The following is a 72,089-nucleotide window of genomic DNA, read 5'->3' as shown; positions in this document are numbered from 1 at the left end:
TAGCATCAACATCATCTTTTTGTTCAGCTGACACCTGGGGAGAATGCAACTCCGATTTCTGGCCTGTGGTTTTATTGCTATTTTACTCCAAATAAAACCCAGCAGTCAAAATATGATGCTCTCCTGGTAATTTTCAGACACAAATCAGGCAGCAAAAATTTCTTAATAGACGACAAGAGTACATTTTTTTTTCTGTTTGCAGTTGATTCCACAAATGTTTCTGATATCAGCAGATACCAGACAGTGAACCAGACAGACACTGAACTATTTGTGAGGAAATAAGGACCAGAAAGTGCAAATCAGGGAGACTCTTTGGGTTTAATTACAGAGAAACTTGGTGCATGGATAGTATTCCCTAATTTCTAGTGGTCCTAATGGTAATATGCACAGAGCTGTTTGTTTTGAGTGGTAGCAGAGATAAAAGCAATAAAGTTATCCTGAACTTAGACAAACTCTACAACCCTGTAGCATTTATTAGAGAAGGTTCTCTTTTCCTGTCGAAGTTGCAAACCACCATGCAGACGTTAGCAGGGAGTGATTTATCTGCTGCACAATTCCCTGGGACCTCTCCGAAGCCGTCTGTCTGACAGGTCCTCAAATTCCACACTTTATGAGCTCTGGAGAACATCAGACGCTCAGCGCCCTGGGTGTGCCAGCTCCTGCTGCTGTTGTGAAGGGATTTCTTGGCATGCTACCAAGCGGTGCTCCTTCACAAAGCCTGCTCAGTTTTGCTCCGATTATCTATTTTGATCATCACAGTAGATTTATCCTGAAAATGGATGGAGTTCTGCCTTCCTTTTTTTTTTTTTTTTATTATTATTTTTATTTTTATCTGTTGCAGGCTAACATTTGAATATCTGGTCTTTATTTAATGGAGGTGGAGTGATTCTGCCTCTGATTTATAGGACTATCCCATACTAGTGTAGAGACCTGTTAAGTGGATAAAATTATACCAGGAAAGCACCTACCAACCACAATTCACAGAGAGTTTTAGAGTCTTGGGACTGGCGAAATGAATTTGTGATTCCCTATGGGCAGCACCTCGTTAGGGATGATCTTTCAATGCACAGACATCCTGCACAACTCTGTATGCTTCAGTTCTGCTCAGAAAAGCAGGAAGGAGCTCAGGCTAGAACTGCGGTACAATGCTTGAGCTTAGTAACATTTGTTTGTGAGATCAGTCTGACTCTTCTGCTTGCACACAGCACCTGCACGTTTCAGAACAGTACTCTTTAAAGACTATTTTTGCAGTGTTTGAAACAACTTGAGAGTGATATCGTATTTGCTTTAAAAGCAAATCTGACCACAACTTGGTATTAATTGTCATGGTATTCCCCTGCTACCGTTGAATGGAGTGACATGAGCAGTTACATTTACACAGGTTACAGCCAAATGACCAAATCACACAGCATAAACAAAATAGGAACGCAAAGAATTTCACTAAGCTGTAGCTGAGCTTCAAAATTCTAGTCCCCATTAGAACGTGAATAAATTTCTGCTTTAAGGAGCTGGGTTCTGGTTTTGAACATATGGATTTGAAGGCATTGCACTCTCATACTAAGGTCCCGTGGGTCTAGTGAGGGTCAGTATCTGGCTGCAGGAAGGAAAGCTGTAAGTGAATGCAGGGCTTTACTCTTCAGTTCGACTAAAGACTGAAAAGTTCTGCGTGTTTTTTTTTTTGTTTTTTTTTTTTTTTATTAACCATCAGTCACCTAAAACGTTCTGCTTCCTGGTATTTAAGTTGAAGGCCATTTTTTAAACACATGAATGAAAAAGATTGTTTACTGAGAGTGAAACATCTTGGTCTAAGAAATGGGATTAGGTCTACCCTCCAAGCCCCAGCTCCGATTGCACAGAGCCCAGTGTTCTGCTGGAGGCTCAGCACACACAGTTTCCTTCTCTTGCCCGTCCACACACAATTTAGTTCCCATGGGAAGGAAACCTGAGCCTGCAGGGCAGAACAGAGCCATGGTATGCTTTTGCTCCAACCCCAGTGTAAGGTAAAAGCAGAGGTAAGAACGAGGAGAACTCCTGCCCTACAGTTTACACATAATGGCTGATCAAAGATGACTACATTGTAAATGTATAAAAAGATATAAAATCCTACAAATATGGTAAATGTGGAACAGACAGTTACGCATACCTTATAGTATTACCACACTCAGACAAAGCTGAAATGTCCTACTTAAACAATTTCCTCCTCTTTCTTATCTGATGGAGCTTTATAGCTTTAGAGGAATTGACCTTTGGTTCACATATATCATGAGTTTTGCTATTCCATGTTTTGTCTTTTTTTTCCTTTTTCTTTCTTTCTTTTTTTTTTTTTTTTTTCAATAATTCAGAGCTCTAGTCACTTCTATTGAGCAAACATCCCCTATATGCTCCAGCAGGCACTTTACTGTCTCCTTTGCTCTCTCAATGTTTTTACTTTGAGCACAGCTTAAACAGATGCTTTATATTTATCCTAATGTCTATTTACTTATTTAAGCAGGAAACTATTTAGGAGTTAAAAAATAGCATATTAGCTCTTTGTTTTTCTTGAGATGAGTTCTGCTTTTGAAAACTACCTGAACATCTAGTTTGACTGAAGATCTTCTGCCTTCATCAGACAGCTAGAAAACGTTTATGCAGAACAGATGGTTCTTGGATGTGGGTGTATGACTGCTATAAAAATTAGCAGATAATAATGACTTTCATGAAAGATTTGTCAAATTCAAGGTGGTACCTGTTAAAGTTTGTTGTTCCTGAGAACCTGCTAGAATAACAGAATACCGAGTTGTTAAAAATACATATAACTCCTTTTTCTATCTACGTGGGTCCTTCCAACTGAGGGGAAAAACATCAGAACATTTATCACTCTTGTGGTCAGAATTGGTCCCTTTTGTATCTCTAACATTATTGTTTATCTTCTTTAAATAAAGAAACCACAGTGCATGATAATCAACATTTCTCAATTTTTTTTACCAAATCTTATGATAATTTAAGGAGAAAATTTAATTTATCTTGTTTCATTACTGGCTCCTGAATCATATTGTCTTACAATGCTAATGTAGTAGCTATAATTCTAATTCCCTTGACGTCAAGAGGGAATTTTACCTGTGACTGCATCAGGATCTGGATTTTACTCAACGTCTTTAAATCAAAGTCTAAATAAGGAAAAGAAAAAAGGGCAGAGCAAAACTGATTTTTGTCATGGTGAATTCACTGGATCCTGGTGCATGTTTATACTGGATTTAAGGCTGAAGCATTGATTGACAAAGTAGCATGAACATTGCTATGCTGATGTAGCAGAGAAAAAAGAAGTTTGTGATGTCTGCTCAGAAAAGAACTGACAGCTGTCAGTGTGGATTTTCCTTGTCATTTATAAAATACTTGAAGATGAATTTTGAAGATGAGTTTCTGTGGTGGGAAGCACAAAAAGGTTTCAGCCTACAAAAGGCTGTGATTCCTATTCATCTGGGGGAATGCACCAGCAGAGAAGGTCCTGGTTTTCCCCTAAGCTCTCAGGAGTAAAAAATTCCTCTCTCCTGCAGTCAAAGGCAACTGTCCCTAGAGAACAGGACAAAACTTCTCTTTTAGCTCCTATAACAAACTTCCAACCTTCAGCAAAAAAGACCAGAGGCCAAAAATCTAAAGCTTTCCATTAGAGATGGAAACCAGAGAGATCAACTTCTCATGTATCTACAACATGTCATGGTTGTTTTAAGGATTTAGCTGGACTGAAAAAGTAAATTGAATGGAAACACCTGTTAGTTAACATTTTCCACTAAAAATATTCCCAATAACTATAATGAACAAGTCAGTGAGCCACTGTCAACTTAAAGTTTGACCACAGCTAGGTTAAATGCTATTCATTCGTCCACATGTACCTTAATGCCAGAGCCTGGTGGACCAATGAGCCTTTTGCTGAGCAAAGAGTTCCTTTAAGGAGCTCTTTGAGCCAACTGTCGGTGTAAGTTATTCTTATCTGCTCAGTTTGTGAGCCCATTTGAAAAGCTCCTGCAAAGCCTCAATATTCAATATTGCTTTCTCAATATTCAATTTGATATGCCCATAACTCAGTCTGACGAAAACCAATTTTCTCTAGAGAACTCCAAAGCCTTTCTTCTTGGTGAGGGCAATTTCCAAGCCATATTTCAAGTTTCAACTCCCAGTAGTTTTGGCTGTAAAAGTGTTTAAAAAGTCACTCTCTGTATAAATACAAATGCAGATAAATCATATACATATATATTTTTACTTTGGCATAGAGATTTTTTTACCACTCAATTTCACCATATTCAGGAACAGCTGAATTGCCTTTGCTCAGACTTTCCAGGCAAAATAAAAATGCAAGCAGTTGTAGGCAGAGTGGAACATCTGAGACTCAAAGGTGAAACTTCAGAAAGCAATTAAACCTGAGAGACAGAAATCTTAATTATAGTTGTTTGTTCTGCCCTTTCTGCGGCGTAATGAAAAGCTCTCTCCTTCCAACACTTTTGGTCAGATATTATGTAAACATGTCAATGTTTAGAAGCTTATCCAAATTCATACGGAGCAAAAATACCATTGTAGATACATTTAATAAATACCACATCATGTTTATGCTATGCTATATCCTTGTGCAGCCTACTGCATGCATATTAGCTAATCTGTAATCTACATCTTGTCTCAAGTATTCTATATACTATATAGCATATATAATCCAAACTGAAAATAGATGTTCTTTGTGTGGTCAAATTAAGCCCCTACTTGTATGAATTTTGTCTCCTATGATCTTTGTTTTATTCATGCAGTAATGATGAAAGAACAGCTTTGTTTCCAATGTAATTTCATTGTTATACTGCACATTTTAAACAGGAAGCAGAAAATAAATATTTGCTTTTAAGTAATCCAAAAGAGTGCCTTTCTCAGAAGAATAGTTTCCACATTTATTTAAATGTGCACAATATGTATGAATACACCAATGCTTCCTACATTATCTTTTCAATTAGTTTTTACAACTTACATTATGCTCAAATCTTGTGTTCTTCTATGCCATGGTAGTGTTCACACTTATGTCCTTAAATTCTAGATGGTAAAAGCAACACATTTGTAGTGGCTCATCAAAGAGGAGCATGCTTAAGGAAGAAAAAAAAAAAGGTGGCAGACCTCTGATTTGGCATGTGAATAGATCTTCTGGTTACTTGAGAAAGGCACTCATGACTGCAAGTCAAGTGCTTGGGCTGGAACTCAAACTAGTCATGAAATATTCAGATGACTGATTTACAGTGACACTTGTAGGGTACTGTAAGATGGGCTACTTCTACCCAAAATGTGAGTTTTTTGTCCTAACTCAGCTGGCAAGCTTGTGTAGGAACTGAAGTAACAATGATCCCCAAGGAACTGCAAAGCAGAAGTGAAGAAACTTGAGCAGATGAAGAACAACTTAAGTAAACCTAGGAAAAAAGGGATAATGTAAAGAATAGAGCAACAAGAGGCACAAGAGTAAGAGGGAAAGAGGCACAGTGTGGTAGGAAAAGATGACAAACGTTGAAACACTTGCTAAATCTCATGAAGACTTCAACAGGTAAATCTCCTTTGACTAAGGTAGGAAAAAGCACGGTCCACACATCTGTGAAGTTTGTAATCTGTAACACTCACCAGTGAATGGCTTATTAATGAAACTTCCTGAACTATTCAGCACTCAGAGAGTCATAGGACAGTGCTGTTACGCATACCTCCCCCTGAAAATTGGCAGAAAGCAAGGAGGAAGGGCTAGGACTGCACTAGGTTACTGTAGAACAGATATGCAGGTCTGTAATAAAAGTTGTTAGTTCCCACTACACCTCCATTAGTTCCTCTTAGGATTTAGAGACTTTTGGATAGCTAGAAAATAGGGCTAGGGAGGAAGTTAAGAATGATCCCTTTCCATCAACTCTTTCATACAAAAAAAAAAAAAAGATGACACTGAAAACATGAGAAACCCAATCCCAAGTGCTGAAGTGCTACCAAAGGAAGCTACAAAGGCACCTGAGAATCCTCACAGAGCTGCAAGTCTCTGGCCTACTCTGTACCCCGAAAGCGATAAAAAATGCATACAATTCTAGCCATGTAGTTGCTTGCAGCCCTGTCTGGAGACGACAAGAAATTAATTAATCTCATTGCTTTTTAAAAAATAAAATAGGCTTTTTTTTTTTTTTTTTTTCATGGCAAATTTGAGGCTTTGCCATTTGTTTGCTACAACAGCATCCTGTGGAGAGAACCCCACAGATGTTAATTTCACCTTATGGCCTTTGCTAGGAATTAAATACTACTTCAAGTTTACTTGCTGACAGCAAAAAGAACAGTCACACTGAGGTCAGGATTGTAAAAATTACTGAGCTGGGCATGTTAATAAATAGCCAGCCAATCTGTCACAATTCGGCCCTAGTAGTCCCCTGATTCTTAATAAAGAGTAATCCAGACAAATATACTGAGCTTAAATACACACCCTTGCAAACCAGGGTCAAAACATCCATTTGATCAGCTGACAAGGAACGAGACCCCGTGAAAGTGCGCAGTGTACTCACTCATTCGCCAGTGACAACGCAGCGATGCTGGCAGCAGCACTGGGGGCTGAGACCAAGACAGATTTTGACACCTTCAGGAGCACAGAACTGTGGCTTGAGTGTTGTTTTTTTTTTAAAAGGAGGCCATGAAATAAAGGACTGCTGACTGCTATGCAGAGTGTCTTTGGCTTTAGAGGGCTCACAGTAGTAGGTACACAACAGTGGAAACTAAACAGATTTTTCCTGATTTCCTCCCCCCACTCTCATTGTTTCATACAGGAAATCTGCTCACAGGGTTTTATTAAAAGGAGAACGTAAAGGAGAGGCAGCCAGAAGAAGGTTCTCGGTTAGCCTAGATGACGGGTCTTTCCCTTTGGTGTTTGAATTCTCCCTTCTGTGAGAAGGGACAGGAAACCAGATCAATGTCTGGTGACTGGGCTTTAGCTGGCGATATCTGGGGTGCCTCTGCTCTCAGCATGAGGAAATCTGGAGGCCTGGTCCTACGTCTCAACACTTAATACTCTGAATTGCCTTCTTTTACCATTCAGCTGTTTCATTTTGTCTTGACAAGAAAGAGTGCTGGAAAGTTTTACAGCAGCGTATGATTAGCAGGAAAGCACTTCTCGCTGCTTAATAAGCATTTTTCCTGGTGAAGGAAAAGGTGAAAGGTTGTGATCATTCCCATGCCTGCTGCTTGGTCTCTGCTTGGCTTACTGGATGGTCTGAAATACTAGTGGTCAGATGTGAGAAATCCAAACCTTACCTAGAAATATACCTTACAGAAGACTTCTTGTTCTGCCTCTTAGAGGGGCAAGGCAGGAGAATGAGACATGGGGACTCACAGGACTATGGCCCTTTTCTCACCAGTACCATGCAACGTATACCTGTTTCTTCCTGCTCGTTTCCCAGTCATAATCCATCCATGGGGTTTGCTTTGCAGCACTTTCTAGACAGTTTCTCTAGTGCAATGCATACTCTTCCCTTTTATGAGTGGTTCATAGCTAGCACAAGCCTTTTGTAACTTGGCTTTTACCTGCCTGCCACTTTTCTCATGTGCTCTATGCCTGCTGCCTCGTGTACACTACACGTAGCTCTCTGTTAGCCGATTTGGTCTACTCTGCTAGTTACAAGCTGTTGGGAAGAACCCAATGCTGCAGCCATTTTGCTCAAAGTGCACATTTAGAAACCAAATGTGTCACAGTTCCAATTAAATCAAGCACGTAGCTATGAGATAATTGTTTTAATGCCATCCCCAGATCAAACACTCGTGCCCCTATGCCAGTTCATGGAGGTTTTGTAACACAGAACACATCTTGCAATTGTTTTTTTGATGCACGGGTATGCAGGGTGAAATGAGGACAGCGTCCTCCTGTAGAGCTCCTTGCTCTGCCAATTTAACAGATGCTTCTCATTATTTCAGCATCTTTTGCATTTAATAACAACTGCCACACACAAACAGCAGGTTAATGACTAAATCATGGTTTTACCTGTGAAAAACAGCGGCAGGCATTCAGGAACAAAGCCTCATAAAACTTTAGTATTTGGGGCAGTATTAAGGAGTAACAGTTTGGCTTACTGATTCTTATAACCTCCAGCACTCTGTGGTCACTTTGACAGTTTAAGAAATATTAATGTAAGAAAAACCAAACCACATCACACTCTTATCTTTGAGAAAAATCTAGAAATTATAATAAACTCCAGCTGGGAATAAGAAAGATGTAATTCTCTCAAAGGTCATTATAATTTGGAAGTTAAAATCTAGATTTTTAGTACAAGTAGAATTTACATTGGATCAAACTATTTTTTGGCATAAGCAAAGAAGAATCATTCGTTTTAAATGGAATTTCATCAAGGTATAAAAATAAAAGATTCGTGCCACTGATGTTAGACCCTCATTGGTTTCAAAATCGCTCATATTTCAAAGTAAGTGTTGGAATACTTAGGTTGGTTATAACCACCCATCTTGGAACCTTGCAGTGTGTCTTGGTGTCTCAGATACAAAACCGTACAGACAGCAGCTGAGTGCAATTGCTCTTACTTTCAAACAAGAGACAAGGCCATAGACAGGTGGACCAGGCTAGAGATGGACTTTACTGAAAATGTATTTCATAGCTGTAAAATTTTGCATTACAGCTGAAAATGAGTATTTCTCAAAGACCTGAACACACTACAATGAACAGAAATGTTGTCATGTCTGTAATAGTATCAAAGGATTAATTCATCCAGTATCACACTTATCCTTTCTTATGGACTGGAAGAAAAAAAAAAAAACTGCATTTAGAGTAACAGCATTCAATCAGAAACACTAAAATGCACATTCAAATCAGTATTAAAATGATATATAGACATGAATACGCTTCCTATACACTACAGTTAATTATGTATGATTCGGCATCAATAAAAAAGGAAAGGGATGCTGAATGCATGATAACGTTTTGTGCTAAAGCTGAGGTTTGCTGGGCTTTTCACCCACAGATTACCAGGCAATGGCTGTTGGATTACATCAGCAACTCAGTGTCATGCAGAGCAAGTTCACTTGCATGCAATTTTTTATTTTTTTCCAAGAGATTAGTACAGAAAGATGCCACTAATGTGAGAATTTTATTTACATATAAACATTTCAAGTAGTGCAGCTGGACTTAAACACAGATGAGGGAGAAAAGATTCTTCAGAACACTACAAAAGCTAAAGACAGGAATTGGGGGGGAATGGAAAAATAGATTAGAAGAGTGTGTTAAAAGTAACAAGATCAAATGAAGCAATTGCTTCAGAGACATGTGCTTCTCTTTCCAAGGAATGTGCCAGAAAATCCCAAATATTTTGCACTACAGTTGATAAGCGATTATTTTTTAGATGGCAACTACTGTATATACAGCTAAAATTTACCTAGGGTGATGCTTTCAAAGGCAGACTTTATCCACATTGATTAAAGTATTTTCAGGCAAGTTTCTACTTTCATGCACAACAGACTGGGCAGCAACATTTTGAACCCTGATTTCATCAAGGTAACTCCCAAAGTGCTGAAGTTACTATGTCTATGCAGAAGGAACAGTGAAAATAAATGCTTATGTGAGGGAGGACTGCCAGTCTTACCTTTTCAAACAAGATGATCTTACAAATTTTATCATCTGAAGCATAACATTTGTTCAAAAATAACAGGTATCTTTTGAAAATATTTTCACAGATTGGCAAACAAACCTTACTTGTCCAATAGTGTCACTGTTACTGTCAGCTTTGCAAATAGTATTTGCTAGTGAAGTCTTGATGCCGAGAGATTAAACTAGTCAGAAAATACACAAGTACTGAACTAGGCTGGCCTTTGAAAATGTAGCAACTTGGAATGAATCACTGCATATAATAAACCACAAATTACAGCATGAACACAGGGCTTACTGCAGACCGATTTCGATGGCTTGTTAAAACTGATTGGTGAGCATGTCAAGTATTTCTTGCAACGCTTGACAAGAAGATGAGATATATGTTCCTTTATATGTATTTTTGAGTGTATTCCTCACCAAACACTGCATTCAGCTCTGAGTCTGGCCAGTTGCCTTGTGTAAATTATAGATGAATTCTTACAGACCTAATCACACCATTTTAAATACGCAGGCCATGGCTGAAAACATCTTCTCCTAATTCATGTGCTACGGAGAGATTAATGGAGCTGATGTTTGTGAGCACAAAGATAAAGCTGAAAGTCAAGAGAAACAGATCAAAACATGCATCAGCAAACCATACAATGACAGATGTATTTTCTTCTTGCATGCTGCTTTATTCTCTGTCTAGAACAACAGATTTATATGAGCTACCAGCGGCATTTTTATAGTGAAACTGAGCTCTGGATGAATATGGCACCAGTCTGTATGTGCATGAAACCAAATTTTCTTTCCTTAATAAACGCAGCTCTACTGAATATCCAAATTTAAAAACACAAGACAGTGAACTAAATATATCAAAAGAGAAGGACGGGTAAGAAACTAACTATAAGCAGCATGCTAAAAGCTATAAATAAACTTGCAGCACCCTTGACAGTCAGTGACAAGGCTCTCCCATAGACAGCCCATGCAAGTTCGAAGCTAAGCAGCAAAGGAGCAGAGGAGACAAGGAGGTTGCCTGAATCTTCTTAAATGATTGGCACTTTGCTCACACTAAAAATATTCTCAAAGTATTTCGATTTTTTTTTTTAATAGGGCAAAAAGTTTATCATTACTTATTGCAACTTCAGGGACTGATTTATTTGCATTGTTATCTAATGGCATCTTTACTTTGAAATGGATTTTTGCAGCCAGTTTTGCTGGCTGGCAGGCTATTAGCTGTCTGTTTTGTGTAGGCTTCTCTTTCTTGCTCAAGCCAAAAGTTTCCTTTCCATTTACATTCACTGTATTAAATCAGCAGTTTCAAAACACTGGGAAGTTAAGAATTATACAAGAGAACCAAAATGTGTGTTATGGAACAGATTGTGGTCAAATACAAAAATCTATTCCATTTTAGGATGTTTTCTATTTTAGCTACTTTCCTCTTACAAATTTATATGCTTCTGAACTATTTATTTTTAAAAACCTTTGCTTTCAAGGTACGTACTGTATTCTTACTTAAAGAAGTTCAACAGAACTCTGATTATCTGTTTTTACTGATTTTCCCAGCTTCTATGTACTTTTTCTACGAGCTGTACTTTTCTGAGTATGATTAATGATATTACATCAGTGGATTTTTCCCTCTTTCCAGTCCTTCTCAGCTTTAAAACAGTTCAAAGAAATTCCCTATCTGTTTCCTGAAATTTAACAATAATTTTTGTGGGAGATCCTGTGAGGTTGTATTCAGTCAATAACACAAAGACAAATCTTGGGTTTTCACATCATCAGTCAGGAGAAGTATTTTGCATGCTTTTACTTCTAGTAAATGTCAAGTTTGCACAAAGCACTATGGGGACATGAACAAATACCAGTGGTTTAATTACCATTAAACTTAGTGATGACAAGGACAGGTAGTTACAAAAAAACCCTTAGGGCAACTGACAGAAGTGTGGTATTTATTTGAACAAAATCAGTGTTAGGAAACAGTTCAATATTTGTTTTAATTTTGTTCTAATCCTAGCTTTACTACTGACCCACTGTGAATTCTGGATAAAACACAATCTTTTGGGGTGAAACATCCATCTTTGAAAAGCACAGTATGGTTTCCAGAAAGTAGTTAAACAGTTATAATTATGGACGGACTAAAATATTTTATCACTGATGAAACAAGCATATGATACATGAAAAACCAAGTGCTAATCAGCTAACAAAATGTCACTTAAGAAACTAATACAGAATATGAGTGTAGAGACAGACAAAACCTAACAAAAATGGTGTTCTGTCTATAACCTTCAGGGCCTTCAACAAATCCTTTAACTTTATATATTTGGGGTTGAAAGTTTCTGCTGGAAGAGATAGGAGTGGAGAAAGAGTTGTAACAGAAAGAGAAATTACATTTTTCTGGAGTTTTCATACTTCAATCTGCTACTTGTAGGTGACTAACAGCACAGTAAGAAAATAGAATTAGCAGAATTTTTTAAAAGAAACACACACACACACAAAAAGAAACACACTGCATAGCCCTGTAAAATATTCTTTTAGTGTATTACCATTCTTATTTTAAAAACAGGATTGACAAGTGTAAGTAGTCTATAACAATACAAATCAATCAACAGAAAAGTCTGAAGTTCAAGTTTAGCAGGAAATGCAAATGCTATTTTTACCCCAAATACATTTTGAAGTGTTTTCACTTGTTTGTGGAAACTAGCATCAAGCTGAGTGCTTTGTGCTGATAAAAAAAAATAAAATAAAATAAAAGGCATGGCCTCCGATACTAAGGAGTGTGTTAATTCAAAGGCCAGATCTTTTAAGCAGAACCCAAGTATTTTTATATAAGATAAATATGAAACCAGTTTTGAGTTAAGTATGCTATTCGCGTGCATAAAGCTGGCATGCTATAAATACTTTTAAAGTGAAGACCTTCTCCCCCTGAAGTCAGCATCAGTATTACCACTGAATTCAGTGAGATTAGGTCTAGAATGTAAAATTTCACTGAAAAATATGTACCTGCTTGTCTTCTGACACCTTGTGGTATTCTGCTCTGTGCTGGTGTGGCCTCACCTCAGGCACTGTGTGTGGTTTTGGCTGCCACTGTATCAGAAGGACATAAATCTATTAGGGAGTGTCAAAGGACGGCAACTAAGATGGAGAAGGGTCTGGAAAGGAAGATGTCCGAGGAGCAGCTGAGGTCCCTTGTGTTATAAATGAAGATACAACTCAATCTGAATTTAGTAATATTCATAAAAGGCAAGTAAACAACACTGGGTGCACAGGGAGCCTATACACTACCAACGTACACACAAACATCGAACTTTCTAAATATACAGAACATTGCTTTTACATATTCATAAGAAACCCAAGTATGCCTATACATATGTACAATCAGAGAAGGTATCAGTTGAAACAAAAACATGGCAAAGTTTTCTGAATTCTGGCAAGCGTTTAACAAACAATCCTTTAAGTCTATTACTATTAATGTCTATGACTGGGGAGCATAGTTGGAGTTGGTAATCCTGATTGAAGCGCTCCCGTATCTTCCATGACTTCATTAATTTCTCTCAGATCATATAACAGTCTCCATTTTCCATTCCTTTTCTCAATTACAAACACCGGAGAATTCCAGGGCTAGTTGTAGGAACAATATCTCTCACTTTAAGTTGTCAAGCAACTCGGCCTTCGGGCCTTATGTATCCTGTTCTTCCCAGATTGGAGGGAAACATTTCTGTCTCCTTTTCAAGGCCAATAGGGCCTGGGTCAAAAGGCACGTCCAGATCACCAGGGGGCGGAACAGCAAAGGCCTGCGATGGCAGTAGCAGTGTGGGAGGGCCGATGGTGTAGCAGAAGGATCGGTGGACGAGCCCGCAGCTCCCTCACTGTCTGGCAAACCCCACGTGTCTGACTGTGGCCCCACATGGCTCTTTAAGGCCTCAGAGACTGCTCGCCAGGAGCTGAGCAATCCCACCACAACCTTGTTTTTAGTTGCAGAGTCCCACAGCTTGACCTCAATTTGGTCCCATGTTTCAGGATCATAAACTGTCGGATTGTTAATAAAGGGAATAAGCTGTAAGGTTACCAGGACAGTCTTTGTTTCTGAGGACATATGATTCCCCATAATGCGCAACTGCTAACCAGCAAGGGGCAATTGTGTGCAGGGTTCTGCTTCTCTCAGCTTGAGCTTCTTCCCAGCTCCGGTGCGTCCATTTCCAGCGACTTTCTGCACGAGCTTCTCTGAGCAGTTTGCTGACTTTGGCCAAACCGATCTTCATAAGGCGATCAATGTGCCTGTTCCCGTCCTGGTCCCTGTTCTGCTAGCCTGTCCCTATTCATTCCTTCTTTCTACTTCTCTATTGATGACATAACTTCATTATATCGTGTTGCCTTTTTCATCGTGAGGACAGGCTCCCCTCTTATACCCCTCACCCCACAGCAATCCTTTTCAAACAACTTTTAATTGGTCGAACAACTTTGTCCAGCAACAGCAAACACCCAGCAACTTCCATGCCTTAATGGCTGGAGAACAAGCAACCCCAGATGGCATGGTGTCTCCTGAATCACCCTTCTTTGCTCCCTCTAAACTCTTTACATTCCTGATGGCCTCATCATTAGGAGTCTGATGTTATCACCAACCATGGGGCTTGTCGACCCCCATGGCCACACTCCCACATCTCCCCCTTCTTTATTAACATTAACTGTCTTCTTGACACGAATTATTACTCCATATATCAATCACACTTGGTTTGCTCAGCCCAGAGCAGAGCAGGCCAAGGGGAGGCCTCATGGCAGCCTGCAGCTCCCTCACAGGGGAGCAGAGGGGCAGGCGCTGAGCTCTGCTCTCTGGGGACAGCGACAGGATCTGAGGGAATGCAATGGAACTGGGACAGGGGAGGGTCAGGCTGGGGGTTAGCAAAAGGCTCTGCACCCAGAGGTGGTCAGGCACTGGGACAGGCTGCCCAGGGCAGCGGTCATGGCACCAAGCCTGATGGAGTTTAAGAGGCCTTTGGACAATGCTCACAGACACAGGGTTTGGTTTTGGAGTGGTTCTGTGTGGAGCCAGGAGTTGGACTCAGTGGTCCTTGTGGGTCCCATGTATTCCAGGATATTCCGTGGTTCTGGTATCTTGTGGTAACTAGATTAAATATTACTGCACTTGAAAGAACACAGGGACATTTTAAAAACTCTTCTTTACTTCAAATTGGTATCGAGTGGAAAAAGTATTTTGTATCCTTCATGTTTTTAAAATTGCTGAATTGACATATGCTCTAAGAATTTAATAAATAATAAATTAGCTCTATTTTGTTAACAGATTAGATGAATTAATTAAAAAGCCCTAGGCATTTAGAAATGCATCTATATTCTGCATAATCGCCTTGGATGTGTTTTAGCAAATTGATAAATGAATGTTTATGGTGTCTTTTCCCCTGTGCTGCACAAATAATGTGCTTATCTGTACAACACAGTAGTGGGAAAGGAAAGTGTTATTATCCTTAACAGTAATAGACAGAAAATGAGATGTATAGGGAAGCTAAGTGTCTGCTTGCAAACTTTACTGCAGATGAATCTGAGTTTATGCTTTCTAAGCAACAAACCAGCCAGGCATAAACTACTTGAAACTGGAAACTATATAGTCCCTAGAACTGCATCACTGGAGAGCACGTGCATATTGAGCAGAATACTAGGTTGATAAAATTACTTAGAGTAATCATGGCCAAGTGAGTAAGCTTGGGTTTATGCAGAAGACCACCAAAAGGTACCCTAGGCTTACAGCAAGTCAGAGCAAATAACTGATCGGGGTCTCCCAGATTCCGAACTTGTAAGAGGATTCTTAGACCAACATTATTTACCTATTTATTTCATAGAGAGTTTAAAGATTTAAATCGCATTTGATTTTCAGTCCATAAGGATGGTACTGAATTGTACTTGGAACTTTTGCTTAATGCCACTTAAACAATTACACGCATGCTATTAAAAACTATGCTTCAACAGGGAACAGTTTGATCTTGATATCTTTTCCTTAAAATTTCACTTATTTTTAATGATGGCTTTTTAATATTAAAACAATCCATTAAAATACTTTTCATACTTTATTATATTTTATAAAAATCTAAACTATTGCAGTCGTATCTCAAAATTTCTTGAGAAATCTGATCTCATGCACAGAGCATTTAAGAACAATTTGTTCGGCTTAACGAGATCTCTTACTGAGGAATAAGCTGAGGAGCTCCCAATGTAGTGTTTTACTAAATGGTCTTTTTTAATACCACAAGAAGAAACATTTCATTTTTCTATTTCCTCTGGCAAGCTTTGAGCATTTTCCCTTTCATCATTTTTTTCTTGATCTCTTTCTAACTCTCTCCCCCTATCGCATAATGAAAACCTTTTATATCCCAAACTGTACCGTATCTGACACCATATAATTCATAGTAGCAAATGAATTCCATAAGTGAAGAGAACTGTACTGCCATGTAAGAAATAAAGAGAGTATCTGTTTTTTTCTACAGTGTGGCCAAAAAGATTCTGAAAAAGCATAATTACAAGTTGTGATAGATATCTCCACATTAATTTTTATCTTATATGATTCGCTTATATAGTGATTTGCATTAGATGCACATATTTCTCCTCCTTTTCTAAGTTTTTCTGTAATTGTTTCTACAGAAAAGAGCAACCTCATATTGACAATGAAGCCTATCTTTGAACTCAGGCAATAAAAATCTGGTTTTTAGGACATGCATGCATCGCGTTGACATATACGTTAGGATTAGACATTTATCTGCATACCTCCTGGGCGACATCATATCACTTGATTTCTACAGCTGCTAAATATGATATTCCTAGGTTAGCTACATTTTTTCCATCTGGCTGTTCTAACTGCTTGCATTGGCATTCTTGCTTAGACATGCAGAAAATCCTTGTTATCTGAGGAAGGATTTCAGTACAGGAACTGTGATGTCAAATTTAAATATATAAATACAAATAAAACCTGAGTAATGTGAGATTTGTTTGAGTTCTTTCTTTTTTATTCTAGACATATGCAGCTCACAAGTAAAGGGATAAATCCCCTAAAATAAACAGCACTAATAATCTACCTATTAAAATAGATACTTCCCTACTTTTCATCCTTAATTATCAACAATTTCCAACTAGTTGAATGTCCTTCTCATTGCCAATAAATCCCCTGTTGCCTATAAAAAAAAAAAACAAGCTGAGCAGATATATGTTATTCAGTATCTTGAAAATGGTCAAACTTTGACAAATCACAGGAGCGGGGAAAAAAATTTAAACGAAAGGGCAGTCCTCTACCAGTATCCAGGCATTCCCCAATGCCAAAAGAACAGGACAGGGGAGTTACCACAGCAAAATTATCTGTATATCGTTTACTAGTAATAGGATATAGCAGGACAGGCATTTTCAAAGATAAGCTATTGTAAGGCATGTTTACAGTGTTATAGGCCAGAAATGCCTGGTATTTCTAGATGAATGGGAATTCTCCCATGATCACAAACTGTTCTCACATTCCAGCCTTTAAAGTAACTGTGCTTCCTACTAAGTAAGGTCTTCCAAAACCATTTCAGCCATCTCCATACTGTAAGGTGGCAATGACATAATTTACCTAACATAAAGTGTTCCTTCAGTTTTGTCTAAAGCTGGGAGATGCTGCTTGGGAGATGTGCATATGCTGCTTTTTCCATCTGTGGCAGAGAAGTCAATCAGCTGAAAGCAGCAGGACATGCAACCATTTCAGCCAGAACTTTGACTTAGTCCTCAACATTTTGATTTTATAAAGTAAATGTCTGCACTCCATGAAGAAAAGGCAAAATGTGTATATTTTGCCCAGTAGAAATGAAATTTAAAAATTGAAACTCTGTGCATGTGCATAATCGGAGAGAGATTTTTCTCCTGATAGAATAAGACTCCACACATAGCACACTTTTTTATACTTCTAAATACAGAAAAAAAAAAAAAAAAAAGAAAGAAAGAAAGAAACTGAATTGAGATTCAAATAATTTTAATCTTCATTTGATAACAGAAATCAGTAATTAGGTTCAAGTAGAGGATTTCTTTTGGGAGCTAGACATGCCCAGGATGGTCTAAACTATTCTTTATGCAGCTCTGTATCTACCCTACAAAGGCAGACAAAGCAAAATTTCCAGAGCTAAGATTAGAATGTGAGCTTCAGACACAAATTGGAATATTTCATATTCTGAGTAGATCTGGAGTGAGAATTTAATAGTAAACTTTCTATATCATGACTTTGTCCAGCTTCCTCTTTATTGTCAGCTTGGCAACAACAATCAATTTAGAATCATTTTCTATGATTCAATAAATGGTTAACTTCCATTTTTTTTGCCTTGAGAAAACAGTTTCACTAGTTTTCAGAAAAAAAAAAAAAGTTTTTTGCCTGTATTAGAATGTACCAATTCTGTGATGTTTTTGTGTAGACATGATTACACAGCCAGTGCAGCACTGACTGAACACTCCAAGAAATACTCATTTTTTTCTTTCAGAACAACTGACCCCAAGCTGAGTCAGTCAGATCTTTCTATAGAGCTTCCATGAGTTTCCTATTAAGCACGCACATCATTCAAAATGAAAACCACATTCAACGATGTAAATTCAACATGGGGACATGATTCTAAATATTGATCAGTATTATTCCCAGTGAGGCTTTGAAAAGATGAAACACTATAAAACTAATTTGTGAGAAGACCCTGGTGCTCAGAATGGTTACCTTCTAACATCAAATTTAGTGGTTTACCAGCTCGTTATTAAAAATAATAAAAATATACATATATATACATATGGCACTGTCTCTGTGTGCATAGGTACATATATATATATGGTTCTTGTGACTGCTTCTGACTGTTTAGCTGAAGCATACTCTACATTTTAATGTTGAATATTACATCTTAGGCATGAAAAGTTCTGTAGCACCTCACAAATTATCAGAAACCATAGTAAAGCATGAATATTCAGTTCATGAAGCATGAATTTAGCTCTGTTGGTAACAGCACAGAATTTATCTCACACAGAAGTATTGTGTTGTTTGATATGGAAAAATACATCCAGGATTACAGCCTATGTTTTAGTAAGATATTTGTGAAAACCCCTGAATATAATGTCAGCAGTGATCAGTAGTAATCAGTACATCTGCCTATAAATAGTGTGACCTAATACTTTATTAGACAAATAAAATACAAACTGTTTAGAGAAGCATGCCTTTTCTCAAGAAGGCATCACACACTTTTATAAAAGATCCAATAATCAAAAGATTAAGAAATCATAAAATTTGATTTTTGCATTTATGGACAGCCCCTAAATAACACATCCACTGCATGACACAATTTGTTAAATCACTTTACCTGTGACAGATCACAGCGTTACCACCAGAGAACAGCAGCTGGCTGCTGCCAATAAATCCCACAGGAATTCCTGTCATTCTCCAGTGAATGGCAGCACTAAAAGCTTCAAAAAGAGATTAGGCAAAAGAGCTGACACAAAGATCCAACAATTAATTGAAAGCAACCTATTTGCTTATAAGTCCAACATGGGTTGAATTGATTCCATTTTATCTTATGGCTAACATAACAACCTGACGAGTTTAAGAGGCAATGCTGAAACATATTTCACTTGCAGAATAATCGTATAAGAAGTCATAGACTGGCAAAACCAACCACTGGAAAAAAGAAACAAAGCATGCTGGCAGGACTCTCACAAAAAGAAAGAAGTCGTCAAGCATTAAAATTTTGCTTTTAAATTAGTTTTTAAAGAAACATGAATACTATATAGGGATTTAGTCTTCTGAAAGAGTCTAGAAAACTCTACAAATAATGGATTCATCTGAGAATGCCATCTGTTCTGGGTGGATTGGAAGGCATTTTTTTTTCTAACTTTCTTCTTTTCCCTTGTCTCCCCCCCTCCCCCCCCCCCTTTTTTTTTTTTTTTTTTTTGCATTGTATCCAATTTCAGGGAAGAATAAACTGAATTTTGGGGCTGAAACAAAGTTTGTGCATTTTACAATGAAGGCTTTTTGAGAAAGTTGTTGGCAAACCTGGTGTAAAGAAACTGAAAACAGGACATGGCCATTTAAGTCCCTTTTATGGCTTCACACCTCAACAACAGCTTTTATACCTTTGTGGCTACAATTAAAAGGATGACAGACAGAAAAGGCTGTGTTTCACGATTACGTATGGTAAAGATTGCTAGGAACGTAGATGGTCATTAAGAGTTCATGAGAAGCTTCAGTCTCAACAGCCTTTCCCTATACACGGCAGGACCACAGACATTGCTGGCACCATGATTTTGGAAACCTGCAGTCTGCTCAAGGATCGAGTGGACTGTTTCCTTAGCTGTCTGTATGAACATGTAGAAGCGTTAATCCATGTTAACTAAAATGGATGCACCGGTGATGTAGGCATTATCTTAAAATGTCTTCATTTTTGTTAATGACATCTGAAAAGCAGCAGCATTTTATGTTAGCACTACCATATCCAAAAATATATTATTATTACCTTGTACATTTCCCTTTCTTTTCACTCTCTTTCTTTTTTTGATGGGGGACAATTCAAAAATTAGCTATGAAATTCAATTTATACATAGCACCCTATGATTTACAATCACTGCAGTTTTCTATATTAGTTGATGACAAGCTCATAAATCAACATAAATCAAATTGTTTTATTTTGCTTAAGTGCTAACGTTCTCCATGCTAATTCCATTTACTGGGTCTAAGTTGTTACACAAAAAGCTTTGAATGTATTTGTTTCAGTTTTTAAACTTGTCATGGTTTGAAATGTGAGACTAATAAAAAATATAAAATGATGACTGGGCATTAAGGGTGAGATAAATGGCAGCATTGTCTAATGCCTAATGTATGAACTGCTTGTCAGATACCTCCTAATTGCTAATTTTATTTATTAGAAAGACGACCTCTAATGGGACTACCTCTAATCACACACTGTCCACACCTGAATAAGGATGTTTCTGAAGCCTGAGCTTTGTTTTCCTTCTGAAACATCCATTTTTGTTCCTGTTTTTCAGATTTCAACTAATTCATCAATTATTGATAAGAATCAGTTCTTATAAGAAGCCATTGATCTATATTATAATTTGAAAAGCTAATTATGATCATGCATAGCAGAAATATTTTTCATCTTTGTTAGTCTGGATATTAAATTTTGAAAACTTTTAACACCCTCTAAATTAATATTATAACTTACTAGTAGTTACCAAGAAGACATCCAAAACATGTTTCAATGCAGAGTATAGGAAGGAGTTCTAGATCTTTATTCTCCAGCACCATGAGGCTTGGCCAGGAGACAAGACAATTTTCAGAAATCTCAGGCAATCAGAGCTTCTGGTTAAGACAGAGGTGGTCCTGCACACCTTTAGCGTGGGGAAACTGAAACTCAAAAATCACTTTGAAAACACTGGTCCTTATATCTGAGGGGACACTGAAGATATAAAAATAAATGCATTACTGTAGAGAGAAAGCAGCTAAGGCAATTGCCAGACATGTGAAGCCTCCAGAATGCTATTAGAATAAAACAAGGAGTGATTCAGTCAGTCCAACTTGTGGTCACCAGGAGAGAATGGCCCACTCTCTGGTTCTCCCAAAGCCCCCTAAATTTACCATTACCAGCCCTGGTGATAAAACTTTCTCATCACAATTTGCTGATCCCCCAACAAAAGCATTTTTCCCCTAACGCTTATAAAATGACTTAAAAAAAAAAAATATTTCATCCATAAACGAGATTTAATTTCTACCATGTCAAATTATAACCATCTCATAATCCTACCTACTTTTGGGCAAAATAACTGGTTCTTTGCAATTAGGATAACTAAGTTGCCTTTGATTTTTACAAATGTGTTTAAAAACATAATCATATTTTGTTGCCCAGGACAATTTAAAGTGGACAAAAATTTATAGTATCTCAGATTTATTAAACCTGATATTTATCACTATTTCAAATATAAGAAAAGATTGCTAATAGTTACACAGAAAAGACCTGCTGTTTCAGTGGAGCTGTTATACCAAAACAAACAAAAAATCCTTTCTTTGCTTAATATTCAGCACAGACTTGAAGACTGCTGTTTCAGACCTGATGAAAATACAGTTACTAGAGATACATTTGGATTTTGTTAATTAATGTTAGCTGGTATCTGGAGTTTGCCTAATAACAAAAATAAAACAGAAGCTTGTAATGTTAATTTTCATAGCAATATAAGCATTTTAAAACAAATAGGCACTTCTAAAATGGCCTACAGACATGTTAATGCATTCAAAAATAATGTTAGTTTTAATTATGACACACAATGCAAACCCAGAAAAATTTGAAATAGAGAATATTTTAGTAGTTACATCTCCTACACAGACTGAAATGAAGGACTCAAAGTGCAGGATTTAATCAGAAAAATTATTCACTAAAGGCAACTGAACAAGTCAACCATACCTCCAGCTTCTCTGCTCCCCACTTCCTATGTACAGCCTTACTGTATGTAGGGTTGGAAGAGAAGTTCTATAAATAGATAAAAATGGTAAAAATCAGCTCTTTTTTCCCTCTTTATGCAGTATCTCTAGGTATATTATCTTGATTTTTCCCCAAAAATGTTTCATTTAAAAGATTTGTTTTGTTTTAAAATTATTCTTCCTCCATGAAATAACTATTTTGGCTCAGATTTTTCAAATAACAACAAAAACAAAGCAAACAACAACAAGCAAACAAAACAACAACCCCAAATTACAGTATTTCTATCACTGTTCAGATAAAACATATTTTCTGTTCTGGTGTTCTATAAGCATGTAAGTACCCCCAACACAATTGCAAGGGCAATCGCTGAACCCAGAGAAACTAGCACCGTATATTTTTGGTGATTGTTCCTCATTCAAATTTCAAACTTAGCAGTTATTTGAAATAATATAAAATCATATTAATAAAATTCATAATAATTCTATATCGCACTTTCTTAAACATAAAAATTACATGCGGTTTCTCAGCATATTACTCTACCACTATTATCTTTTGTCAACAAAATTCTTCCTCCACATAAAGATACCAAGATACCAAGTTAGTTTGGTCAGAACTACTTCCCCAACTCCTTGTATTATTTTTTCTCTCTTTTATGCAATTCCATATAGATAATCCTATTATCTATATAGGGCTGACAGCTTTAGATTTACCTGTCAGTTCTTTTTTCTTATCTAAAGATTTATCTGAAACATTCTAAGTGTTGCAAGACCTATTCACATAAATGTTAACAGCATGGATGGATCTGCAGCCAACTGCTTCAAAATTGCTGCATGTGAATTGCCTAGATTTCGGACTGCTTAAAAAAAAATAATAATCTGTTTCTTACTGTCTCCTATAATAGTAACATGAGAGAAAGCTTGTAATATCATTCTGCATTTCTGAAAAGACAAAGTTCCAGAATAGCTTCATCTCAGCACTTAAAGTAATTTATTAAGTTTTTGAATAAAATGCTGCAATGACTTCAAAGAAACATGAAGCAATATTGTAGTCATTCAAACTATAGTAAGGCTCCCATTTAAAGGACCAAAGGGTGGATTCCTACCTTTGATCTACCGGAACACCAACAATACAATATTGTTTGTCAAACAATATCTGGAAGAGACTCTAAATTCCAAAAATCCTTGGCTGAACAATCATGTAATCTTTTGACTGTCAAATTATATGCCCAGTGAACTGTAAGGTCTTTGGGACAGTAATTTTTTTCAGATACGAAATGGTCAGTATATGCTGGATGATAAAGCAGAGCATTACGTACCCATCAAGCAATTTGACCCTTTGAAATGCCGGGTATGCCTGGTCTGTGTGGTCAACATGAATCCAAAACATTCCTGAACAGTAACTGTAATGCCTATACTGAAATCGATGACAAAATCCCACTGGATTTCAGTGGGGCTAAGATAGGATTCTGTCATTCTTCCCAGAATTAAACTTCTGGGTTCACAGAGGCTCTAGGACAGGAAGGAAATAAAGGTCCTTGGTCCCCTCAGAGGGGAACATTGTCATAAATGCAGGGTTTTGTAGACCTGACCACCCCTGGTGCTTGCTCAATTTTTTAGGCAAATGTTGTTACGTTGTCATGTTGTTATGGGACCAGCTGAGGTTTGGCATGAATTTATCTCAAGGGTGTTTCTGAAGGTATATACCACCAACTACTGTAGCAGCTGAAGAGAGCTCTGACGCTACATGTTCAGGGACTTCTGGATGCCATGACTGCTACATACAGATAATGCCACTGCAGAGCAAAGCTGGCTAAAAAGATTGGCTTCAAAACAGTTTCTCACTTCATCAGTTTTTAAAGTTTTTGTCAGCTTAAATATCTATTACATTCAATGTTTAAATATTTATGAAATACTTGAATCAGTAAGAATTATGAGTTTCAACAATTATCTTATGTCTCACCTTCTTCTTTTGAGTAGCAAATAGATTCTTTAGTCTGCTTTTAAGAAAAATACATGATTTTATAAGTCCCACAAGTCATTAATATATCAAATTTGATTTTTAAAAAGTTTTATTTCATACTGTTGTTCCTGAATAGAACAAAGATATAATTTTCTACTTTTATCTTCAAGGAAATCCCCTGGAGGAAGTCTATTAAAATCTTTTTTTTTTTTTTTTTTTTTTAAATGATATATTTTGATGGGATTTTTAAAGCAAGAAATACCATAGAGATCATCATCAAAATTACAAAAGAGTTTGGGAAGACTGAGAAGGGAAAGTGTTTTTAAATACCACAGTTGAAAAGTATTTCTTTTTAAATGATAAATTGTAATTTTAACTGCCCTCATATAATGGGAAGCCTATAGGAGTAACCAGAAGCCTAACAGATCCTTAGGATTCCTTGCTAAATTAGTGGTGTTATCAGCATAACAGTATTTGTGCCTTTAAAAATCTTGTCATAAAACTTGAGTGCATTTTTATTATGAATGTTCTGCAAAAATGTTACTTTGCTCAGATTCTTTCCCTTCCATTTTCCTCAGTAAAATAATTTCCATGATGGATTTTCAAATAAAGGGAGGCAGGGGATATTGAATTAGAGCCAAAAGTGCAAGAATTTGTAATATTGAGGAAATCTACATTATTGGCTTTATACACAGTACTTCGATAACAATTGCATTTCAACAACAAAATTCTGCCTCTGGAAGTATGTGAAAGGTAAAGGCAGTATCCACGCTCATTCGAAAGACAAATGTTAAGTTTGTTTATCTTCTGTGAGGGATATGACATCACCTCTTCTCATCATATATTTTATAATCATATTTTCATAGTATAACATATGCCCTCAGTGATATATAAACAAAGGATAATTAAACAATATAGGTAATCAGTATCCAACAGTTATATTATGATTTCAGCAGTTACCTAGAAACCACCCTAGAAAACATCTGTGCAGAAGTACAATGAAGAAGGCATGCAGAAATTATATTTCCTTCTCCCCTAATTAGAGCCTATCAGAGTCTCATCTCTTTTGCAGAACATAATAAAGTATCATTAGCAGAAGTGCAATTCTGTTTGACAGAACTGTTTAATTTCTTTTGATTTACAAAGTAAACTGCATGCTAGGTCTGTCATAAGCCTGTCTGGTGTTGTTTTCCCTCACTCCAGCCCCTGCCAGGAGCATTGTAGCTGCACCGAGGAGGCACGGAGCTGACCCAGGCTGAGCCGTGTGGGCAGGGGGCTGCAATAGCTGGGATGGCACTTGCAGGTGTAATGCATGCCAAGCGTGACTGTATCATGCTCTGAGTGCAGGCAGCATCAGCTTATATCAGTATTGGTGCACGGTTACTTGGGGAATAGGTGGAAGACAGCATGCGATCCATTCTTAGCTTGTTTCATTTAGTTTTTTACCATTGGGTTACAAATACTTGTGGTTTTTATTTCAGTGCATTTGCAAAATGTCTGAGCCAAACAAAAGCTTAAATCAGAACAAGTAGCTGCAGTCCCCTTGGTGCTGGATCTGCACAGAGTGGTGTGCTCGTGCCACATTCCCTTCCCAGGGTGCCGGCCCTTCACACAGGAGCCATTTTTTGTTTTGTTTTGTTTTGTTTATTTTTTTAAAGACTGGCAGGGCTCTGAGCACTGCACCCATGTGCCAGAGGAAAACAGGCAGCGTGCAGAGCCACACCGACTGCACTGCTATGAACCTTAGCACGTATGGTCCGTAGGTCTGGCTTCCTGATCACTTCTCAGTCGTTCTGGTCAGCTAAGTGCCTACCACTGCCTCAGACCTGGAGATCCTGGATATATAGCTTAAAAGAAAAAATCTGGTTTTGGATTGTTTTGCCACTATATCCTGATTGTTGCCGTAATCCCTACTATGTTCCAAATCCAGAGATTTCAGCACATTTTTCGAAAGCTAGCAATTATTCCAATAAATTTCAGTGGTTCAAAGTTATTGCTTTTGTCACTGATTCATTACTTGAGACCTAATGTCCAGGCCTTGCTAAAGCCCAAATGGAACCTGGCTGCAAGCAGAGACGTGAGCAACAGAGATGTCTGTAGGTCAGGTTCTGCTTTCAGGTATGCTGCACCCATGAAAAAGGAGGGTGGTTAGAGCAGTAAAGAAATGCTAGAATAAGATAAAAATATTTGACTTTATGCATACAAACCTGAGGCTGTATTTATGATGAATTACTTCTCCCAAAGTAAAATTATTAGAAAATATGCTGGGCAGAAAATGTGGTGTGTCTGCTCCACAAGCATAGCTCTCATACCACCAAGGGCAGGGCAGGGATGGGGAGAGCAGCATTTCTAACACGGTGCGAGAGGCTTAGATGCCAAACCACAAAATGCATAACCCTTATTAAAGCAGAATAAAATTCAAAGGGCTGTATTAGGCCATTATACACCGTATGCTTCCTTTTCATTAGTTTAATTGACACAGGTGAGCCAGTACCCTAGCTTGTGACAACACCTGCCACTGGCAAAAACATCTCCATTCTTGCACTGCTCACATTCCATACAGGAGAGGTGACTACAGAGAGGTGTTTTAACTGGAGACACACAAACTTACAGTTTTATTTTTGATTTTTTAATCTTTCAACTGAAAATATTTAGATTTTTAAGGGATTTATTTGGTTAATAGGAATTCACCAACACTGCTGTATTGTAGATAAGAATGCCAAATTAAAATGGGAAGTACAAAGCGTGTAACAATTATTTATAACCTACACATTAAACAATGATGGAAAATTACAACAGGGGTGAGAGAGACCTCTATAGGATTTGTCAGATACAGACTTGAATGAGTTTTGAAGCTATTACTTCCATTTGAATAAAATATCTATGAATTTGCTGCAGAATGAAGGAAAGAGTTTAAGTTGCATATTATTCCTCTGTGTTCATATAATCTTTCAATCCAGCTGCCTATAAAACCAGCCAGAATATTGCAAGGACAATTATCTTCCAAACTGTTGATGTTTCTGTATTCCCAAATGTTTGAATTTTAAGGCAGCTCAGCATGCTTCCATCCAGAAGCAAATATTTACAAAAGCTAAGATTTTAAAGCTCAGTGTCGAAGTCTTAGGTCCTAAAAACTTAATCCCCAACTGATTTATTATATTGGTGGCACACGTAAAAAAATAGCAGTATGGGACGAGAATGAGACAAACACCTAGGATTTCTCTTGTGGTCATTGAGAGGTGATGGTTGAACTATATATTGAATTTATACTGCTCCCTGCTGCCCTTGAGGAATATATAGGACCTATTGTCTGCATTTTTAGCATTTTCTTTATTGTTCCTGTAAGCTTTTGTGCTGCTTTTAAATTGTTCTTGTTTTAGAAGGCAAGGATGCTTAGCAAAGAGTGACACCCTATAGTCTATTTACCTTCTGTTTGTCTGCTTCAGGTCAAATTGTTATTACTTATCAAGCTCACAATACAGAATTTACTGTGTAAATAGAGACACAAGAGGATAGACAGAAGGACACTAATATACAAGCAAACCAACAGAGCTACATTCTCAGCATTCTCACTTTTTGTTTCCCTGCACATGGTTTTATTTCCCTCCTCCCTCTCATTTTTATTTTTTTCCCCCTGATCCAGGCATTTCTTTTTCCATTATTACAAGCATTGGGCTCAATTTGGGATGTATGGAATACGACTAAAGTGATTAGTCAGTTGTGAGATGCCTTGAAAGGTATTATCTGTCTGCCTATCTACATGCACTTCTCTGACTGTTGGGGATGCCATTTTCATTGCACGCTCCCATTTACCTTCCCTCTTTATATGGAATAACAAGCAAATGTAATATATTCAGAGTAATCATTATTATTGTGGCACCTGCATTCATGTGAATAAAGACAGCTGGGTTATGTTACACAGCTTGGTTTTTGCAGGTATACAGGAGGCTTATTGGGTCTGAATGCAGAAGAATAACTCTGCCTCTCTCCTGCAACTACTACAGCACAGCACAAAAGCACCTTAACGGCTTTTCTTTTTCTGGAGGCAGATCTCTTTCATTTCTATAGAAAATGAAAATACCTCTCAATTTTGTATAATCACTCTTGTACCTCAAATGAACAGATATAGCCCTTTTTCTTATTTGGTCTACTGCTACTGCTGCATTACATCTTTGAAATCAGACTAATCAGGCTAATAAGGATTTTGCAGGGATATTTTTAGGAATCGTTCCCTGGCTTCATGGCTAAGCGAACTAAATAGATTGCAGTCGGCACAGACTTCACTCGTACAGCATAAACGCTAAGCCTGGGAAAATGGCTGATGTGGCACAGCAGAACAGGATCTCTGAGGCTTTTAGTAGCGATTTCTGCATAATGCCAAACAGCGTAAAATACAATGTGATTCTGAGTGTTCCTCTGATAGCAGGAGGAGTAATTAATGCCAGCGGTTATTATGGAGGAGCGCAGCCAACCTCATTTGCATCAACAGCACCCTGCCAAACTCTTTACGTTTGTAATAAATGGTAATTTCCAGGCCATTTTGGAGTCCCTTTGCATGACCAGTGTGAAGGGCATAAAAATAAATAAATGAACGAGATTTAGGACACTTCTCACAGCCTGAAATACAAACTGAAATCAGCGTGAGGAGTTAGACTCTCAGAATAAAAACGGATAAATACTTTCTCAGGCACACTAAGTTTCATGTTGAGCATGAAAACAGTGAAAGAACCCCTGAAATAAGTAAAATTGTTTCTTACACAAGGACTCAAAATAGTTGGTACTGAAGCTACTAAAGATACGTCCAAAACATAATGAAAAACATTTCATCTACTTTCACTTTCTTGGAACAGCATGATCAAAGTGAGTTAAATCATTAATCCTTCTTTTGTAAGAAAATGTGTGAGACATCTGCTGGCAGCACATTAAAAAATACAGCTTTCTTTTTTCTACTGGCTAATATAAGAAAAGATACTGAAGTCTAGTTCAAAACCCAGTAAGATTAGTAGAGTCAGTCCTATCAGCATCAGCGGATTTTTAAAAACAGCCTCCTAATATGTAAAAGGTTCAAAAGCCAGCTAGCATGCTTGTCTTTTATGTGTTGTTTGTTGTTGTTTTCCCTCCAGTCGGATGAACCAGATGCCCTCCATTCTCTGCAGTGATCAAATGCAAAATGAAGGCTTACAGTACTACCACAATGAGGCACAGGGAAACAGCTGAAGAATACAGGAGCAAACAAATGCTTCAAAAGACAGAAACAGGAACTCTGAAAATAATTTTCAAATATATATGATAGATCTGTTCTGCAATGTACAGAAGATGCACTCTTGGTCAAGGTATGCTGACAGAATTGGCCCTTGTGGATCACATAGAAATACCATCTGTAAGCTTTACCTAACAATCTCAAATTCTGGTGCTTTTCAAGTTTGCGTTGCTCTAAACCTCAGAAGCCATTACAACGGCAAGCAGACCTGATTCACTGCTGTTGTAGGTGGAAATTCAACTTGAAATAAAAGATTTGCCAATTTATATCCACTCTCTCTATATATTGTAAAACAGTAATATTGCCATATATGCACAGAGTTTGGGATAAATCAAAACCCAACTCCCTCTTACATGTCAGTTTTCTGTACTGCTAATTGCTAATATGAAATTAATTACCATTCATGTAAGAGGAAGTGAAAGGTTTAACAAATTCTTTCAAAACCACATCAAATTAAAGATTCTGTGTACATTCAGTTGAATAGTACTCTATGTGTGTTTGACTGATGGGACTAAATTACCTTGAGCTGGGCATAGAAGCTTAATTCTACCTGCAAAAGTGAGGAAATGATCGCTTAAACAATGATCATATGCTTTACTGTAGCTGCCAGGTAAAAGGTTCAAAATGAGAACTGTTTCTCTGACGGCAAGGAGAAGAAAAACAGCAGCTAGTATGCACCCACCTAGAATTATCTTCCAGAATACTTCACCCTTAAATAATTTCTCGTATGGTTTCTCACTTCTTTTCCTCCATCCCTAAGAAAAAAGGTTCGTGGTATATCTTCTCCTTATTAACACTAGAGCGAATAAACTCGCTAAGGTTGAGATGTTCAAGCAGACATAAGTGTTCTTGAAAGGTGTAATACAGGCATCTGTGTCAACATTAAACATGAAGTGCGTTTTCTCACAAGAGTTTCATGCTATTTCTTGTCAGATCATGCATCCCCAATGGTTCTGTTTACTGGAGGATTCTGAGTAGATTTATTTCTGTAAGTGAATGAGAAGCAATACAGTTAGAAGTGGTATGTCTACACTGAAGAACTAAAAAGTGGAAACCCACATACTTGGCAAATGACCCCTCACTAAATTCAACACTTGCTATTTTCCACACCCTTCTTTCTACAGAGATCCATTTAGAATCTAAAGCCCTTGGCATCAGCAGGTGAGAGTAGGTGCTGACAGCTCAAGATATTGTAATAACAATGTAACTGAAAATAAAGGAAAAATGGAAGTTATTTTCTCCCTATAACCAGATGTTTCTATATTAATTTGCCATATATAACTCATTATTCTGAGTCAGTTGTAGAGTTTCTGCAATTATTTAAACAGAAAGGTTTAAACTTTTTAAACTGAATCAAAATAAGCCTTCTCTGCTGATGGTCTACAAAACCACTACTAACTACAACAAACATCAAAGGACAAAGTAAAGATCTGAGGGGCAGTGACACAAAGAACATAAGAACTTCATCCCATTCATTGGAACTGGTATAGAAAGGTTTTTTTGTTTTATTTTATTTTATTTTATTTTATAGTTAAGGATGGAGTTTTGACAGGGTGAACAGCATAACCTTGAATGTTATGTTGTGGAAAAGAGGACGAGTAAAGAGCCTCTGAGGAAAGAAAACATGTAAAACAGGCAAGGTCTGCAGTCCTAGCGATGCTTGCACAACCCTAATGTTTTAGTTGACTTCAATTAACTGTGCAATTTGGAATTCCAGCATTCTCTCTTTTTTTTTTTTTTTTTTTGTTATTATTTTTTGTTGTTGTTCATAAAATAATTAACTGGCTTCACTAGATTGCCTTCAAGACTGCGTAAGCCTAAGACACCCATGAGAACCAAATGCACCCATGTTAAGTAGTCAGGATACAAACACTTTTAGCACTGGTAGAATACACAGATGACCTTGGATGATGAGAGAAAGCACAAATGCAGAAGGACCTCTCTTTCCCAGACTGAAAATTACTACCATTTTCAGTCATGCATATAGTTTTAATAGGCAAACAATTTTCCCCCAGTCACTCATAAATATAACCTTCTTTATATAGACACTGGAAAACGAACAAACAAACAAAGCAGAATTGTGGAAACTATTAGGCAGAAAGGTTATTTTTCAATCACAGTTTCAACAATCTGACATGATTTTAGAAGGCTGGGTTGAATGTTACTTAGAAACTAGAAAAAAAGCTCATATAAGGAAAGCTCTACACAATACAGAATCACAGAATTGTAGGTGTTGGAAGGATCTTGAGAGATCATCCGGTCCAATCCCCCTGCCAATGCAGGTTCCTTAGAGCAGGCTGCCCAGGTAGGCGTCTAGATGGTCTTGAATATCTCCAGAGAAGGAGGCTCCACAACCTCCCTGGGCAGCCTGTTCCAGTAAAACAGAAATACAAAGGTTTATTAAAAACAAACAAACAAACAAAACAACAACAACAACAACAACAAAAAAGCCTAACAACCAACAAATACTCTGAATTCTTTTACAGCTGTCTGATGTGTAGGAATTGAGAGTAAGACTACAGAGAAGACACCAGGGGCAGTGGGATTTGGTTACCTGGCTGCTTGTGTGCCATTCCCAGCCCTAACACTACCCATGTTGAACTTCCAGACTCTTTGGTCATGCCTTAGGAAACTCCATCAGCTGAGAATGGAGTGGAAAAGAAATGATAAGGAGAATAGGTGGAGTTAGGTCCTACCCTTCAAAGTCAAGTCAGCAGTTAATTCAGTGATAGCAAGTAATTCCTGCCTTCACACAGGCATTTTATCTCTGAGCCTTTCATGAAATTAGGCACTTCTTCAGTATCAGTGCTTTTTCAGCAGTCTGCAAACCTCTCCCTCCTGTCTCAAATCGCTTTGAATATTCACAGGAGGATCTGCTTGAGTGGAAGGTGAGGTGATATATACATACCTCAGGCAAACAGGCTGTACTGGAAAAAGCTAGTGAAGCTAGAGAACTTTACAAAAAATAGAATATAAACCAGATCAACGACATAAGTCAAGCTGTTCATACATGACTGCAGCATTAAAATATAAATATTCAGTTCTGTTTTCCCTTCCTTTTCTATCCATAACTGATTACTTGTACAAAATGTTACTGTTTAATAGGAGGCTTCCTTAAAATACTTCAAGCGTATTTGAATCCAACACTGTTGCAAATTGGGCATAGCAGATTTTTAAACGTGACTCTTTCACATTTCACGCAAGCACACAAAACGTTATGCCAATAGCAGTAAAGAAAATTCACCTCACCTTCACAGCCTCCACTATCCCATGTGTCAGTGGTCACTTGCAAGCAACACACATGACTTTATAAATTCCATACATTACATTTATTATATTTATATCGTATCTACGTATAGAATCATATGGGTTGGAAAAGACCTCCAAGATCATCTGGTCCAACCATCCCCCTACCACCAATATCACCCACTAAACCCTGTCCCTAAGCACTATGTCCAACCTTTCCTTGAACACCCCCAGGGACGGTGATGCCACCCCCGCCCGGGCAACCCATCCCTGTACCTAACCATTCTTTCTGAGAAGAAACGTCTCCTAATTACCAACCTGATCCTCCCTTAGCACAACTTTAGGCCATTCTCTCTAGTCCTATCTCTATTTACCCATGAGAAGAGGCTGACCCTCATCTCCCCACACCTTCCTTTCAGGTAGTTGTGAAGAGCAATAACGTCTCCCCTGAGCCTCCTCTTCTCCAGACTAAACAACCCCACAAGACAGCATTTCTTCATGGTTTTTGTATACATGAACTGTTTTGGATCTTGCTTACATCTCATTAATGAGCAGAACATGGTCATCAGAAAAAGTCATTTGTATTGAGTGTGAAGTCATTACAGAAAGTAAAATCAATCCAAAACCATTCCTGTACACATGCTTTAAACTCTAATCCTTTCAAAAAATGGTATTTAAACTATCAGATTTATCCCAGCTGCTATTTCATACCGCACACATTTTCTGCTATTGTTAAGCTTCCTCTTTAATTAAAGAGAAAGAAATTATTCTGTTATGTCTGTGAAGATTTTTGTTTGCCTCAACCAGAATCACCAGGCAAACAACAGTTTTTGATTCACAGGCTTACTTCTACAGAAGTTAGGTAAGTTTTAATGACAGAAGGGGAGAGTCCTCATGTTGGAAACCTGACTGCATACATCCTTTGTCCAATAAACAGATCTTCCTATGTTTAAGACTAGCTATTGTGTTACTTCTCTTCATACTGATGATTTCAAAAGAGCTCCTCAATTTCATACATTACGAGGAAGAAATAACACATACCATCTGGAAGAGAGTTTTGAATGATTTTTCTATGTAGGAAGAACACTTTTATTAAAAAAATAAATAAAAATTTCCAGCAAACTGTGAAGAAAAACAAAAAAACAAACAAAAAACAAACAAAACAACAAAAAAAACAACACACACACAAAAAAAAAAAAACACAACACAAAACCAAATACAGTAGACTGCCTAAGAGACCAATTAGCTTTGACAATAAGGTGGTCAGTTCTGCTAGCTGCTGTTTTACCTTAAAACTGGAAATAATGACAAGAATGTTCATGAGTCTTAAACTCTTGCCAACCTTATTCCTGTCTGCAAACAGGTCTAAAACCATAATACACAAAATTCTTGCTTCTGCCTTCCTGCAAACAGGCATTTAAAAGCAGTCTGTCCAGATGTTCCAATCAGTGTTTTCAATTTTCTTCTGTTCAGAAACCAAATGTGGGTTGGGGATGACTCGTACATCCTTGAATATACTTTCACATATGACCTACTCCACGCAGATTTGCATTGCGTGAAGAACGCTTTGCCAAGAGGGTTACTCAGAACATCAAAAATTCAAAATCCATAATTCAGGCCAATTTTGAATGTTTTCTTCCATTAAATTTTTTTATTTATTTTTATTTATTTTTTTTAACATATGCTGAGTACTGAGAAAGCAACATAACCAGGCTCTCAGGACAGCACACTGCCAATTGATCATGCTTTTACTCTAGCAAATCATCATCTTTTTTTTCTCCACTGAGAAGTTTGGCTAATTGTGTTTCCTGTCCTGCCTTAGGACTCAGAGCAAAGAAAGATTCCAAGATTCACTATTTGACTTCTCCACCTCAGCCTATGATTGAGTAGAACCTATTTTACAGAAGTTGGATCCTTATGCAAAATCAGCATGTGCAGATTTTAGCTAAGAACGTATACATCCTGTGAGGTGTTATAGAGATCATGACCAGCAGCAAAGCAAAGTCTGAAATAGGAGCTGAGAAGCTCAAATAAAGAGCTGAATTTGACTTTCCTTGAACTTGACAGCATCTTGACTTGTCTGAGAATGAATCCTTCCTCTCGTTAAGGCTTGGGGATGTTCTGGGAAGGTACATTTTCACATAATCTTTGCTCAGTAACTGGCATGAACCTTATCCCTCAGGGCTTTGACATGACAGGAATTCTTGATGAGCTTTCCTGGTCAATGTGACTTTCGACAGACACGTTCAACTGTAGAAGTGATGCTACCTGCACACTTACTGCTTCTTTGGTAGGCACCGAGGTACCAAGGGAAGGGAGACAGGGGAAGAGCAGAGGCATGGAGTATGTACCATTATCATTTCAAAAGGAACTCCCAAACCAGACGAACAAAGGGGATGGAGATGCATCCAGACCACCTGGGGAGCAAAGAGAGAAAAAATTAATTAAGAAATAATAATTTTCAGAAGCAGTCCTGTGTGTAAGAATCAAAGGGGCTGGTAAACTAAGGCCATTCCATAGCAGTAAAATCTATTAGTAGTGTCATATAATGCAATTGTTAGTTCTTACTGTGGCAGCAGAACTCTCTATATACCAAACACTGAATCCTGATACAAAAACAAAACAAAACAAAACAAAATAAAAAAAAAAAAAAACAACAACAACCAACTAACCAAAAAAAACAACAGGACATTATTTTAATATTTATAATGTTTCTTCAGAGATACTGCTATGCATAAGTAAGATTCTGCCACACATACATGAATAACTGTATTTAATCTACATGGCCATGGACCTCTTATTTACCCTGAGATGTACCTGACATGATCTTGTGCACTAGATAAATTATAAATTTCCTCACTATATTACCTCACAGTTTGCAGTAGCCTCAAACAATATCCACAGGCTTCTCTGATAACAATTTTGAGCTTTCCACACCTGAGATAAAGATAAAGGCACTTGTACTTCTTTGGTGAGCCCTGCTGATTTTTGCCTAGACTTTAAAGCTGTCACAGTTTTAGGGGCTGAGAAACCATAGCAAACCTATAAAGGCGCTCTCTCTTTTAGGAATAGATGGAACATTCCTCTCTGATGTGAAGTGAATTCAGAAGTGAGCTGTCTTTCTAAATCCCCTGCTTCCCACTATTATTTTAGCTGTCACTTAAGTATCGAAGTAATCTAACAAAGTAAGGAGGTGAAACACAAGGAGGTCTACACAATTAATACACCAGATTTTTATTTTTTTTTCTAAAACACTGCAACTACAGCATAGGGAAACATTTCAAAAGCTCACGGGTTTGCACTGAATACATTTTGGCTGTTGATTAAGGATGGATACCTGAGGTGAAAGCTAACAAGCAGCTTGGACAAACTGGGTTTGTCCATACTAAGAAAGGGAAGTCTAGGGAACTACAATGAGGTAAACATCTACTCTCACTAAGTGTATAGTGAGGATCGTTATGTTTTTATTTTTAATATGACATCTGACACATAAAAGCCAAGAGTTTCTGCCTGTATGATAAAGCTTAAAATAAAATAAAAAAATAATCCAAAACACCACCAACCCCAAATGATCTTCACTAAAGCTGCTTCTATCTTCTACAAAAGGACATTAACCTCTGACTTTGTATTTTGTAAGCTTATTTGAGGAAACCTTAATTTAAGAAACCTGTTATTCCACACTACCTAGCCCTGCAAAGCTGAATCTGAACAGCTCGAGGAACACTGAGATTCCAAGGATTTCATGAAGTGAAACAAAATCCTGTGAGGGATTTTTGGTACTACAAAAATATTATACTTTTTGGCTTTTCATCTTGAATTGGGATTGTCTTCTCGTTCAAACTGTAGTAGTTCTGTAAAACAGGCAGTTGGGTTCTTCAGTCAACTCTGTAAGCAGAAGCTCACGTGAACCTAATTATCACAAACAGGTAATTAAAACTCTATCTAAACCCAGAAAGCAGCTACGATGTATTTTAATTGCCACCCAGGTCCTTTTTCCTTTCCTAAACATGTTTTCTTCTCCCAGATCACTGTCTGGAAAAATAACCTACATGAAGCACTCAAAAAAGGGTAATAAGGAATATGAACACTGACCAAAGAAAAGTGAACAATGTCATAAAACACTTTGCCAACTCATGAGTCTTACATGACTCAGATTCATTAGCACTTGTCCAGAATTTTTCCTCACAAAGGATGAATCTTCTTCACTGCATCTCATTACAATTTCTTAATGTATACTGAAGAAAAACAAAACACATAGGATAAAAAGCTTATTCCGATACCCTTGGAACTGAATGGGAAGAATCATGTTTGCTTCAGCATGCTTGAATGAGAATTTACATCACGGCACATATACATTAGTAAATGTGCATATTGTTTTTATTCCTTTACGTGCGTATCCTTTTTATTCCTTTTCACTATTTTATTGATGTAAATCTAGAGTAATTTCAAAAATGCTCAAGTACTAGTAAAGTCTGGTCTCTGACACCAGAACAGTGAACATTTAGGAAGTGCATTTTTCTACTTTTTCTACTGGACAGCAGCTAGGTTTCCTTACTCTCATAATCCCACCATATACATTTACAAAATTTGGTAGTAAAGCATCAAGTAGAAAAAATAAATGGGCTTTATTGCTGACATGGAAATCTTTTAGCTATGGCATATGCAAGATGTAAAGCAATTATGTCTTTGGGAGTAAGCACAGCGTATCTGTGATTTTCTTGGAAAATTCCAGTTAAATCACAGGGATCAAAACTTCAGCATACACATGGTACTTGAGGAATTGGATGCTATCCTCTTCTATCACAGATACATTTTGGAATCAGCTTGTATTTGAATAGCAGATGTCTTATTTTCTCTTACATTCAATCCTGCATTTATGTTGCTGTTACACAGCTGCAACCCTTAATTTATTTCTTGCACCTGATACAACATTCTGGGGTCAATGATGTATTAACTCTGGTTCTGCAAACGCTTCCAATAGGAAACCATGAAAAAGCCACTCTTTTTATACTGTAAAGGGAAACTAAAAGGAAGAGGACTCTATATGGGTTGCAGTTGGTTTTGATTTCCAGAACAAAGCTGAGAAGAAACACAACCACTTCAAGGGAATAACTCATTATGTAAACAATATGAAGCAGCATGGAGACTGTGTAAAACCAAGCACACACAAGGAAAAAAAAAAAAAAGTTTTTTAATGGTTATATTATATTGAGGCTGGAAATGAAAAAAAAAAAAAAAGTTTAAGTTATTCAATATGTGAAACTGAATTAAGCTTTTACAGTGATTCACAGGAGCCTGGGGGACAAAGAAGTCAACCGGCTTAGGTATGGATCCCAACAAACTGTATGGACAGGCTTATGCAGCTATATTGCTCACAAGTAGATGAATTTAACAGTGCAATTCAGAAGATACCTGTTGGTTCTCAATCTTATATTTGGGATTTTCTCCATGATTGATTTATCCATTTGATGAACCTCTCTTTTAGAAATTGCTATAAAAGTTTATTATGGTAAACAAATACAATTCTCTTCTTTGAAGGCCTTTCACAAAATGTAGCATTTTCTTTAAATTCTCAACTACTAAAGTGAGTAGTGGAAAGAATATTTTTGTAAACTTTATTGTGACAGGTAGAGATGCATTTAATAGAAAATAGTTGTGCATGAGAAACTATAGTTCAGTGAAAAATACTTAAAATCTATTTTATCAATTAAAATAATCATTTTTGATTTAATAGCACTATTTTACTATTTCCTGTAATTCTATAAAAACAGTATCTAATTATGATTTGACATTATCTGTGTTGCTGGAGTGTCATCTACTGGACGTTGCTAGTACACTTGGATCAGCAAGAGTATTATTGGATATTCACCTAACTGAAAAGGAAGGGTCAGTAAGGAAAAAGTCTCTGCTAATATCTCAAATAACTTCAGTATATATAAGGCATCAAAAAAGTCATCTCATAAGTAATACAAATTCAGCAAACTTGTCCCAAATATTTGATTTTGTTTCCAGACCTTTCAACATGTCTCTGGTCAAACTATATGCTTGATAAAAAAAGGATTTACTTGTGACATCCGATTTTTTCTTCATCTGGCTGTTCCATGTGCAATCTTCAGCAAATAAACAGCATGACACTATAGAAAAAGAGCACTGTCGAGTTCTGGAGGAAAATAAATTGAAGCCCTCATACTAACAACTAAATCTGTTATTTTGATTTTCAGTTTTCTCACTCATAAGATGAGGATGATAACGCTGACTTCATTATTTGATATCCTTATAAGAATGTTGCAGTTATAAGCTAAATGAATGTAAAAAATAGATGACATACCTGGTAACAACTAGGTGCTCCACACATTGATACAATACCCTTAAAACCAGCACTGTTTGTAAAACAGAGCACCTGGACACTGAATCAAATAATTAAAAATTCTCCTTTAGTTTAGCAGACCCTACTTAGGATTCACCATGGTTATTCCACCTTTCCCACTGCTGTGAATTTGAGTAGCCACAATGTCTATGTACAACATCAGGTTATAATGATTTCTCTGTTTTAAAAGCTAGGCTACCCAGGAATGGCAATTACATGATTTGTACCCTGAACCACAAGCAGGAAAAAACAACACACACAGACACACACACACACAGGCAGACACAGCCTAAAACAGAAGAAAACAAGATTGTCTTTGCTCTCCAGTATTGCCATCAATATATCATGGTCACCTTTACCATCAGATGTCTCAGCAAAGGAACAAGTTATTTGTTAGCTGACAGTCTTCCGGAACCTGACAGCTGTTATAACATACTTGATAACAGCCTTCTAGATTTGCTTCTCCTTTTCCAGCTTCTTCAGGTTTTATGCGTTTTCTAGATCGTCAAAGGCATTTAGCAGGTGCTAAATAATCCTCAATTCTGCTTTTTAAAACTGAAGTTTATATTAAAGTATCTTAGATATCAAAAGTATTATTCTACAGCAAAACAAATAATTAACAAAACTGGAATAAATATAGAAGTGCAATCAAAGAAATCATTTAAACAGTACTAATTTCTCTCAATAACATATTAAAATTAAAAATTAATAGGTCTTTATTTGACAAGAATATACGTAAAAGAATAAAGCCTGAAAATTAACCTATTTCACTGGGCTAAGAATTCACTAATTCAACAACTGTAAAATACTGACATCTTCAGGTGGAAGAGCAATTGAAGTACGTAAATAATAGAATGGGCTGAATTTAAAACATTAAAATTAGAAATAATTCTTTAAGCAGGATACTTTCTTGTATTTATTTTTGTCTCTTCTCTATTTTGAATGAAATATATCTATCTAGATATACATTTTAAAAATGTTAAAATAGTTATGAAATGCCTGCAGCCTTTTCAATATGTGGTTTGAGTAATGTTGTAATCAGGTGCACATGAGAGCTCTTAACAAAATATCCTAGAAAATGTCAATAAAATCAAGAGTTATTTACGAAAACTTTTCAAAGGAGTTACTTCTTATGGGAAAGCCAACTTTTTTTTTTTCTTTTTAAATCAACTTATGATATTGGGATAAGCAGGCAAAACATAGAAACAGGTTAAGTAATTAAAGGAAAACTAATAAACTTTTTAAATCATGTTCTCTATATTTGGTTGAAATTAAAGTCAAGTGGGTAGACTAATCAAGTGGGTAGATTAATGCTGGATATACATTGGTGATAGGTAAACTAAAATCTGTCTTTGAGGTCCTGCTGTTGTCCTCCTGTTTCATAGCATTTGGTAGATTTCATTACCAGAAGGGATCATTAGCCTTTATTTACATACCATCAAAACTAGTGTCCACTTTCCACAATTCTGACTGACCACAATCACGTACTGAGATACCCAGACTGACTCTGCATCATCTGGAACAAGTGCTGAAAGATATCTAGCTCTTGTAGCAAAAAGTCCATACGGGCTAGTTTAATACTAGGGGGAACTACAACAGAATGTGAACAGTCTCTGAAATCTGAGCCTACATGGGAAAAAATTCAATTTCATCCCCAAATCGGTGTCTGTCCAGCAGCACAAACTTCAGTATATCCAAAGAACTCAATACAGACTTTGACACTGACAGTACACAGTTATCTGACACTTTGGGCAGATGTTGATGGAAAAATAATAGAGTTTTCATAATAAGGACTTTGGGTGTATTTTATTTTGGATTTGAAGGCTTTAATTGTGTAAGAAAGCGCATAAGAGATGGCTCTGATCTTTGTAATAGGTGATTCAAGAGAAGTCAAGTTCTTCAAGAAATATAAGAAAAGTTACCTTATCTTATCTGACCTTTATGGCCCAATAAGCTAAATAAGTTCTGATACTTCTACTTATTTTTAATTTTTACAAAATGAAAAAACTCTCGAGATTTTCCCCTTGTTTTTACAAATAATTTTGTTTTATAATATCAAAATCAAAAAAAAGCTATCAAAAAGCAAGACAATGCACATTGCAGACTGTTCCCATCGGAGAGCCCTGCAGCCACCAGAGGGTGTTAGCAGCACAGGGCAGTCCGTAGAGGAATACCTGGGAGAAGAGCACACCTGGAAAGGAGCATCATATCTGTACCACAGCAGCTAAAAGGACAGGGGGGACTTGCCTGAACAAACAATGCTTAAATGAATAAACCTCTTTAAGCTTTTAACAGTGGTTTTCTCCTTGCTGAGGAATCGAGTGACCCGTTGGCTTTCTTGTTTAGATGATGTGATTCCTCTTAATGCTTAATGAGGTTGGTGACCCGCAGACTCAGACCATCCCCTAAGGAGTAACCAACCCAACCATGCACAGTAGGTCATCGCTGACCCCTGGCTTCAATTTATAGCTGACAGCAGAACAAAACACTATTTCCAATGACACAATCTACAAGCTTGGGTGTTTTGGAAGGTTCTAAGTTCACATAAAAAATGCACGACCATGAAGACGGCACGTGAAGATTAATCTGCTTATTTTTCAAGGAGGAAACTACATAATAATCACTCACCATATAAAACCAATAAAACCCCTACATTTGTGCTCATTCATCCTTCCCTGAATGTTTTATTCCTTCTTTTAAATGTGCCAGAGGGAAGAGAGAGCAAAAAAAGCTTTCACATCTGGCAGCTGTACTCAGCCAAACCTTTCAGAGCTCTGTTGTGCCATTGGGTAGTTATTTGTTCTGGCAACTTGTTGAAAGACTACTAGCGTTACTTAGGGCTTTGAGGAAGGTCAGACAAAGAAAGTCAAGTGTAAACTGTGACTGTTTGCAAAACAAATATAAACAGTCTTGATTGTATACACAATGCAGAAGATAGTATTCCGTGGCATTCTGCAGAGAATTCATTCTCCTTCTTAACCCCCAAGGGTTGATGATTAACTACATTTGGTCGATGCCTAACTACATTTGGATGATAATGGTTAATGTAAGTTGTGATTTCACTGAAAGCCTCAGACATTTATCTTAAGATATCGTACATTTTACCACTACATGAAGCATGTGTTTCAAGTACCAATGAAAAAGGGTAGCGTCCAAAATCTTGGACAGTCACAATATAAAGTAAAGGAAAAGGCTGCTTACAAGCTCAGACAATTGAAAACAATTTTAAAATGTGCATGAATGCATGAACTATAAAAATCAGGTTTAGACAAAGAGGCTCAACTACCGTGTAAATACAAAAAAAAAAAAAAAAGCCCTTCAGTGCCATGAATTTCTTATCACAGTAGTACTGTGCATCCTGACTTACTGTTCCATGTATTGTACAAACACAGAACAAGGAGACATGACTCATTTCCTCTCTCCAAAGAAAGGACAACGTACTACTTTTGCTCTCCAGAGGTCCTCCACAAGTTGCAATTGCTCAACTTCAAGGTCTTGTAAGGACTTACGCTGTTGTGTGGCATCAGGAGACCTGCAACTTCGTGCCTATCTTGTCCATAACATCTCTCTTTCTGCACTTACATGAACAATTGCTCATCACACTTGCATAATAAGTGACCAATTGTAAGAATGACTATCATGCGTCATCACAGGTATATCCCCAACTAGCAGTTATCACCAGTACAGAAGACAATTTAAAATCCCTTTCAACACTGGTGATTTCTAGCCCTGCCTTACTGCTTGCAGCTCAAAGCAGCCCCTGCTGAAATCAGCCTGAAAGTATGGCTCTACCTGACAAACAAAGGTGTCTGTGGATACCACAGAATAAAAATTCCATGCTGCAGCTGCTTAAGGAAAAAAAAATAATAAATAAAATTAAAAAATAATATATAAAATAGGAAATTGTTCTGAATTAATTTCAACAGGAGTACTCAAGGGTAGATTTAGAAGAGACAGAAGGAAGGAGTGCAGTCCAGAAATTTGTTCTGCCATTAAAGACTGTAAAGCCAGATATAGGAAATGCCACAAAGCTAACAGTCTCCATGGGTTATTATCTGATGACTACAGCTATTTGGCCATAAAGAGCTGATGAACATTAATGAATCCTTTTTTTTTTTTGCCTTTTGTATTTTAGAGAATGTCCTCCTTTCACATGCATTGCAGTGTTATCTATACAGAAACTAATTGCTATCTTTAAGGTTACTTAAGATTTCATTTCCTTTTTAAGTGTCAGATATCAAAGTCACTTTCTCTTCTGGCACATGTTTGGGATGTAGTAGCCAAAACTCATCTTAAGGGTACTGCCTACACTGCCTCTGTAATCACCAATTCCAATACTACAGGAATTGATAGGAAAACAGCTGTTTCTGTAGGTCATTTTCAACTAAAGCACAAGGATGTACAAACATATCAGAGGCACTGTAGCACCGTTCCTGTCAAGCAGGTGGCTCCATTTTCTCAGACTTGTTGGAAACATTCTGTTCTTCACTATCACTAATTGAGTAGTCATTTAAAGGAGATGCACATCACCACTAACTTACATCTGCTCTTTTGAAGTTCATATATACAAAAACATCGGGAGAAAAAAAATAAGTGTGAGAAAATAAGGTTTACTTAATGTTGACGTTTTGAACTCTGAAAGTGCAATAATCATTTTAATAACATTTTTGCCAGTCTGGAATTTGAAGCCTTAATCTCAATCTCTTAACTCCTCCTCCTTCCCCACTGATAGGCTTGCTTCATTCATAGCTTCACAGCAGGAGCCCCACTTGAGATCTTCTAGTGCCATTTGTGGCAAGCCACTGGACGTACTGTTCTGTGCTATGACATTTCTCCCTGGCGTAATAGTACGGTATCTCAACCTGAGAAACAAGAAGCTTGGAAGAGCAATAAATTCTGCCTTGGTCAGCTGGCAGACTTTCAGCATACAGGCAGGTTCCCTGCTTCTTGGGTGGTGGGGTGGACATTCCTCTGTCCTGTGTTTGCTAAGAGTTATGATAATTATAGCCTTTTGCTCTGTGCACAGGGGTAACCTAACTTGATTTCACTGTCAATTACTCTCATCCTCAATCTCATCAAATCAATCTATAATGTGTCATAATCATAAATCATGCTTAATTAGATGGGAGGTACCGTGTGGTAGGGGCAATGCCTCTCCATGTACAAGAACTTGCATGCTAGGATCCCAGTTCTGATTTTTGTGTGTCACTGCAATACAAATGACAACCTGTGCTCCTAAATAACCTATAAAATGTAACCTCCTTCTAATAGAGATGTTAATAAAATGATTTAGTGGATGTCACACTACATTAGCATATACAGCTTTATTTTTTAAAGAGGTAACTGATTCTCATGACTTTATTTTCAAGGGATACATAAAATATTTAAGGTAGGACAAATAAGCTGATAAAAGATCACTCAAATAATGCAAACTACATCCAAACCTTGTTTCTTTTTCTGTTTAATTACTAAACTAACCTCAACTGTTATACTGACAGATTCTGGTCATAAAAATGACTACTACAAGGAAATGTAGTACAGTAGTATAAATCACAGATTTTGTACCAAATGTCTTAACAAAAAATTCAGTGTAAGGACTTAATTATGCATTACATCTTTACTATAATCTTTCTTAAGGAGCATTAGTATGGTTTAGCTTTATTGACAGTTCTACACTCCCTATTTACATGTTCCACCTAAAGAAAAAAAACATCAAAGCAATTCCACAAATAAAGGTCAAGATATTTTTCATATCAGGATTTGTTAGTTGAGAATAACCCAATTCATTCCAGCTCAAAATGTTTCATTTGGGGGAAGAGGGAGCAGGGGGTAAAGAAGCCATTTCCCTTTAACAAAACGACGCGGAAAAAATTAGAACTGTTTTAACCTTTTATTCGTTTCCTTCTTTTTCCTCCATGCAATTTTGAGCAATTCAGCGAGATTTAATTCCACTCTGCTGCTCACCTTCTCACCTGTGGAGACATTCATGTTCTCCTGGTGATCTTCATCACACCATGGCCCCCAGCCGAATAATGAACACTTTTTTTTTCCTCACATCTGGTTAACTTTCAGGTTAAGAAAAATTACCTGACCTGGCTCTTCCTGTAGCTGTATCCATGGCATTGACAAGAGCACCAATGTTTATTCATACGAGATTCAAGTATTGACTAAGAATGTGGAAACTAGTTTTGACCATTCAGTGTTAATGACAGCTTTACTAGATGGAAACATTAGCCCCTGCAAACATTACAGTCTGTGAAGGCTGTGTTCAGCCTTTAGAAAGGTTCAAACTGCTAAAAGTCATCACTTAATGGTGTGGCTATCATATGAGAGAAGGTGTAAAGGTTGAAGAAGTGGAGAAAACACCACATGAAAATATACCTAGAGTGCTGAGGTCACTCTGCCTTCTAGGTATGTATCAATACTGAAGGAACATCTTAATTGTCAATGAATTCATGTATGCTTATCAGACTATCCCCCCAAATACTGCAAATTTTAAAAGACTGCCTCAAAAGCAAGCTGCTAGGACATGCAAATTACTAATCACAGCAGTAATGGTTCTCAGACTATTTTTCCTCCCCTGTTCTTCAAATCAAAAACACACACAAAAACACACACATACAAAAAATAAATAAATTAAAAATAGTGCACTGACAGATCTCTAAAGCTAATTTGATAGCCAAAAAAACCCACAACCCTTTTTCATCACTTACTACCTCATGACTGGTGTTACATTGAAGTTGTTTTTGAAATGCAGAGGATTTTGATCCCTCTTTTCAGAGGTGGCTCATACTGCTGGCTATTGCACTGTTCTGTAACAAGAGGTCATTGACAGTTAGGGTGATAAATACCTTGTGCATTGAAATATATATGGCTCAATTTAAATACTGTCAAAACTGTTGTACCGCCTAACAAACATATGTAGAAAGCTACCTAAAAGCAACTGCGATAACGAATTCTAAGCATTTTTTCTCATGCACTCTCAAGGGAAACAGAGCTTCAATGTCACTCAAAATTAATTTGAAGGACACACCTATTTTAGATAATCAGTGAACAAAGGAGCCAGAACTTCATTCTATATTCCTTTGAAGCTAATTATCCTTATTACTAACAGAGCAGAAGTTTACTGGAAGACTGGAAGACCTCAAGTATTTTAACTTGCTCATTATTTCTAAAACACAGAATATCTAAAACATTCCAAGAAACCGATTGTAAAATAAATCCACTTATTCTCACAAACAAGCTTTCTTTTATGTGGTCTGGGGGTGTGGAATATTTGTGATGTTGACATTTGTGACTTGGTGAAATCCCAAAAGTATACTTTATACCACGCTAGCCTACTCAGCGAGAATTCTCTGGGTGTACTCGGTTATTTACAAGAAAATACAAAAGGAGCAATCAGTTATCAGAGCTGAAAATCTAAAGCAGGGTAGGGCTACTAAATCCATATCTTCTACATAAGTAGCCTGAATAATGTGATGGTACAAGAGCGCTGTAGAAATAATAGCTCACGTAGGATAATCTGAAGTGGTTTTCAACTAATTACACATGAAGCCTAGATTAAATTTTATTACAAGTTTTTGTAAGACTTAATTTTATAATTTGGTCAAAAAGCAGGGCAAGGACCTGATGAAACAATAAGAGTCCCACCACAGTTCAAAAACAGAGTGCTATGAAATGCTGATTTACATCACTCTGGCATGCTGGGGACAGAAATCCAACCTTTTGTCTTCATATTTCTGCACACCCCTCAACCCTGCCTAACACAAAGGTACAGTGATTGCTCCCAGTGCAATGAGGAAGCCTATGTATTAGAGTGAAAAGGTTTTGGTTTTGTTTTATTTTTTTTTTTTGGTGCTCTCAATTTGATGAGTTAAAAGGAAGAAAATTCAATTAAGTTTGGATCCCAGGATCTGTCCCATCATTTCTTCAAACTTTAAAATGTATTAAAGATACTGCTATTTATTTCTTTTTTTTTTTTTTTTTTTTTTTCAAATACTATCTTGTCTTACATAAAATGGAAAGATAGAACAGAAACACAGAAACATCCATAAACACAGTTACTCCATCATGTTATTTTGAGGTAAATGCATAAGCCCAGACTTTGAGTCCCAAATGTATTTTCTCATACTTGTACAACTTAGGATGCACTGCACCTCTTTCCATCATCTCCATTTACAAATTAATGCTTTGATTAATGGGAAAATACTATGCAAAAAGTATCTCAGACAAGTGTCATTTTGAATCTAGTTTTATGGATCAGTTGAAATCAACAAGTAATGTAAAATAGGTGATTAAAAACACCTTAGAAATCCACATCACAGCCATTATAGAAGAAAATACACAAGTGGATGCATATTTTATAACAAGCATACATTATGATTAAAAATTATATAACTATTTATGCGTTAATTTCTTCCCCCTCCTCTTATACTCTAAAAACACAGGCAAGTTTGTCAACTATTTTCTGCATTATCTTGTACAACTGGACAGCATATAGCCCATCCCTGTTTTTAATGCACACTGTCACAAATTTTTTTAAAGTAACTTAATTTTCTTTCTTCTTTCTGAGTCACTGTGAAATGAGGGTCATTCCTGACCTTTTAAAATGAAATCTGGCTAACTGTATAACCGCATATAACACATTGGTTTTGCAATAATCTGACAAAGCTACATTTTTCTTACACTTCTCATATCTAAATTGCTTAGTTAACTGTCCAAATAGACAATCAACGGAGAAAAAAAATATTTAAATACTCCACAGTAAGTCAAACTTGGGGAGTATTGTAATGTATGGTAGTGTCCCCTTATATCAATGTTATAGATTCAGATCCTTCTCTAATATGTAGACATAGCCATTGAAGATTGTATCCTCAGGATAACTGCACATTAAGTAAAAGACTGCTTACTGTTTATTTTTGGGTGAAAAATGGACACTATTTCTTGTTGTGAACCTGTCAGCTGTCATAAAGACAGTAGTGTGAAGCAAAGTAAATACTTGGATTGAAGTTGTCACTTCAGTGCTTACTGCATGTGCTGGTGACAGTGGTCTGGAAAGATTGAAACACTATTTGTGGCCACTCAGAAGTGCGGTGAGCATAGATTTATTACTACTTGCAAATAGTTTTAGTCTTTGAGATGTTCACGTAGTAATTCTGGGTACAAAGCAAAGATGTAAATATGGGAGAAATTTTCTAGGATCTAAAAAAGCAAACAAAATCAACAGAAAGCTGGAAAAAAGAAAAAAAAAATCTCGATTGACTCCACTATTTTGTAATTAACCATCTGAAAGAAATTAATCATCAAATTGCCATAAAACTCTGGTAAAGTCTTTTAACACTCTCAGTGCAGTGGGAGCATGATACAAGTATAACCTGGTAAATATAGCATATATGAAGCAGAATTGTTCATTGATAATATCAAATGAAATCAAACAAATGCAGTAAGCCTAATTTAGCTTAACTCAGACTTTGATGTTACACTCTATTACAAATAATTATTTTAGAAAAAGATTAAAATAAATATTGTGTGATCAGTAACAGGCTAAAGGAGAGGTGTTAGAAGCAGAAACTGCAACGGAGTCACCATTGATAGTCTTCTCTATGAACTGTCTCACTTTGTATTTTCATTTGCTGATTTGCTTTATCAGTACAATTTTATTTTTTCCTTGTTCGTTATTGAAAATACAATGCATTTCTGCTGACACATATTACAGTAAACACCAGAGCAACACTGTTTAAACACCAGAGCCCTGTTAAAGCAGTTGTGAGAGGATGTAAACTGTCTGTAAGCAAATTCACTCTGGAAATCAAGAGTTGAACCAGCCCTTCCTTTAAGGTTCAACTTTATTAAACAGCTGTTGCATTTTATAGATTCAAAAGAATAATGCAAGTAAGTCCAAATAAACCAAGTCTATCCTCTTCTTTGGAAGCAGGATCAAAACATTATTTTATTCTTAAGTAATCTTGGAATGAACGTTGTCTGATTATGTCTGAAAGCGGATTCTAGGCCTTTCCTATAGATACCAGAAGCACCTCCAATAACTCTGTTTCAGTCTGAGATACTTTTTGACATTTTTTTCAACATTTTCCTATAATAAACCATTCTTACCCCAGGGCACTTATGTGAGTTGAGACTGTGCAAGGAATACATCTGAGTTTACCCTTAATAATAGTAAATCAATAATTTGCACGTGTAAAGAACGTGCCAAATGAAGGAAACTTTAAAAAGTTCTTTGTACACCAATTTCCTACTTCTGCTACTAAAACAAACGTGAAATGATCATTTTAAGTTAGGGGATTTTTTAGTGTGTGTTCTTTTCTTTGTCGTCATTTTTGTTTTGTTTAAACAGCGAATTATATATCACTAAGGCAGGATGAAGTGGAAGGAGATGCGGAAGAGTGCTGGGAGCTATAGCGCTGCACACCAAACCTAACTATTATCACTGAAGCTTCAAGTGGGTTAAACAGCTCCTCAGCAGGAGCACCTCCTGTGTAAATGTTAAACACAATGAAGCATATGGTTGCTGATATCATATTCACTTTACTGCAAAACAAATATCATACCTAGCATTCACCAGGACAAGTATACATAGCACTGAAATCTACAGCACGGAGTTTATCCAGTTTTTCTAATACAAATGGTTACATCGTTTTCTCAAAGAATGGAAAAGAAAAGAATGGCTGGTTTTGACCATTACATTCCACAACACCTAGGTTTTGCTTCACAAAACATTAATTCAGAACAATGTAAGAATAGCTCCCAGTCTGCACCAACATGAGAACTCCTGGGTAAGGATTACAGATTACCCATGTGTGGAACATTTTCCTACATTCAGGGTGAATAGGGGCAGGAAGTAGAGAAACAATTGGACACTGCTTTTTAGACAGAGAGCTGCTTGGTTAACAGAAGCTCAGCAAGTTCAAGGCTGTCATCTACTGTAATGATAGCAGACCTCATCTTGGATGACGCTGAGTCTGCTCCTCTTTGTGAAACAATGCACGACACAAAACAGTTCTCAGAAATGAGGAAATCATTTTTCAAATTGTTAAAACCTTTGTGCAAACTGAACCCTTTCAGAACTACTGTTTTGAAACTTCTCAAATCTACCTTTTTACATGAACAGCCCCCCTCATAAAACAAAATGACAGAAGCAATATGATTTGTTCCGTTACACTCTAAATTGACATCCCAGCTACAGGACTACAAAAGTGCTGATGACTAAAAAAATACATAACACACATATGACACAAATACACACACATTTTCCAGCAGTCAGACATAATTAGCACAATGTTCAACTAGTTTGCATTTTGCATGCCCTTTGCTAACAAAGGGAAGCTTGTCAGCAGTTCTGATAAGCTGATGGAACTACACTTTATATGATTTAGAAACGTGTACAAAAATAGAGTAAAGGAAATCCTAGGATTTGCAAGAATATCTAGGTATCTCACTGCCATTTCTGAAGAATGTGTGTGCATTTGAGACAACACAAACATGCTCTTTTATATCTAGAGTAGCAGACTATATTTTAAAAAGCTAACTCAAACATTCAAGGTTCCTGTTCAAACCTGTTCTTAAATACTATATAAACTGGCATATATTCAACAATGTAGAGATTAATATGATATTCACACATTCTTCTTTCTTCCAGAAATAAATATATATATATATATTATTTTTTTTAAACAGACCTAAAATAAGAGAATAAATAGACAAAAAGTATACAAAATGAGCTTCTCCAAGTTGTGCCCCCCCCCCCTTCCCTCCCTTAGCAGTTTAGGATTTAATCTTCCTTCAACAGTATTGTTTCAGGAATAGTGAATGATGATTTCCTGGGGTATAGTTGCAGGTCAAAATTTTCCCTCCTACATAAGAGTGCTTCTCAAGTCTTGGGATAGCTCATTACACATTTTGTAACACTACCAGAGAATCATGTTGCTGTATTAGCTCCTTTTACTGCTCTCTAATGCATTCATAAACCAGTCTTTTTTTTTTTTCTTGGGTGGGCATGATTTGTCCCCATTCTCAGGCTGGTCTGTGACACGTTGCCTTCTGACATCTGCGAGTGTCACCAACCTTTCTTACACCCCGCCCATTACTTGTTGGTCTACATCCCAGTCTGTAGTACACACAAGCACACCCACCGGACACGTGCAAATTTCTGGCACTTCCAGCAGCTGTTTCCAGAGGAAAATACATGCGGGTTAAATCTTCAACGGAAGATCTTAGTCAGTAACATATGCTGCATTAAATGCACAGTAATTTGTTTTCTTGAGCTGTGCCATATTTGAGGGGTGTCATTCCTTTCCTATGGCATCACCCAGATTAGGGAACTCGGTAGGGCTCACAGATTCCAGATACTGGATGCACACCCTGCCTGCATCCCTGGTGTGTTGTAATCTGACCTCCTTACGTGCTCTGCGCCGTGACCTCCATGCGAACAAACACACCAGCAGCTCTCGGGCCAGGTCGTGGCAGAAGGAACAGGCAGGGGCTGAGCTGGGTGCCTGAGCGCAGCTGGTACCGCACAGTACCACTAGGGAACAGCCTTGTCTCCTCCTTGGGCTGCTAGTACCATTGCAAGTTACAGCCAGGGAAAAAATAAGAAGATTGAGAGCACCAACACTGTCCCTTGGTCTTTTCAATTCTTACTTGGATGTCCATCCTGGGTGATAGGTTGTTATTCAGTCACTCTCTACTTATATTTGAAGTTATTATTATATCTGAAGCTCTTATATGATTTGGCTTCTTCAAAAAATATTTGCAGTAAAATTGACTTCCCAACTAGGGGTGATAGCATGCTGAATTACACACTGTTTAATATAACTGTAGCATTTTACTTCAAAGCATTGTTTGCTCTAGTATTAGTACAATTGTATTTATTTCCTTAACATCTACTTTAATAAGGGATTTGTTATTGGAAGTTGTACGGTTCATCACAATGCAGCAGAAGCAGTGGATGACCTTACCAGACTGTTAAGCAAGGTCGTCAAAACACCAAAGATCAGAAAAAATACCTGATCTAAACCTTGTATATGTTCCTATCAAAACTACCTTAACAATGGTGCTATATGAACTCAGAACGAGTCACAGCTAGTTAAGCCTTGGCCCTTGTCTGGAAATGCAGTGGAGTACCAGCATATGAGCAGTTCAGCAGAAACCACAATTCAGTATGTGCCACTGCTAGGTCCCTGTGTCATCATTTAGAGGTCCACACACAGCATGCTGAGGAACATCACTGAGCATTTCTTTATTTCTTTCTATCCCTCTGTCCTGGTTTCAGTTAGGACAGAGTTAATTTTCTTCCTAGTAGCTGGTGGAATGCTATGTTTTGGCTTAGGATGAGAAGAGTGCTGGTAACACCCTGATGTTTTAATTGTTGCAGAGCAGTGCTTACACCAAGCCAAGGACATCTCAGCTTCTTGCTCTGTCCTGCCAACAGGCAGGCTGGGGGTGCAGCAAGAGCTGGGAAGGGACAGACCCAGGACAGGTGACCCAAACTAGCCAAAGGGGTACTCCATACCATCTGGGGTCATGCTAAACAATATATAGGGGTGGCTAGCCGGGGGAGGGGGCCGGACTGCTCGGGGTTAGGCTGGGCATCGGTCAGCGGGTGGTGAGCAACTGCATTGTGCATCACTTGTTTGTACACATTATTAGTAGTAGTACTATTATCATCATTCTTGTTATTATTATTAGTTATTATTATTATTGCTATTATTATTTTCCTGTCTTAATAAACTGTCTTTACCTCAACTCACGGGCTTTACTTTCCCATTTCTCTCCCCCATCCCAGAGAGGGAGGGGGGAAGGTGAGCGAATGGCTGCGTGGTGTTTAGCTGCCGGCCGGGTTAAACCACTGCACCCTCCTGCAGGTATTTTTTTTTTTATTTTTTTTTTAAGACACAGGTGGTTTCACTCAAGGGACATTCAGAATAAATTGGGTAAGTGGGTTAGTAAAAGAAAGACAATGACAGATACCCCCCAGCCCCATGAGACAATGACAGCTAAGGTGACAGCAAAGGTTATATCCAGCAATACATTAACCGTGTAGCTGCAGAAACCACAGTAAAATATGCAGATTGGCAGATGTCCTAAAGGAAACTTCAAATTTGCTATAGAATTGTACGCATATAGACTGCCAAGGTAAGGTTTTTTCCGGGCCAACAGGCAGGAATATCTATCTTTACCCTTTGCCTCCCTTTCTCCCTGCCATTTTACCCATTCAGGCTCTCTTGCTGTGCTTATCACCACAATTTCTTAATCCTCTCATCTTCAAGAAGCAAACAAATTAATAAATGTGTGATTAAGTCAGCTGTTCAGAAAATTTCATCCTGCTGACAGAAGAACATCTTATCACATGATACAGACAACAAACAACATATAAGGACTAAGAAAAATGAAAACAAATCCTCAGATAACCATGTGGCCTACTCACATTTTTTGGAGTTCATTTGCTCCAATCTGGACACCGACACAGAGCTCTTTGCCAGGACACCTACTCATTTTTCATATGGTAGACCTAAACAGTTAGCTCTAACTCCACGATACATAACATTTGTTTTAGTAAACAAAAGAAATCTTTCATAAACAGTTATTCCTAAATAGCTTAGAGCTTTACTCCTACAGCTCTGGTCAATAATTTCTCTCTCTTTTTTTTTTTTTTTTTTTTAGTTTTTAAGTTACAAAAATGCAGCCTACATGCTGCAGTGGGCAGCCATTTCTGGCAACTAACACTACTAAAAGGCATTTTAAAATGCTTAAAAAAAAAAAAAAAAAGATACTGTCACCAACAGTTGTGTAGACTTAATATCCAAAGCCTGTCAAAACATCAAACAACATATATGCTCATGTTCCTAAAGGAAATGACAAATTTTGGAAATATAATCAGTCCCTTTACAAAAAAGGCAAGCTGTGCCTAAGTATGCGAGTTATCCCCAGTACAGACATTGTGTATTCTCTGAAAGACAAAGTGGAGGAGGAGGTCTGCACGCATTCCTATAAATGCCCACTCCGACTGGCTCGGAGGGAATGCATGCTGCTAAGACATTCTTCAGGCTCTGAGAGTCAGCATCACCTACAGCCTACTGTAACAAACTGCAGAAGAATGACAGGCATCCAAGCTAAAGCCTGTGTGTGTGCAAATGCACACACAAGCATGCGTGTGGAAATGCAAATGCAATCAGTCTGAAACTATTTGAGATCTTGGCCCGAGTTCCCCACACATTCAGGACTGATTTCTTTTTCCTAGGGATAGGATCTGTGTGGAATCAGAATAGCAATGGGGATGGCACCCTTACATCCACAACATGGTAGTTATGGCCTCAGTGCGGGGGCTTATGTCTAAAACTTGCTTTCTGAGGGGATATAAAGTCCACTCCTCAGGGCAAAAATGACATTGCCAGCTTTCCCCAAGCATATTTGGTTTGACAATGGTGTTATTGAGACCACTGGTCAACTTTTAACATCAGAACCATGCTCCGTTGCTCTGATTCTGTGACAACCCGGCGGGCTCTGCAGAACAGAACGCACCCAGGGACCTTGGGGTTGTTTGCAACACGTACCCAGCACGGACACTCCATGTCATTTTGCATTAAGTGCCAGCACTGGTTTGTGCTCAAGGAAATAGATTCTGCAGAATGAGGACAGTGCTGCAATGTGAATGCCAAAGAGTTCTGTCCTTTCTCAGGCACGTTACCTCCTTGTGAAATGAGATTCTGAAGCCATAATAAACCTTCCCTAATTCACAAGGAAATAGATCTAAGACAAGCAGAGAGAAAATCAATTCTTCCTCACAAGCACTTAATTTACATCCTGATAAGATTTGCGTACTCTTGAGAAGTTTGTGCTTACACATTGGCTACCTTGCAGATAAACACTAGAAGAAAATATAAAATAAAAATGAAAGCATTATCCACGTTTGGAGCATTAAGGGTCTTCCTTGGTACTACAGCTGCTCAGCAAACCAAGCAGATGAAAGAAAAGGCACAGGAGACTGATTTCAGCAGCTTTTGGTCAAAAGCCAAGGAAACCTTTTGGCACAGCAGACGATGATTGCTGTGAATGACAATATCTGGTCCACAGAAGGCATCAAGTTTATCGTACCTTTTTTGTACAGCTCCCCGCTCCCACTATTTTTGGCTAACCACTTAGGTAGGTGTGAATCAACCAACTTGTCACAACTGTTGACAGTAGTTAATGAGCTAGGGAGGAAAGGAATTTCCAATGAATTTGTTTGCCTGAACACAACATTTGTTCATGGCCCAAGACAACTCTGAAGGGTTCAAACTGAGAACACAATTATACAATATTAAGAATTGTCCTACGTTTTGTTTGATGTATGAAGGTGATATAACTGTTTACGAATGTGACCTACCCACAGCTTTGCCTACTGATTTGTATTTGTCCCTTTTCAACACTGCCACCTCCATGTCTGCTTTGACATGCAATTTAGAGTTTCATAATCATGAGTTCTGGCATTGTACTTTCTATTTTGTAAAATCTCAGAAGACAAGGCATGCTGTCCTGGAAAAACACTTCAAGTTGAATGACGAGCAAGTTTATCATGAAGTACACACTCCCAGTACATTTCTTAAGAATACACTCTACTCTAGCCATGCAAACACTGGATTTTATTTCTGTTAAAGAGTTCAAGAAGTTAATAAACCAAAAATTATTCATTTTTTAATCAGTGCTGGTTAGGACTTAGCTAATATATCACAATACAAAAAAAAAATAAATAATAATAATAATACACAAACAAAACATGCAAGGCTTACAGAGTATATCTCCAGATCATTTTCAGTATGACACATTTAGGGCCTTTTGACATCTTTTTAATCTGTGTGGTAGCCAAGAACTCTCCCCAAAACATTCGTAAGAATCTCAAACTGTCATTTTTTTTTTATTTATTTATTTTTAGAATCCTGAACTCATTTTGAAAGTCATCTCAAAATTTATCACCACCTGAGAGTGATATAACCTTCATATCCTTGAACTTTACCCAAGCCCCCACAGAATGGTACTCTCAGTGGCCTTCAGAATGCAGGTTTGACTCAAACTCACTACTCAGTCTGGGACAAGGAAGGTAGTAGCTAGACCCTCGAAGTCACAAATTCAGCCTGGAGAAGAGAAGGCTCCATGAAGACCTTACAGGGGCATTCCAGTACCAAAAGGCAGGCCTACAAGAAAGCTGGGGAGGGACTTTTTGTCAGGGAGTGGAGTGATAGGGCAAGGGGAAATGGTTTTAAATGAGAAAAAAAAAAAAAAAAAAAATAAAAAAAGGTAGATTTAGATTAGATATAAGGAAGAAATCCGTCACTCGGGGGTGGTGAGGCACTGGCACAGGTTGCCCAGAGAACCCGTGGATGCCACATCCCTGGCAGTGTTGAAGGCCAGGTTGGATAGGGCTGAGAGCAACATGGTCTGGTGGGAGGTGTCCCTGCCTATGTCAAGGGGGTTGGAACTGGGTGACTCTTAGGGTGTCTTCCAACCCAAACCATTCTATGAAATCTCTTATTTTCTTCTTTTTACACTACTAGGTGTAGTCTGTATGGAGGTGTATGATGAAGAACAATCTAGCTCCTTTGCAGATTGTCTTACCATGACCTCAAGGAGGGTAGGAACTACAAGACTGGAACAAAGTGTTTGATTACAATCAAGTACAAACACTGCTACAGCAACCAAAGTGTTTTACTTTGCCTGGCCAGATTTTAGACTGCAGATATTACTTGAATATCTGCAAAGACAACAGCACCTGAAGTACTTATGATACTACAGGAGAAGTCATATACCACAGCTCAATATGCTCATGGCTGACCTGGGAGCCATGTACTTCTAAAATCAAGTGAAGCTATGGCTTATAACAGCATCCAGTTATAACATCCCTTACTGCAAGGTCCTCAAACCTGCAACATCAAGCTTGGGTGAAGAATTCTAAAGCAGAAGAATTGTGATTTACCTGTCTGTAAATGAAAAGCATGGATTAGTTTTCATCATCATCACCCCCCTCCCCCCAGCCACCTCTCCCAGATAACAGCCATCACAGGCAGCTCTAACAGAGTTTCAGGTGAGCTCAGCTGTGCATGTAGTCTGAGTCCTGCCATCTTCCTTGAGACACAGTTCAGCTGAAATCAAGCAGGCCTATCCTAGCCAACAATTATTTCAGCTCTAGTGCATTGCACAGCCCTGGCTTTGCCTTTCCCCTTTCCTAAGACAGCTCTTTCCATTACTGCACTCCCAGGGAGGCCTGACACCTCTGAGTCTCATTCTCTGACCTTGCAGTTGTATTATTCTATGCCTAATGACACCCGTCCTTACATTTTGTCCTTATCCACTGATAGGACACTGAACACAAGATCAAGGTAGCATGGTAAGGTTTTCTCTGCTTCTCTATCACACCGCTTTCCCCACAGCCTCTGTCTGTTCCTCTGACACTGTTAGTTGTTTTTCTCCTCCCCCTTCAGCATCACTATGTATTTATTACCTACTCTCAGAGAGCATTCCCTATGTTGGTCACTGAAAACTGCTGATAGCTCTTGAGAATCAGCAATTTTGAATCGTTCTGCATTGTTAAGGATAAGTTAGCAGTTAAGGCTCCATATTATCCACATCACCCTTTCCCCTCACAAAGGATGGGCTGTGCTAGCGTTCGACTGCGTCTGACTTTAATCAGGAACTCTGCAGCACTGCTTACGTTTCAGAGATCTCTCTTGCTGATACACAAGAAGCAGGCACAGATTTGCATAACGTATTCCATCAAGTTCAACTGGATACAATAGTGTAACAGAATACAATGTAGGGTAGTAATAGGGGGATACAAAAGAGGGCCACACACCACTCAGAGGAACAATTCCAGTTATTTCGTTACCTAAAAAATAAAATGACCAAAAGAAAATAATGATGCATGTATGTTTTCAGGTCATGATTGTATAAAGCTAACTGTATGAGTCACAATTAAGTAATAAACAGTAAATAGCATGTACAGTCTGAATAAAATCTGTGGCTCGCAAATGCTTTTGAAGGTCAGGTCAATGCAAATGGTATTTGTTTTTTCCTCAGAATTACAGAACCGGACATGTTTAAGGATGAGTGCAATCTTTCAGCACTGTAAGTATATCAGATACTTAAATAGGGGAGGAAGGAAGTAGAAAGATTTCCAATCCTTAATACGTACAAAATAAAGCTCATTTTGGCTACGTGATAAAAGTCCTATCCTAACATGGGCCCTACCTAGCTGTGGGGCTGACTGAGGAACCCAGGGGTTTCATCATCCACTCTTGTAGCACAGCAAGGATTCAGCATGAGCTAGCAGACACTGTTCCCTGTGCAGTCACCCAGTTAAAGCAGTGCAGGATGCAGTTTGTGGAGCCCAGCTTCATGCTGCCATGATGGCAGGATGAGCTTCCTGATGCAACAGAGCCAGCTCCCAGGCTGCAGCCTGTTTGCATCTAGCTAGTATGCAAGACCAGCGTCTGCTCCTCTGCGGCTGGTACAGATATGCCCCATGTTACTTTCAGCCACTGTTACGCTATTTAGACCTCCACATTGAATTTCCTTTTTCCTCTTGGCTTACAGCATCTCTTATATTTGCGTAAGTTATTGAACCAGGGTTTTGGTTTTTGTTTGTTTGCTTTTAAATAAAATTATATTTAATTCAACAAAAATTAAAGCAAGCAGGTAAATGATACAGTTCCTATATACTGTGATATCTTACTAGATAAATAGAATCATGTAACAGCAAATCCCATATTTCCTCTCCAAGTAACCACCTAAGTTGTGAATTTGGCTGACTTCCCAATGTTCCTTACTAACTCTTAGCATCTCAGAGTTTCTGGTACATAAAATTCTTACCTTAATTAGTATTCCTCTCCCTCCCCTTCCTTACTCATGGGTTTGGAGGAGAAAAAGTACAGTATGACCTCCTATGTAGCACAGGCTACAGAAGCTCCTAGGGTGATACCAAACTACACTTGTAGTGCAAACATAGCTTACAGATTGACATCACCTGCAAATTCTGAAGATACAGCAGAAAATCTATCCATGTGATTTGGTGGTAAAGTTCATGTGCAGTTAATACAGCATTTAATTTATACTAGGAAACTAATATTATGAATGCATTATTCCTATGAGCTTATCTTTTGTCCTGCCTGTAGAAACCACGTTGCTATATGTTTTGTGTACTTTCACTGTAAATGTTTGGAAGATGCTCCTAACTTCAAAACAGACGAACCTGTTCTGAGTTCTGTTCTGTATGTCAACTGAGGAACAGAAAGGCTCAATTCAAATCCCCACCCATAAAAGCAAATATAGTTAATCACCCTTAGACATATATATTTAACTTTTTATATTTTTACTTGCAATTGGATTAGTTGGGATTTGGAACGTCACACTGCACACAAGCCTGCAGGGAACAGTACTGAAAGCTCTGGGCAGGACAGGGAGAAGAACAATAGAACAGCCATTGCCATCCATTATGTTGGGGCACACCCCACCAAAAAAATGTTCCTTAGCAACACCTCATGAGAGGTAAACCTTACCTCAAAAATGACAACAAATTCTATGACGTACCCACTCAATTTCCTTTTGTTTCTCCATTTGGAAAAGAGAGCTTCTGGCACCAATGTCCTGATATTAATTGTGCTACAGAATGCCTGCAAGAAAGTGACTGATACTGATAATAACAGTGAAAGATCTCAGACTTTTTTTTAATAATTTTTTGAACTTTTTTCCTCTTTTGAGTACGTGATGGTTTTCATAAACTCTGCCATTTTCTCTCAATCACTTTCTCCAGTGTAATAATGATAGAGTAGAAGTGGTACATTCCTGAGAATAGACATGAATTGCTACCAAAAAGTAGGTAAAAGAATGTTAAATTTTCAAAGTCAAAGATGAATTACAGAGCACTAAACTTAAATTTTGCTCCCTTTTATGCATACACTACAGTACAGTCTACACTTACAGGCAGAAACAGATTCCTGGGGTTCTCAGCTCCAGGAACAATCAGCATCACAATCTCTTCCACCTATTAGAAACTCTCCTGCTATTTAATCTCCTTAAAGATTGCAATACTGAGCTATAGTATATACAGCACACACACAATTTTAGCAGAATTTAACTTCCAAACTCTAACAAGTCTCTACTAAGCATGTACAAATCTCTGATGTTTCTGAGATCTTCTCCTTCAATAAACTATTCCTCTATCAAACACCAAACTCCTGCTTCTCAGAATAGAGACAGCAAAGCTCAACTGATCTTTAATGTTTATTTAACACTAGGAAAATAGTGTATTCTTCCTCTTTCTTTATCTTCCTTTTCATCTTTCTTTTCAAATGCCCTTGATACCATAGCCAAAATTATAATGTCATTAGGCACAGGCAGGGAAAGATGGATGGAAAATTTCAGAGCAAACTGGTAGGGAGAAGAAATGCCATAACGTGCTACAAAGCATTTTAGGATGCAAAGCACCGTGCAGTTTTAACAATAGATGGCACTATCTTGTTTTTCTGAAATTGATACTTACGATCTATGTATATTTATTGGACACTAGGCAGGACACATATATAGATTTTTTGCATGCTAAGCATTTCTCTCTTGCTACACTGAAGAACAGCACCATCTTCAATAAATGACTGCACAGAGTTTATTTAAATGTAGCTTAATTTAAGAAAAGAATGGAAAACCAATTTCATTGAAGCCATTTTTTGGAAACTAAATCAGTACTGAACAGTACAAAGCACAAGTGGACTGAAAACACAAAAGACCTTTTTCTCCAGCAAAGCACACAGAAGCCAAAGAGGTTGTGAAAATATTTAACATTTGACTAACATTAAATTGAGGAGAAGCTTGCCTTAAATTACAGCATTCACCTAAGGTGATTAAGCAACCTTTTTGGCACAAAAATAATGAAATGAAGGAAGAAAAACCAGACATGAAGTGACTCTACTCTTTCAAGACTCACATTTCCTGCTCTACTGAAAGCAGCATCCAGAATTACATTCTTCTGTGATGAAGCTATAGATAGAAGTTGGCAATGTTTTGGTGAATAAACCTAAAAAAATAAAGCTAGTAGATGCATTGAGAAAGTATGGAAGAAATGCAAGTTACAGAAGTTTTTGGAAAATGAAACACTAAGCACTCCTCAAGAGCGCTTCACAGTGTCAATACAGAATGGCATAGCATATCCAGTATTTGTAACAGGTTTGCAGTGGGTGCTCTGATGGTTGTGCTTTAGTCAAAACAATGCCATTGATGTTTGATTTCAAATAAAATTAATAAAATCAATGAAGATTTCCCTAAAACCCTAGATCCCACTTTTTTTTTTTTTCATACAAAAAATGCACACTCCTCAGCTTTTGGAAGATCACTACCTGGATATTCTGTTTTGCCTGATGCTGTTTCATAGGATAATTTCTTGTATTCTTCCTGCTTGTGCATTTTCACAATACCTGATGTATCCTAAGCTGCTTCTAATGACAAGCCAATGAAAGGACTCTACCTGTAGTACTGGAGGTCAAGATATCAAACAGGCTCCCTCTATGTTTGTGGTGCCATCCTGCAGCATAAGAAAGTTGCAGGGGTTGTTTACTCACACAGCTGTGAAGGTCACAGCAAAAACTCATATCTATTAAGAAACCCTTTATGACATTGCTTCTAAACACGAGATTTCAAAAGGGCTTCAATCACTACGTTTCGATAGTTGTAAAAGCTGCTGTGAAGGAAGGTCAGCAGCCAACTAGGAAATGCCCCTGCAGAGAGGCCTACCAGTTAGTGTTATGTGTCGTATTCACATTTATAAGGAGAAAGTTAAAAGTATTTTTACACCACTAGTCCCCACTTCTGTCTGTTACCAGACTGTATGGATCCAAAAGCCTCTTTCCCCTTACGATTTTACCCCCTCCTTCTCAACACTATGCTCAAAACAGGTTCTAGAGACTCACAGCATACAACTTCTTTTCCTGCCCTATCAAACTGGCAGCCATCACTGACCCCAAACGTCTCTGGCAGCTTTCATTTACCCAGCTGAATTCCAGTCATTCTCCTGCAGTCTGCCTCTTCGAGCCCTTTCTCAATGTTGGCATTGGGAAGATGGCAAAAACACAAATATGTTGCATGACGCACAGGTCTATTGCATTGTCCCATACAGAAGGCACTAGAAACCTTCTACAGTTTTATCTTCAACTTTCGTCAACATTAATGAAAAATTAACCCACTATAGGCAAAAGAACCAGCCAGGAGAGTTGAACACCGAAAAGTTACACCAGTCTGTATTACCCCATTTCTACGCTGATAACTTACACCAGCACATGCCTGAACTTTGCAAGTCACAAAAAGCAGAGCTTTTCCTGAAAATTACTCTACAGAAGTAGAAAGTTACCATCACCTTGTTTCTCCTTTTTCATATTATTACGTACCAAAAGCTCTACGAAATGGCAGCACCATGCCTGCTTGTTGCTGCTTCAAATGCACCAAAGTTTCATCTGCATTCACAACTGGACACGGGCACCAGCCACGCATCTTCCCTGTGTCACGTAACTGTTTTGAAAGACAAAATGCAAGATGAGGAATCCTGGGGGTTTGGTGATTTAATTACCAAAGCCATATTCTTATTGTGCCTCACTGCAGACACTGAGCCGTGCAGGAAAACAATGCTCCCTGTGAATATGGCTTGGAAGCCTGAGAAGTTATAGAGGGATTGCACAGAAATGTGTGGATACTTAACAAATGAAATCTCAAGGAAGCATAACAAAATAGCAGGGATAAACTTTAATTTAATCTCAAAATACTGCAAGACCAAAAAAAACACCACCACAAGTAACCTAGTATTCTGTCTGAGGTACAGTCTAAGAAAAATCAAAAGCAAAATCTAGTTATCAGCTAGGAAATACTTAAGGATGTGTTATCATAAGAGAAAACAGAACAGCAACAATAGACCCCAGCATTTCATTTGTTCCACTCAATAATTTAATAATAGATACAGTACTTCAGTCAAGGGAACCACACAAACTGCATTTCCAACTTATAATCCATTACCAACATCATACAGTATACACATAAACACTATGTACCTAAATAACTCATCAGACTGATGCCTAGAGCAAGGAACACTACTCTCATTCTTGCATCATTTTTTCTGTTAAAGTCTGATTTATAGACTGAATCCTGCAGAAAGTGTATCAAGTAGAAATGCTTGTTGTCAAAAATGATTTACTGAAGTGCCACACCACTCTTTAAAACCATGCCCCAGTACTTGTACTGGAGGGGACGTATAAACTCTGCTAGAGATATGCTGATTGCACTACAGAATGGGAAATGCCAAATTACTTCAATCTATTTAGGTAATAATATCAGCATACAGAAGTCTTTTTGATAGCTGATAATCGTATTTCACAATTTTTAGTGCATTAAATAATACCCAAACAAGGAGCTAGAAGGAGCCAACTCTTTCTGGAGACAACAAACAACAGGAATGCTTAGCGTTAGGGACCAGCATGGAAACATATGTTAATGTGCACTACTAGATATACATCTCAGTGACATGTCCGGGGGAATTAACCACTCCACACTTCCAATCTCAGTAGTGCTCCCTTTTATAAAATACAAGAAATGTCAAACTGGTAAATTCCATTTAAAACTATATTAAATGCCACTGTTGAAGCATTCGTTTGGACGTGGCATATTGATATGATACATATAATACACATAGATTACATAATCATATAAGAATGCCGTTGTAACTTATCACTCAGCAATACGCATTATGGGGCAACTGTTAGGGCAGTGGATAACTATAGCCTATTAAAAGGTAGATGATAATTATTTTCAAAGGAAGTTGCACCCAGTTTTTCTCAGCTGCATTCGGAACATTCATTGCCAGTCACTTAGGAATTTTGCAAAACAACTGTTTACTTGTCAAACTTGCATTCCCTGTTTCTAGAGAAGACACCACATAGCAGTGTTACCTCTCATTAGATTGCAAAACGTTAATCCTAGAATTGCCTTTCACCTGTAAGAAGGTGCATTCATGAAAAAATAGAAAGAAAGAGGCAGAACCTAAGAAAATTTAAGTACACGGTTATAATTTGGGATTTACAGCTCATTCTAAATAAAACAAACATCCAAACTCATCTGGAAAACAATTGTGCATGAAAGTTTAGTGAATGAGTTTGAATAAAAATTGAATAACAAAACTATTATTGGACTATAATCATTACAATGATTTGATTTGCAGAACTAGATTAAAAAAAAAAAAAACAAAAAAACCTTATGCATCATTTACATGAGTAATAGGCTCAAAGATGCTAAGCATAATAGAAACAGATTCCTATCTGTGCACTTAATGTCACTATTTAAATTCTTGGGCATTTGGACCAAACCAAACAGCAATTTAAGAGGAACAACTTATTACATATAAGCTCTCATGTTTTCATTTATAATTACCGATAAAATATGAATTGACTGTGTTTCTGCAGTTGCAGAGCAGAAAGGATTTGCATTTGCATGGATTTAGATTTTATATACAGAATGAACCATAAGCAGTTAAAATGCTGCAGCCAGAGAACAAACAGCCTTCTCAATCAAAAATAAATAAGTAAATAAATGAAAACACCTTGAAATCAAAGACAAAAGAAGAAACCAATTTTGTATCCTTTTGTGGTAACCTGTTTTTTTGTTTTTTGTTTTTGTTTTTTTTTTTTTTACCCTCTTCGAGGACTTGGATGCTTTGTGCTATTTTAATGCTCAGGCTATCATTTTCCTAAAGCACTTGAATGAACACTGAGGGACAAAGGTATCATTCTGAAGGGCGTAGCTGTTGCAGTGAGGTAGCCCTGAGATCTTTATTCTGTTGATTCAGTGTCTCTTCAGATCAGGTGAATGGTAGGAGGTGCATCTGTCAGCAACTTTGCAACTTCATCTTTATTGCATACTCCCATGCCAATGCAAGCAGGTCAACAATGTCTTAGTGGAACCTATTGATGGCCTGTATCTTCACCACCAAGGGTATAATCAGAACGGGATATACTATTCAGTGAGCAACAAAATCTCTCACACACACCCTAAATATATATGCTGAAGTCTGTTTTCTTAAACTGTGTCTTTGAAAGAAAACTGGAAGGGAACTTACTGCCTGACATCCAGCTGCTTTATTGTTTAGATGACCCAGATTGTGTTTTCAAACACATTTGTTCAGCTGAGCTATGAACTGGCTTCTTCAGGGAAAAAGAATTATGCAGAGCATTAAGGCCGATTAGAAGACACCTCCTTTCATTTCTGAATTCAGAGAAGTCCTGCAATGTTCTAACAAAAACTGGTCAGGAAGATCAAAGGAGCAGGGATGGCAATTAGCAGATTGGCACTTATCCCTCTTCAAAAGAAACAGTTTGCAGCTTTTGTTAATAAGAAAAAACTACTACCATATTTTAAAGGGCTCTTAGCAAACTATCTTAAACCACAGGGGCATCTGTGTAAGGCTCGTGAAAGATGTCTGCTTATTTTAAAATCCTAATTGGTGAGAAATATCTGTTCATTCTGATGAGGGAAGAGCCTCAATAATCTAATTAACATAGATAAATAAAAAATAAAATAAAATAAAATAAAATAAAATAAAATAAAATAAAATAAAATAAAATAAAATAAAATAAAATAAAATAAAATAAAATAAAATAAAATAAAATAAAAGGACGGTGCAGACTGTACAGAATTTGGAACACTGAAAGAAAAAATAATAAAGGACACCATAGATATTAACTGTAGCACTTACAAAGGAAGTCCAAAGAAACAACGAACACTACACCTGACAGAATCCCCCTTGAAAACATATTACAGGCCTAAGAAATAAGCTTCATACTGAAGGTCCCATTTCTGACTGAAGATACAAATGGCTATGGGTCAGAGAAGAGCTTACTGGATTTTATGAATTCTTTAAAGCAGTAAAAGCTCTCTAGTAATTCCCTGAACAGACAAGAGGATGTAAAGCCATACATTGACTAAACATGGGCATTACAGAGTGAGAAAGCAGTAACAGATGCATAAGAAACAAGACATTAGAATCATTGCTGAACGAAGCTACCACAGCCAGGAGAAGGTCTTTGTTGAGTTTTGGTTTATCCTCCAAGGATTCAAGGATGTCTTTGGCCAAGCTGAAAACACAGCCAAGTCAGTTAATACAGAACATGCAAACAAGCAAAAATGCAACTTCCCTTCAGTAGCTAAATGCCTTATCTCAAAACATAAGCATGAAGATTAAGTGCCTAATTATCTAACCAAGGTTTGTCTCCAAAAGGCAACTCATGGACATACTGAATCAAAGAACAACAAGGGAATGGCTGAAGCTGCTGCAGTGCCATTATGCAAGACTGGTAAAGGCAATGCAGAAGACAGATGAGGTTGGCACTTGGAATCTCAGGCACTGCAAAACGTTTTTGTGCCAAAGCCAGAACAGTCTTCTGCAATATACAAGTTAAACACAGAATCACACTTCGAAATGAAAAATAACCAAACAGAACCCCTCGCAGATAATACAGTTTATGATACTAGGTATAACTGAATAGAGAAAGAGTATTAACTTAGTGGGAGATAGCACCAAAAATGTTATCAGCATGAAGCCGTAACAAATTGCTGGCAGCTGGTAACTTCCAGAGTACTGAACACATTTATACCTGAGCTGCAGAAGAGCAGACCAAAAATATGTACTACTTCTGGCCCAACACAGGTGAGATGCACCATGTTTCATCCAGGATTTCTCTAACTAACTAATTAAAATAAATCAAAAACAAAAAAAGACATCCCACAGCTTAAGTCAGATTGCTATTGTATTTAGGCCATGGTACTTATGTATTTCTACAGACTTCTAACACGCCATGAGGAAAGCATGCTTCTCAGGACACCGTGATGCAGTAAACAGCAGCGTGTGCTGTGACTGGAGGAAAAGCACTGCTGCACCCGGGAAGGATTTACAGATTTATGGTTCTTTCCTCAGCAATCTGTGTAATACAAACACAACATTTGGGCTCATATTTGACAGGCTACTGTGGGACAAGTGAGGTGACAGCACCAAATTTTTGGCCAACCATTCAGAGATCGTTTGAGAGAATGAATGGGGGGAGTGGGGGGTAGGATGGGGGGACAAAAAGACACATAATTTGATGCCTTCGCCTCAGGAACTGCTGAAGAGCCACCACCCTTTGTAGCAGAAGAATTATGTCCAAGGGTGGAAAGTGGCCCACCCATCAATGCCTGAGACTGACTCAGACTCCCCAGATTTACTCCACCCTAACACAGATCATCTCCTGATCCATCCCTTGCAGTGGGTGTTCTCTTCACTCCCATTCTTTCCTTCTCCTAAGCTGTCACAGTTCCTACTTTGGCATGCCAATGTCCCAGAAAGCCTGGCATACAGGTAGATAAATGCTCAGATTTTATTAAAAACAAACAAACAACAGCTTCACTTCAGGGAAACTACCTCTCTTCATGACATAAGATTATATTATATGTTTCCAGCATTACATCTCCCCTCTGGCATACTCAATAACCAAGGAAAGTTTACACAAACAGAAGTCAAGGACTGCCCTTGATGCAGGTGACATTTTGAGGAGTTTGAACATTAATGACAGTACCCATGTTGTATTGAATATGGGTAACTCCTTCATCAAACCACCACCTCAACCACAACAGTACTGGCAACCTCTACAAGCAACAGAGGCACTGTTTTATCTTAAGTATTAATAATAATATAGCTGAAATTGCACCTAGAATTTCCAGTTTAGGGAAAGATCTACCAGCTCTCCATCTCTTCAGCAATGTGTTTCCCAACTATTATCACCATTACTTGGACTACAGACCTTTGTAAGGAGATTAATAATTCTGGCTGTTATAGAAGGAGACATGAAGTAAATGTTTCCTCCTGCTCCACACACACCACACAGACAGCCACAGAATTACTGTAGAGAAGCCTTGCCCAGACCTGCTGCACTTAAAGCCCAAACTTGGCTCAAGTCTGCACGTGTCTGCTCTGCTTTTCTACCCCATCCAAATCATTTACAAGCTATAGAAACTGAAAGATAGTTATATGGCTGACTTGTCATGTTTTCTGAAGATCCTTGAAGATTTTCAGTTATTGCACTCAGCAGAGACTAAAGAAAACTTCTGTAACTAACTCTGTAACTACAAGGTGAGCAGGGCTGATTTTGGGGCTCAAGAAACACCGAGGAAAGAAATGCCCAAGAAGCCTGAGGAAGTCTCATACTTGACATTAAACAACTATGGTCACAGAACCTCCAAAGAGACAAAAGTCTTTTTGGCTTTTGGGGTTGTTATGTATGACTGCTGCTTGCAAAGGGCGATATTCAGATGGAATCTATTTCTTTTGTTTCCTTCTGCAGATTGAAGATGTTGAGCCTTTTCCTGGAAAAGAAAATACTACATCAGAAAAATGCTAGGCAGTACCTGGTTGGAGATGTACCAGCAGCAAGTTCTAAACCCACCACCACATGCAAAACTGAGAATCATGCAGAAGGATGGGCAGGCTGCTCAAGAGAAACACTGACAAGCCAGAGCAGCACAGACTGCTCTCACTGTATTCACCAAATAAATCAACTTTTGGATTGTGCTATCCTCGAGGAAGTGGATTTGCTTTATGAAATCCAGAGATAAATATGTCTATGGACAACTGGTCAATATGCAGCCGTTAATGCACCTTCAAAGCCAAGTGATATCTCCTAGTTACAGGTGAAATTAGAACAACATTGGGCTCAGAGGCCCACACTAGAACTGCCTAGATATGAAAGCTCAATTAGGCAATAAAAAATTTAGTATCCCACTTATATTGTAGGGCCAGCACACCTACAGGATCCATATAATTTGCATCTGTCGCTGATAGTGGTCTTTTCAGTTTAGGTATCTAGTTTAAGGATCAGTAGACAATTAACAATTGATAACCAGCTCAAATAGCTCACTTGATACCTCCGCTGCTGAGGCATTACTCCTGCACTGTCAGTGTCTCAGTTCACTCTCTCAGCTACACTGAACAATAACTCTAAATCAAAACAGAGGCAGCTGCACTAACAACGTCGGTAAGAAAAAGGCTTCAGTGCTGCCTTAAAAAATAAATCAGCATTTATTGGCGAGTCTTCCTTTAACATTGAAGTCTTGCAGCATGTTCTTAGAACCAGATTATTAAAAGCAGATAACGTACCGTATTGCTTGTGAATTGCTGCTTAAGTGGATTTTAATAATTGAGGAGGGAAAATTTTGTCTTTGTGCAGTGGAACCTTGTCAAGATAGGATGAAATGCTGGGGAGCTGAAATTTCCTTTATTTTGGCATTTTATTCTCATTTCAGTAGGATTAGAGGGAATCCTGACCCTTTTTTGCTTCTAATTAAATTATTTCAACTATCTATTAGACTTTTTATTTTTTTTCAAGGGCAGAATACAATGTAAGAAACAACTTGCTAAAAAAAGACAACTCACAGGCAGTCCAAAGCAGGCTGCTAGAGAAATTACTGCCCTTTAATTTGCACTTGATGCGTGTGCACCAGTCAAGAGAGTCACAGCCCAGGAAACAGTGTGCAAAGTGGCTGGGAGGCCACGGCATGTCCTGCATACACGTCCTTCTCCTTCTTCCTACTTGACAGAATCAGTGCTCCTTGCTCATTAAAGCGATGCAGATAACATCTGTGTAGCCTCAAGGTCACCCTTCCAGAGAAATGCTTCAAGAACCAGCTCTCCCAATTTGAAATAGTAAAACACATGAACCGCCCCCTGCTGTGTAATTTTTCCTCTTCACCCACCAATATTTTGAACACTTGTTAACACACTTTTCCAGTCTTTCTGGTTTTCACATCCTGCTGGGGTTTTGCCAGTTTCTATACCAGAATCCTTGCCTGGAAGATTCAAATTACAGGTTTTTGTCACTGGACCCAGCCCTGTCAGCTGCAAAACAAAAGGCTTATATCTAAACGATTTGGTAGAATCAGAAGCTAGTTAAAAAGCAGATAAGAGAATTAAAATGCAAGTGATATCAGTGTCAGTGGTCATGAAGAACAAAAAATGCAATTGAAAAAATACAACCTGGTCTGATTTAAAATTCCTCTAAACACATAACCCACTTTGCATCTCCCATTCATTTTCCCTTCTGCAAGCCACTCACATTTTCCTATGAATCTTTCTGTTTCATGAGGCAAGAATCATCCCTTTTAGAAAAGAAATTAAAAAAATAAAAATACTTGGATTAGCCAGGCCTTACTGACCTTCCTTCATGAATAAACAATGAGCTTTTCCAGAACTGTGAGAGAAATTCATTATACACAATGAATGTGTTGCTTTGTTGTTAGACAAAAAAAACAGTGCAGTATCAAAGCACTTTGTTCTATGCTGCTTTCACTTAGCGTACTTTCTAAATCTTGAACTTCTGGAGGAAGAAATTACCAGCTCCCCCCCCCCCCCCCCCCCCCCCCAGCAAATGACTCCAAACTCTCATCACATACACGTCTCAAAAATTACACTGCAATAGATTACATGTAGCACACTTGCCTTGGTTAAGCTCTTGGCACTGGGATAGATTTAATCAAAATGGGAATACACTCATTTGTTGTTCCCCTTTGAGCTTTGGCTCTTTAAAATAAAACTACTCGAATCCTTCCTTCATGCCCTTTTTCTGGTTGAATAAAAGTGGTGAGGCATTAACACGTCAGTACTTCCAGTCAGTCAAATGTTTTAAAAACAGGAACTCACATTTTTTTCTAGATGTTAATATCTGTCAATAAAGTGTTCCTTTTCTGCTTTCAAAATATTTTTTAGACCATAATAGATTTCCACTTGACTGTCTCTTTGACTGTCTATAGAACTGTCAAATCTAATACAAAAAAAAAAACAAACTCATCATGCATGCAATTTCCAAAAACTCTTCAGGAAAAAAAACCTTTATTAATGGTTTTAGGGCACTGCAGGAAAATAAAGCAAAATAGAGTAGAAAGACAAATAGAGATGGCATGGCTTGTGTCATTAACGAGTTTTATGGTATTTCCTAATGAGAGTGAAGTTGATCATTAAATTCTCTTCTTTTCCCCCCCGAGTCTTCAAAAATAAATATTTCTTAAAAAACTTTATATACTGTTAGAAAAGAAAAAAAAAAAAATACACACTGGAAATGGCTCCAGTTTCAGAGTAGAACCATAGCAGAGAGAGACATACCAGCTTCTCTAAAATAACAAGTAACTTAGTAGGAGGATGTGCTTTTCACAAACTAGAGAAAAAGAAAGGAGTACTCAGCTCTTAATATATCAGGTTACCTGGTAAGAAGCCAGCTGTTATTCATGTAGAAATACATATTTTCAGTGAGCAATTATTTATCAAGGAAGCAACAAGGACAACCTGCTGACAGCCAACAGGAGATATTAGAACATCTTCCCAGGCAGCCTCCTACCAGTGCCCATTTCCATTGCCTCACTCTTTGCCTCCATGCTCGGCGTATTTATTTTGAAGAGAGAGAGATGTCTTTCCCTTACTGTTCTGGGAGGAGTTAGGGGTGACACAAAGTTGACCAGGGGGAGAAATGAAGAAATATAGCCCCTGAGTTCTACCAAAACCCCATGTTGCTGTTTTTACACCCTACAACATACAAGGCACAGAAACCACAGTCCTAGTCTATGTGCAACTGTTTGATTAGGCAGTGATCCACCTGCATTGGTATCAGGATGGACCAGCCTCTCAGATTTTCTCATTTTTCACACACACTATTCAGTGCCTGACATGTTTTTACTACAGATAAATGAGTACTGCTGACTTGCCACGCTTCATAAAACCCTTCTTTTTCATAATCATATGGTGGTGACAAACACGACGGGGGAAAAAGAAACTAACAGATTTAGTATCAGTAAATCATTTGCAGTGCATTTATAACCAATAAGCGATTCTCCAGATCACAGGGACAAGGCACACACGTAATGGTTCCTCAGTTAATGAACTATTCTGGAGCTATGCAGGTCAAAGTTATGTGTGAATGAAGGAGGACTGAAATGAGATTGATTAGGAATCAGCCAAATCAGATTAGAACTGCACATAGCACATATTCTACCAGAACAGCCACATATCAGAAAACCTGCCTTTCTCTGTTACTCCTAATACCAACTTCTGAGGAAAAGCACATAGCTATCCTTCACTGCTTTTAGGCTTCCTCTTTTCCAGGTCCATCCAGTCCTGGTCAGAATCTATGG

This window comes from Netta rufina (assembly GCF_964035555.1).
Source record: "Netta rufina genome assembly, chromosome: 4".
In the NCBI taxonomy this organism is placed as follows: Eukaryota; Metazoa; Chordata; class Aves; order Anseriformes; family Anatidae; genus Netta; species Netta rufina.
Note: the sequence above shows the minus strand (reverse complement) of the source record.